The sequence below is a fragment of the Vigna unguiculata genome, chromosome 1, assembly GCF_037176805.1.
Source record: "Vigna unguiculata cultivar grain cowpea cultivar isolate G323 ecotype 2 chromosome 1, ASM3717680v1, whole genome shotgun sequence".
NCBI classification, from domain to species: domain Eukaryota; kingdom Viridiplantae; phylum Streptophyta; class Magnoliopsida; order Fabales; family Fabaceae; genus Vigna; species Vigna unguiculata.
In genome coordinates, this window is record NC_140792.1 from 756,976 (window position 1) to 814,104 (window position 57,129).

The 57,129-nt window shown below is 29.0% G+C and overlaps 7 protein-coding genes across 13 annotated transcripts; 3 read left to right on the forward strand and 4 right to left on the reverse strand.

The window, feature by feature from the left end:
• Nucleotides 1-2,360: 2,360 nt before the first annotated feature.
• Nucleotides 2,361-4,894, reverse strand: LOC114174161 (immune-associated nucleotide-binding protein 9-like). The gene is made up of 4 exons (XM_085672296.1): nucleotides 4,811-4,894; nucleotides 4,452-4,677; nucleotides 3,575-3,843; nucleotides 2,361-2,637 (listed from the first exon to the last, which is right to left on the reverse strand). Exons 2-4 carry the CDS (start codon nucleotides 4,657-4,659, stop codon nucleotides 2,509-2,511), a joined length of 606 nt encoding a protein of 201 aa, XP_085528422.1. The 5' UTR covers nucleotides 4,660-4,677; nucleotides 4,811-4,894; the 3' UTR covers nucleotides 2,361-2,508.
• Nucleotides 4,895-7,212: 2,318 nt separating this feature from the next.
• LOC114181617 (immune-associated nucleotide-binding protein 9-like) lies at nucleotides 7,213-10,174 on the reverse strand. The gene is made up of 4 exons (XM_085672322.1): nucleotides 9,933-10,174; nucleotides 9,035-9,303; nucleotides 8,218-8,382; nucleotides 7,213-7,753 (listed from the first exon to the last, which is right to left on the reverse strand). The coding sequence occupies exons 1-3, from the start codon at nucleotides 10,138-10,140 to the stop codon at nucleotides 8,299-8,301; spliced, it is 561 nt and encodes a 186-aa protein (XP_085528448.1). The 5' UTR covers nucleotides 10,141-10,174; the 3' UTR covers nucleotides 7,213-7,753; nucleotides 8,218-8,298.
• A 1,877-nt stretch (nucleotides 10,175-12,051) lies between these two features.
• On the reverse strand, nucleotides 12,052-15,197 carry LOC114175805 (immune-associated nucleotide-binding protein 9-like). Of its 2 annotated transcripts, XM_028060613.2 has the most exons (5): nucleotides 15,058-15,197; nucleotides 14,705-14,930; nucleotides 13,727-13,992; nucleotides 12,897-13,061; nucleotides 12,052-12,427 (listed from the first exon to the last, which is right to left on the reverse strand). In XM_028060613.2, the coding sequence occupies exons 2-5, from the start codon at nucleotides 14,907-14,909 to the stop codon at nucleotides 12,221-12,223; spliced, it is 843 nt and encodes a 280-aa protein (XP_027916414.2). In that variant the 5' UTR covers nucleotides 14,910-14,930; nucleotides 15,058-15,197; the 3' UTR covers nucleotides 12,052-12,220. The 2 variants fall into 2 exon arrangements, with proteins under 2 accessions (XP_027916414.2, XP_085528389.1); XM_085672263.1 differs by lacking the exon at nucleotides 12,897-13,061.
• Nucleotides 15,198-19,533: 4,336 nt separating this feature from the next.
• On the forward strand, nucleotides 19,534-21,996 carry LOC114175796 (immune-associated nucleotide-binding protein 9-like). The gene is made up of 6 exons (XM_028060607.2): nucleotides 19,534-19,641; nucleotides 19,838-20,063; nucleotides 20,512-20,780; nucleotides 21,186-21,350; nucleotides 21,441-21,536; nucleotides 21,644-21,996. Exons 2-6 carry the CDS (start codon nucleotides 19,859-19,861, stop codon nucleotides 21,845-21,847), a joined length of 939 nt encoding a protein of 312 aa, XP_027916408.2. The 5' UTR covers nucleotides 19,534-19,641; nucleotides 19,838-19,858; the 3' UTR covers nucleotides 21,848-21,996.
• A 2,653-nt stretch (nucleotides 21,997-24,649) lies between these two features.
• Nucleotides 24,650-27,202, forward strand: LOC114162491 (immune-associated nucleotide-binding protein 9-like). The gene is made up of 6 exons (XM_028046408.2): nucleotides 24,650-24,756; nucleotides 24,955-25,180; nucleotides 25,627-25,895; nucleotides 26,407-26,571; nucleotides 26,670-26,765; nucleotides 26,856-27,202. Exons 2-6 carry the CDS (start codon nucleotides 24,976-24,978, stop codon nucleotides 27,063-27,065), a joined length of 945 nt encoding a protein of 314 aa, XP_027902209.2. The 5' UTR covers nucleotides 24,650-24,756; nucleotides 24,955-24,975; the 3' UTR covers nucleotides 27,066-27,202.
• Nucleotides 27,203-29,689: 2,487 nt separating this feature from the next.
• Nucleotides 29,690-33,509, reverse strand: LOC114191847 (ankyrin repeat domain-containing protein 2B-like). Its single transcript, XM_028081274.2, has 9 exons — nucleotides 33,342-33,509; nucleotides 33,161-33,213; nucleotides 31,978-32,126; nucleotides 31,521-31,730; nucleotides 31,288-31,436; nucleotides 31,006-31,174; nucleotides 30,479-30,571; nucleotides 30,253-30,392; nucleotides 29,690-30,004 (listed from the first exon to the last, which is right to left on the reverse strand). The coding sequence occupies exons 2-9, from the start codon at nucleotides 33,192-33,194 to the stop codon at nucleotides 29,905-29,907; spliced, it is 1,044 nt and encodes a 347-aa protein (XP_027937075.2). The 5' UTR covers nucleotides 33,195-33,213; nucleotides 33,342-33,509; the 3' UTR covers nucleotides 29,690-29,904.
• A 9,929-nt stretch (nucleotides 33,510-43,438) lies between these two features.
• Nucleotides 43,439-55,525, forward strand: PEX5 (peroxin 5). Of its 6 annotated transcripts, none has more exons than XR_003604092.2 (17): nucleotides 43,439-43,693; nucleotides 43,775-43,903; nucleotides 44,040-44,169; nucleotides 44,800-44,993; nucleotides 45,594-45,848; nucleotides 46,726-46,842; nucleotides 48,261-48,428; nucleotides 49,486-49,679; nucleotides 50,416-50,662; nucleotides 51,314-51,398; nucleotides 51,737-51,846; nucleotides 53,111-53,335; nucleotides 53,742-53,807; nucleotides 54,505-54,599; nucleotides 54,771-54,854; nucleotides 55,049-55,112; nucleotides 55,196-55,525. XR_003604092.2 is itself a non-coding variant. In XM_028069310.2 (17 exons), exons 1-15 carry the CDS (start codon nucleotides 43,577-43,579, stop codon nucleotides 54,850-54,852), a joined length of 2,214 nt encoding a protein of 737 aa, XP_027925111.1. In that variant the 5' UTR covers nucleotides 43,439-43,576; the 3' UTR covers nucleotides 54,853-54,854; nucleotides 55,091-55,112; nucleotides 55,196-55,525. The 6 variants fall into 6 exon arrangements, 4 of the variants coding, with proteins under 4 accessions (XP_027925111.1, XP_027925115.1, XP_027925091.1 ...); XR_003604091.2 differs by having other exon boundaries at nucleotides 55,199-55,525; XM_028069310.2 differs by having other exon boundaries at nucleotides 55,091-55,112.
• Nucleotides 55,526-57,129: the final 1,604 nt, after the last annotated feature.

Below are 57,129 nucleotides of genomic sequence, written 5' to 3' on the forward strand. Positions count from 1 at the left end.
CATAAAGTAAAAGACATGACGCAAGTGTACCTATGTACCTTTGGTCTCCTTTGTTTTTAGCACACTTTGGCCACTTTTTGGAGACATATGAGACACATTCTTTGTCTCCTTTTGTGCTAGAACGAAATTAGCCTTGCACACACCATAGTTAGCTCTTTTGTCTCTCATTTTTTGTAACCTTATTTGACCTAGTTTCTAGAAGCTAGGGTTAGGTTTTTGTAGAGTCATCCTTAGGTATCTTTTATTTGCTTAAAGGCCCCTAAACTCTTCTATATAAGGGGTCCTCCTAGACATGTAAAAGGGTTGAACATTTTGAAGTAAAAACACTCTTGTGTCTCAACCATTTGTGAGAGTTTCCTCCCTTGGGAGTGAATACTTTTAAGCCTTATCTTGCATAGCAAGTGGCGACACACATCCACTCATCTTCAAGGTTGTCATGGCTTCTACCCTAGCCTTGTAGTGGCGTGCTTCTCACATTTTTACCATTTCTTTCCATTCCATTTTATCTTTTCTTCTTCCTTTAATTGTTCTTGGTTTTCTATGGTTTATGTGTTTTCCATTTCCTTTTTGTTTGAATCAATCCATCTTCTTCTTCTCTTGAGCTTTGTGAAAGGAACCTTCACATCTAGATAGCATGCTATCTTAATGTCCAGTGGGGATTTTACTTAGCTTTCTTAATCAACTCACACCATATTCAACAATCTTAAAAAAAAACAAGATAATCCTTCATCATCATCATAAAAGTGCATTCTCTCTCCTCCAAGTGTGTATGGTGGCCCCCACTCCTAGATGCTCTTTTTTTCCACAAGGGTCTCCTTAGCAAAAGAGGGTGTATGGTAAGAACACTCTCTTGGACTAGACTCCTCCTAAACCCTTCATTCTTCTTGAAGGTGACAACCTCGAAAGGGGAAGTGTCACTAGCAACCCTAAAGAACACAAGAAACAATATTGATTTTAGATTTTATTTAAGACATCTAAACACACTAATAAAATAAAATAAAGGTGAATAAACCTTCCTCCCAATCATGTTTATTCTCTAAATATTTTTTCCATTTTTGGTAGGGGTTAGAGACTCATCACAATTTCTTTGAAAGAGATGAGTTAAGAAAAAATGATTATGAGAATTAAAAATAAAAATAGAAAAACAAATTACAATTAAAACACGTGCCAAAAAAAAAATGAAAAAGAATAAACAAAAACCTATCGATATATCAAAAGTATTACAAGTAATTAACATATACCTATTTTCTTACTCTTTTTCTTGTTCTTCTTTTCAAAGTACTACAAAAGTTAAAACTTATTCTAAAAACTTAATGACATCTTTTAAGGTTTAATGAAGAGTTTACCACTTTTTAAAAGAAAGTGTTGATTTTAAGCCTAAACTTAAATTAGATAAAGAATTAATATAATATCTGACTTAAAACCTTAATATAATAAATTTATGAATTTTCTCAATACAATAAATTGACGAATTTTCTATCTTATAAGGTTCAATTATATATTTTCTACGTGACTCATACTTAAATTCACAAACACTTTTGCATATCCATACACACATTCGTGCAACAAATTAAAAGCTAGCAAGACCTTATAGTCTCGTAATGTTTTCGAAATTATTACAAATATTAATATCATCAAACGTACGTATCTTTCTCTTTGTATCAAATTTCAAGGTATATTCAAGAGTTAAGGTAAAAAAGTGAATAAGAATTTTATTGATTAGTCATTGTTTCTATCCAAGTTATTTTTCTTGCATTGAAACATATTTTTTATTTATTTTGAAGTCTTTCTCATAAATATAAAAAATAAATAAAAATGTATTTTTACTCAAAACAAGGAAGTTTTAGATAATTATATGAAAGTAAATTTTAATTGTTGTAACAATTATTTAAGCACCGAATTCGACTGTTTTCTATTAAATTTATAATTTTTAAGAAAAAGGAATTATTTAAATTGAAAATTGAAGAATATTGTTAGTTTGAATAAAAAAGAAAAATCATACTTCTTTCTGAATAAAATATTTTAATTTTCTATTTTCACCGAAAACACAATGCATTTTCCACTTTTCAGATTTGAATAATGCATTTTCCACTTTCGGTATATTTCATTAAAATATTTGCATGTCTACTTTTGCAAAAAATTAATATATAAGTTACATAATATAATAGCAAAATGTGAAAAATCTAAAAAAATAAAACCATTTGAATTTGGGACCCTTATTTGAAAAAAAAAAAACCATCACCCTTCAATTCTAAATATTTAAAATTAGAGTCTGAAAATTTACTTTAGATCATAAACAATCATACATTTTATTTATTTTAATACAATACTTTGAATGATAAAATAGTTTATGGTAATACATGATACATTATATATATATATATATATATATATATATATATATATATAAAATCTTACAAATACTTGAATTGTGAATATAAAATAATACTAAAATTAGATAATGCCAATAGACATTAGTTGTTGAATTTTGATACTCAAGATTATATCTCAGTTTTCAAATTTCATCATTCTAGCTTGTGCTGACTTCAATTTTTCTTCAATCTTAAGTCTTTCAATTCTTTCTTCTTCTAACTTTTCCAAAAGATCAGCAGTTTCTGGTTTCAATGGTGATCCTTCCTATATATCAAGATACAATTATCATTTGTAATAACAAAATAACAATAATTAAATAGTATTCAATATTTTCTATATATGCAAATATTTAATATAAAAACTCAAAAACACTAATATCATACTTTGATTGATGTTAGTGCACACCAGAGAGTTTAAAAATTGAGAAATAGTGCGAATGTAAAATTGGTGTGTTATGTAGAGATGATTTTTATAAAATCTAGGAAATGTTTTCAAAATGTATAAATTTGTTACCTGTGATTTTACAAATGTTTGATTGGTATATGATTCTCCATTATTCTTCGATATAACCATGTTTACAAGATTGAGAAGTTGTTAAACTTGTTGTATTTGTTTTGTTTCATCCTTGGTCTTGTTATTGAAAAGCACTTTGCGATTGTCACATTGGAGTAAAATATCCTACAATAATATTAAAATTCTTTAGGAATCTTCAAAATTTTAAATATATAATCTAAGAAATTAACACAAAAATAATATTAAATGAATGAGTAATAATTAAGCATGTATATGAAGAATGTCTATAATATAATAATTCTCAATTTATTTAACTATAATTTGTCTACAAAATATATAAATAAAAGAGTATCTATTTTTATGATATGACCAATTATATATTTAAAAAAAAAATAGTCATATTATAACTACAAATGAAATATCTTGAATTTATTATTTTGAAAAAATTCACCATATACAACACTACCAATGTACTTGTTACTCCTAAACTTAAACATGTATATTCTAACAATGGTATGTTAAGAAATTTTAATCTAATATAAATAGATAGAGAGAAATAGAGATAAGGGATATACTTTATTGGTAAGACATTACATCTAAATTTGAATAATGAAATACACATCATTATATTTAAGAGTTTCTTAATGTTCACACATATTCTCATGTAAATAATAATATGATAAGATACCTTAAGAGGTTGTGGACATTCTTGACCTAAATAATCATCCAATGTCTCTTTATTATATTCAAGCTCATCTCCTCCGGTGAAGACTATAATCATGTAGTCAATAATTTTGTGTCCAAACAAAGTTTGCACAACACGTAAAGTAGCTTCTTCCTCTTCCGAAAAACGAGTTCTAACAGAAAATACTACAAGAAGTGCGTGAAATCCATCTTTAGCCAAATCAATACATTCAATTATTTCTTTTCCAACAGAGTCACTTCCATCAAACAGTCCTACAAAACATAGTTTTAGATTTTAGAATAAACTTTTTATGTTTATACATATTATTCAGTCTTAATCACAATGAAAGAAGAAATCACTATACTTTTCGCATAATCACTTAATTAGAAACAAAAACAACATAATTAAAAAAATATCATCAAAACTAAATTAATATATATGGACGTGGACATAAACCATAATATTATTAATAACAAGTTGAAAACAAGAAAAAAGAGAGAGATAAGTATCTAAAAAGGATAGAAAGATTATGAGAACAAAATTAAGGAGTTAAGAACATAAACGTTTTATTTTTTAGCATCCAAAATAAATTTAAGCATTAAAACAAATTTGTACATGATAAAATTATCAAAAACATAGATTGAAGAAAAATATTAGTAGCACTCTTTCCAATATGTTTATTGTTATATTGAGTAAGTTTTATTTTTCAGTTGTTTCTTATTTAGAAAAGAGACTTATCAAAAAATTTAATTTTTACCAAATTTTAGCTATTAAGAAAGAGAATGGTGTTAACCCTGAAATAATTAGTGTAATTACATTTGTTTGAAGTTAACTAAATACAAAATATTTAATAAATCACAAGTAAAGAATCACATGTTACCTGGAGTGTTAATAACATTAATAATTGATCCATCTTTTGTGATATTTTTTTGTAATTCACAAATATGTGACACACCACAAGATTTTTTTCTTAGTTTAAATACATTTCTTCCCAATATGCTATTTCCAGTTGCACTTTTACCATTTCCAGCTCGTCCAACTAAAACCAGTGTCTTCTCTTTGTTAAATAAGGAAATTTGTTCCATCATATCAAATTCAGATTATAACTGCAAATTCAGAAATAACTTAAATAAAACAATAGCAACACAACAAAAATACATTTATAACAATTAAAAATATGTTAAAACAAACGAAAAAAAAATCAAGCATAGAATATATAGATAAATGTGTATGACTGACCAATGAATAATTTGAAAAAACGTAGTTTGACTTAAATTATTAACATTCATGACCAATTTATAGTTGCTCAAATAAGAACTAAACTTGTTTAAGAAAGCATAAATGAAATCAAAGCTTATTGAAAAGTTTAACCAAAGTGTGGTTGAAAGTAACAAGATAACAATATACTTGTGTGAAAGTAACAAGATAATAATATACTTGTGTGAAAGTAACAAGATAATAATATACTTGTATAGAAATAACATGATAACAATATATTTGTTTGAAAGTAATAAGATAATAATATACCTGTTTGAAAGTAACAAGATAATAAAATATCTAATATTGATATGTAAGAAAAGAAATTAATAAAGTATGGATAATTGTAAGTTACATCGGAAAGAGATGTAACATCTACTTCTTCAAAGAGATAAAAAATTAAATAAAAAAAATGTGGAAGAAAGAAAGTTTAAGCTTGTAAAATTTATGTAAGTTTAGATTCACATATAATATTCGTAAGCCATCTTAATAATTTCATATTGGGTTAAATATGTTTTTATCTTTTAACTTTCAGTAAAAATTAGAATTAGTCATTTTTGGAAACTTTGGTCCAATTTAGTCGTTCAACTTTAGCAAATTATGAATTTAGTCCTTTTAACAAAATTTTGTTAAGTTTATTTGACATTTCAAATACATTCATGATAGTATTTGAGTTTGCTTATACTGTTTGACACATTTCTACCTCAATGTTAGTTGAGAAACTCGTTTGAAACGTGAAATAAACTTACAACAATTTGATTTAAAAAACTAAATCCACCATTTCTAGAGATGGGAGACTAAATTGGTTCAAAGGTTTAAAAGTTGACTAATTTCAATTTTCACTAAAAATTAAGAGACAAAAAATATATTTAACCCTTATATATATATATATATATATATATATATATATATATATATTTCCAAAAATACTGTTTACCAAGAGCTTCCACATTGGTGTTTGGAACCAATGATTACCATATTTATATTCCTGGCTGACACAAATTTATTTAAACTTTTAATTAGTTTTTAAGTCAGCATATAAATAAAATTAAGATTTTTTAAGGGGATTACTATTAAGATATTTTAATTGGATTAAGTTGTGAAGTATGTGAATATATGCTAATATAGTATATTTTTATTTATTTAACTTTAATTATATTCTATTATCACTTATGAATTTGTCAGTTTGTGTGGAAGCACATATAATTGTTCTTTTAAAGCAAATATAGAAAATGTTATATATTTTGAGTGGAAATTGCACTATATTTGTGGAGGTAAAGATGCATACTATATTCTAGATTATCTAACACATTAGTTTCTAGGAATTCTAATACGTACATAAGACTTAAGCTTTTGATAATTAGTTTTAAGTTAAAAATCTATCTATCTATAGATTCAGATACATGGGTGTACAAAAAAACTGTTAATTATATATATATATATATATATATATATATATATATATATATATATATATATATATATATATATATATAATCGAAAGCATAACTATGATCAAAAGAGTAATGATTTTTCTTTATTTTTTTAATTTATCAATTTCTACTAACTTTTTTTCTTGATTGTCACTCTATGAGTCAAGTATGTTTTTATTTTTCTTTTTGTGAATCCATTTTTTCGTAGGTAATCACATTCCTCCCTTCGTCTCACCAAAGTAATTTTCCTCTTCATTTAATTAAATAATAATTAATAACATTTTATTTAAAAACAATTACATCACTATAATTATGTACGCATACCAAATAAAAAAAAATTATATCAGCTATCCCCATTACAACTTTCACCACAACATTTTTTTTTATCTCATGTTATCATCAAAATTTTCAATTTTCGTATTTTTTTTAATTTATTAAATTATTAAGGGCTCGATAACATAAGCAAGAAAAGATAAACAAAAAATGTCAACAATTTATGTAAAATAAAATTATTTTGATTTAATTTTATTACATTTTTATGATGGTGACCACTCCATTAAAATTTAACGGACTGTGAGAAAAATGAAAATTATTCATAACCAAAGATTAACGTAAAAAAGTCTTCTCCTAAAGATAACGAAACAAAAATAATTAGGAGTTTATAATCATTAGAATTTAGAGTTTATAGAGTCATCGTAATATAAGATTCCCAAACACATTAAAACATATACATCCTATTATTATATATCATTAATGGGGCAAAATTGAAACCGATAAGGTATCTTATACTTTTATTAATAATCAATGATATAATTGCTTAATAAGTACATACATTAAATTAAGGATTTCCAAATAGAATCTGAATATAGGACAACCCTTAATTATAATTGCTAAGAAAATGTTTAACATTTACCCATAAATTGAAACTATAAATAGAGATAGAAGGGGTGACAAAGGATTGTGGTAAGGATACATTCAATTCGACAAGACCCTAAAATATTTAGGGATTGAAATTGCTTGAATCATAAATAATCATACAATTTAATTATTTATTTGAATATAGTATTTTGAATGTTAAAATACACAAGCTTATGGTAATTCTTACAAGTCTATGGTAATCCTTTTTTTCATTTCTATATTTCAAAACTACTTAGAAGATGTCATCTCATGTTGTAAGAGAAAGTTGTCGAAATTTCATTGTCCTAATGCAATATATATACATAACATTCCTTACAGATAATTGGATTGTGAACATAAAATAGTACTAAAATTAGAGAATTTTAGAAAATAGATTTTTACATATGGACAATAAATGATGAAGTATATGTGGTCTTGTATTTGGTAACTCTTGATTATACTTCAAATTTTTACTTTCATCATTTGATAAAGCTTGTGTTGACTTCAATTTTTTTTCAACCTTAAGCCTTTCGACTCTTTCTTCTTTCAATTTTTCTAAAAGATTTGTTGTTTCTTCTTTCAGTTTTGATCCTTCCTATATATCATGATAAAATTATCATTGTAGTAACAAAAGTACAATAATGAAGTAATATTCAATATTCATAATCATATTCTCTATACATGTAAAATACTTAGATATGAGTATATTATATTATATTTTTATCATAGAAGTATATTCATTATTGAAGTTATGATACCATCTGATATAAGGTTAAAAAGATACTAGACAAAATGAGTAGTTGCATTATTATGATTACTAGACAAAATGACTTCATCTTAATTTAATTTATCTTTTTTTTTCAATAGTCCAAAAAAAAAATCTATGAAAGTATTTAACATGAAAGGATAACATTTACCATATAAATTTGTTTTAGTTCATCATGTACTTTTGTTCGCATTATCATTTTAGTTTCTACTATTTTTTTTAAAAAATATACCTTTTTTGGTGTGTATTTATAAAATTTAAGAAATGTTTCACAATTAATTATAACTTTTTACCTGCGATTTTATAAATATGTTATTTGTATATGGTTGTCCATTATTCTTTGATAGAACTATGTTAACAAAATTGAGAAGTTCTTAAACTTGTTGTAGTTGTTTTGATTCATCCTTAGTCTTGTTGTCAAAAAGTACTTTACGATTGTCACATTGGAGTAAAATATCCTACAACAATATTAAAATCATATATAATTATAAAATATCTTAAACTAATAATAATTAAATCTTTATGATATACAACACCACCAATGTATTTGTCACTTTTAATTATATTTAATCCTTGATAACAAATTTTCATATATATATATATATATATATATATATATATATAAATATAAAGAAGTTTAAATATAATATAAAGAGAGAAAATGTGATAAGGGTAAGAACTCTATCCTAATAATTTTATGGTAATAAGTTTAAATATATTAAAATTTTATTGAAAATGACATCATAACATATTTCATTTTTATAAATGTTAACCCATGTTTTGTTATTGATGACTTTTAGCAGTAAATTTTGTTTTGAAAAGAACCTAATTGAGACACTTTTTCAAAAGGTTGGGACGCAATTAATACCTTTTTAAAAGCAATACCAAACTGATACATCTGAACGAAAATGAGTATCATCCTACTAATTAAACTCTAAACCCTAAATTTAAATAATGGATAATACTACAAATAAAAGTTTCTTATCGTAGACATCATCCCATTTTTTTTTTAATTTTGACCATTTAAGTATAACAACAAAAATTATTACTTAAGAATTATGAGAACAAAACATTATATACATTTATCTAAATGATAATATGATAAAATACCTTAAGAGGTTGTGGACATCCTTGACCCAAATAATCATCTAGTGTTTCTTCATTATATTCAAGTTCATCACCTCCTGTGAAGACTACAATCATATAATCAATAACTTTGTGTCCAAACAAAACTTTCAAGACACGTAAAGTAGCTTGTTCCTCTTCAGAAAAACGAGTTCTAACAGAAAACACAACGAGAATTGCATGAATTCCATCTTTAGCTATATCAATACATTTGATTATTTCTTTTCCAATAGAATCACTTCCATCAAATAGCCCTACAAAATGTGTTAGGTTGTAAATGTAAGATTAAATTCTTTATAACTATACATATATAGTATTTATGGTCTAACAACACAAGAAGAGCTCACTATGATTTCAATGAAATCATGGCTTATATTGAAAACAAAAACATCATAATTAAAAAAAAAAATCACCATACTTTACAAAGACATCAAAATAAAATTAACATGTGTGCTTGTGGAGATAAATTATGTTATTATTGATGAAAATTTCAAAACAAAAGCAAGGACAAGTGATAACGTTTTTTTTCTTTAAATAAAAAAAATTATAAGAATAAAATTAAGAAATTAAATACAAAAAACTATTATTTCCCGCATACAAAATATATTTTAGCATTAAGATATATTTATAAAAGAAGAAAGAAAAACAGATGGAAGAGAAATATTATCAACACTTTGTCTTATATGTTTATTATGGTATTGGACAAGTTTTATTTTCGAGTTATTTTTATTAAAAGTGAGATTTTGTTTTGAGTAAGTTTGAACTAATAAGAAAGAGAATATCTTTAGAATTCTTTAACATTGAAAAAAAAAAACACTATACATTTGTTTTAACTTAATTGAAATACAAAATATAAAATGAATAACAAGTAACTATAAATTACCTGGGGTATTAATAATATTAATAGTTGATCCATCTTTTGTGACACCTTTTTGTAATTCACAAATACGTGACGTGCTAGCAGAACGTGTTCCCGACTTAAAGGCATTTTTTCTTCCAAGAATACTATTTCCAGTTACACTTTTACCATTTCCGGTTCGTCCAACTAAAACTATTGTCTTCTCTTCATTAAATGAGGAAATTTGTTCCATCAAATAAAATTTAGATTGGACTTTAGAGTTAAAATAACCTAAATAAAACAATAACATCACAACAAATAAATATTTACAATAACAGATAACATGTTAAAATAATTCAGAAAAAAAAATCATATTATTGAAGCAAATAATATATATATATATATATATATATTTAAAATTACAATCACCTTTGAATAATTTCACCAAACTTGATTGTGTTTCAATTATCTAATTCTGTAAATCCTTTTATAGATGTTCAAGAAATTGAGCTTTCTCAAGAAAATGTAAATATATTAAAAGAATAAAATTAAAGTGTGGTTGAAAGTAACAAGATAATAATATACCTATTCTAAGATTTTGGAAAAGGAATTAATTATATAGTGATAATTGTGAGTTAGAATCAAATAGAGATAAAATCTACCACTCCAAAGATTTCAGCAAATAGAAAAGTATTTGAAAAAATAATTAATAATATAGTAGTAATTGTAAGTTAGAATAAAAAGAGACGTGAAATCTACCTCTTCATAAACTTCCAGCAAATAGAAAATTGTGTGAAAGAATAAAAAGCTAAAGTTTGTGAAATTTCCAATTAGTTTTTCACAAATAATTTTGCTTAAGCAGTCACAATAATTTCACATAAATATTCCATTTTCGCAAATACTTCTTTTGCAATTAAATAAATAGCTTAGAAATTAGTGTTTTAAGTGTACATGTAAATAAAAATAATATTTTTTTAGTGCAATTAATATTAAGATATTTTAATTGGATTAAATTATTTTCTTTTAGAATCTAAACTCTTTCATAAGTTCTATATCTAAGAATATATATATATATATATATATATATATATATATATATATATTATTTGAATGAAAAATTTAATGCTTTTTTAAGTGTGGGGACCTAGTGGAAATTATCGTCGAGCACTGGTATAAGCATGATTTCTAATTTCAAAAGTTAAATTGGTAGTCGTTTAGTTGAAAGTCGTCTCTGCGGCTAACGATTAGAGTATTCTTAGTACATGTTTTATGCAAATTGAATACTGAAATCGTGTAAGTTACTTACGACTTACCGCAACTTAGGTAATTTATTTTTAAATTTGTCTGTTTTGGTATTTTGTATAAAATTATCAAATAATTATATTATTTTGACTTTTTCAAAACTCTGGATCAAAATCCGCGATTAGTAAATTGAAACTATCAAGATATCTTATAGTTTTATCAATAACCACTCATGGGGTGAGATTGCTTAATAAGTGTATATATTAAATTATCAAGTATATTCAAGAGTTAAGATAAAAGAGTAGTGAATCCAGTCATTCCTATTATTCAAACTATTTTTCTATCATAGAAACCTATTTTTTATTTATTTTTCAGTCTTTCTCATAATAGTATAAAAAGTAAAAAAAAAAATAAAGTTTTTGATAATTATATGAAAGTAAATTTTAATTCTTGTGAGCTGTTTAAGACTGAATTTGACTATTTTGTATTAAATTTATATTTTTTAAGAAAAAAGATTATTAAATTGAAAATTGAAGAATATTGCTAGTTGAATAAAAAGAAAAGTCATATTCATTTCTGAATAAAATATTTTAATTCTATTTTTACCAAAAAGACAAATATAAGCTATGTCTCCAAAATACAAAATACTTAATTTAAAATTTTCTCTTTGACATCGTTACCAATTTTGACATCTTACCATTTTAAATTTCATAAATCATTTGCCATAAAAATTTCATCTTTTTAGGATTGAAATAATGCATTTTTCAATTTTCCAAAAACTAACATATAGGTTACACAATAGCAAAAGTTTGAATGTGAAAAATCTAACAAATAAAACACTTTGAATTTGTGGAGTACTATTGGGAAAAACTTCTCCACCCTTCAATATGAACCTAAAATATTTAAAATTAGAGATTGAGAATTTTTCCTGGATCATAACATACATTTTATTTATTTGAATACAATACTTTAAACGGTAAAATACACAAGTCTATGGCAATACATGACACACATCATACATTGTATACACAAATAATGTAGTATTATACATTAAAATACTTGAATTGTAAAGATAAAATAGTGTCGGAACATTAGAGAATGCCACACATAGACATAAGTTGTTGAAGTATATGTGGTCTTGTATTTGCTAACTCATGATTATATCTTAATTTTTGAATTTCATCATTCAATGAAGCTTGTGCTAACTTCAATTTTTCTTCAATCATAAGTCTTTGAACTCTTTCTTCTTCCAATGTTTCTAAAAGATTTGCGATTTCTTCTTTCAGTTGTGATCCTTCCTATGAATCAAGATCAAACTATCATTTAACAAAATAAAAATAATTAAGTAATATTCAATATTTATACTCATATTCTCTACACATGCAAATATACTTAGATATGAGTACATTATTATTTTATTTTTTTTGTCGTAGAAGTACATTCATTTATGAAGTCATGATACCATGTGATATAATATTAAAAGATACCCAAAATTAAGAATGACAAAATCAATTCACACAATTGAATTCGTCCATTTAACATGATAAATTAGATAAAATCAATTCAACTTAATTTAATGAATTTTGTTTTTCAAAAGTACAACGAATTATTTAACATATAAAGACAACACTTACCAATTCATCTCGTTTTAACTCATCATATTCTTTTGTTCGCATTTTAGATTTTTTTTTAAAAAAAAATCATTCTTTTGTGGTTTCAATTTTTTTAGAATTTAAGAAATGTTTTTAAACTTCATAAAATCCTTACCTGCCATCTCACAAATGTCTTATTTGTATATGGTTGTCCATTATTCTTTGACATGACCATGTTCACAAGATTCATAAGTTGTTGAACTTGTTGTAGTTGCTTCTTTTCATCTTTAGTCTTATTATCAAATAGCACTTTACGATTGTCACATTGGAGTAAAATATCCTACAACAATATTAAAACTCTATCATAATCATCAAATTTCTAAAGTCCTACATAGTCTAAGAAATTAGCACACAATAATATTAAATGAATGAATAATAATTAGATATGTAATTGAACAATAGATCTATAATATATAATTCTTCGATTTATTTAAATATAATTTGTATACATAATATATATATATATATATATATATATATATATATATATATATATATATATATATATAAATAATGAGTGTGTTTTTTCTAATATGACCAACTATAATTTGTTTAATTTTGATTAGTGATATATATGACCAATTTTTCTTCAAATGAAATATCTGATTTGGTTAACAAAATTCATCATATACAACTCTACAATTGTATTTGTAATTTTTAAAAATTAAACATGCTAATAATCCTTGATATCAAGTATTAATACATATGTGCAACAATATTTTTTAATGGTATGTTAAGAAATTTAAATCTAATATAGAGAAAGAGAGATAAGGGAAATACTTTATTGGTCAGTGTTACAACTAAATTTGAATAATAGAATGCTACACATATTATTGTAGTTAAGAATTTCTTAGTGTCCATATAATCACATGCACTTATTTTTCTAATTTTGATCTAAGAATTACAAGAATAATACATAATTTAAATGATAATATGATAAGATACCTTAAGAGGTTGAGGACATCCACCTAAATAATCTTCTAGTGTCTCCTCATTATATTCAAGTTCATCTCCTCCAGTGAAGACTAAAATCATGTAGTCAGTTATTTTATGTCCAAACAAAGTTTGCACGACACGTAAAGTAGCTTCTTCCTCTTCAGAAAAACGAGTTCTCACAGAGAACACCACAAGAATTGCATGAATTCCATCTTTAGCCAAATCAATACATTCAATTATTTCTTTTCCAACAGAGTCACTTCCATCAAAAAGTCCTACAAAACATATTAGTTTTTGGATTTAAGAATGAATTTTTTATATCACTACAAGAAAACTGTTAAATGATGACCAATTTTATTGACCAAAAATATGCTTAGAGATCAATTTAGAGGTCAATTTCCTAATTAGAGAACAATTTCTTTGGTAGTTAAAACCTTGGTAGCTAATATTAGTGATCAATTTAGAGACCAATTCATAATAGAAACTATTTTAGTTACCAATTTAGAGATCAATTATAATATTTTGAAACTATTTTAGTTATTAATAATTTTTAGTTTATAAATTGGTATCTAAATTGGCCACTATACTGACTAATCATTTTTTACCACTAAAATTGGTTTATCCAATGATTTTCTTATAGTGTATGTATACACAAATATTTATGGTCCAAATAGTGTAAAAAGAAATCACTATAATTTTTAATGACATAAAGGCTTCGACTAAAAACAAAAAGGGTTAAGTAGGCTTTTACTTAATAAAATTTGACATAAATGAAATTGGTCGCTATTTAAAACTTCGATACATTTTGGTAAGTTTCATTTTTCAATTGTTTCTTACTTAGAAGTTATCAAAATATGTAATTTTTTAACAATTTTTTGCTAACAATAAGAAATATAATGGTGTTAGCACTCTTTGATCTTCAAATAATCAAGGTAACTACATTTGCTTTAACTTAAACTAAATGGATTTGAAAGTAGCACATATTACCTGGAGTGTTAATAACATTAATAATTGAACCATCTTTTGTAACATTTTTCTGTAATTCACAAATATGTGATTCGCTAGAAGAACACGTTCTTAGTTTGAAGGCATTTCTTCCAAGAATGCTATTTCCAATTGTACTTTTACCATTTCCAATTCGTCCAACTAAAACTAGTGTCTTCTCTTCATTAAATAAGGAAATTTTTTCCATCGTATCAAATTCAGATTGCAACTGCAGGTTGAAAAACAAATTAAATAAAACAATAACAACGCAGCAAACATACATTTATAACGATTAAAAGTATGATAAAACAATTAAAAAAAATGTTTTGAAGCATAAAAGAGTGTGTGTTTCTAACCTAATAACATGAGAAAACCTGGTTTGGCATGAATTATCAAGATTTCATAACCTTTTATAGTTGTTCAAGTAAGAAACTAAACTTGTTCAGAAAAGCACAAGTAAAACCAAAGCATATTGAAAGATATAACTAAAGTGTTGTTGAAAGTAACAAGATAATAATATACCTGTTTAAAAGTAACAAGATAATGATATACCTGTTTGAAAGTAACAAGATAATAATATACCTGTTTGAAAGTAACAAGATAATAATATACATGTTTGAAAGTAACAAAATAATAATATACCTATGAAATGTAGGAAAGGAAATTAATAATGTAGTGATAATTGTAAATTAGAATCAAAAGAGAGACGTGAAATCTACCTCTTCAAAGACATCATAAAATGGAAAAATATATGAAAGAGAGAAAGTTTAAGCTTGAAAAGTTTCCAAGTTAGATTCACAAATAACTTCCCTAAGTCATCTTAATAATTTCAAATAAATATTTCGTTTCCAAAAGTACCTTTTTAGCAGTTAAATAGCTTCCACATTAGTTTTTGGAACCACTTCCAAAAGTACTATTTTAGCAATTAAATAGCTTCCACATTAGTTTTTGGAACCACTGATTACCATGTTTATATTCTTGCATTGCAATGATTTAATTATGCTTGTAATTAATTTTTAAGTGAGCCCATAAATAAAATTAAGATTTTTTAAATGAAATTAATATTAATTGAATTAAATTATTCAATATATATATATATATATATATATATATATATATATATATATATATATATATATATATATATGCACACTAATGTAATCACTACTACTGAACACCTTTTAACGATGACTAAATATAACTTTTGAAGACTATTTCCAAACCGTCATTATTTGAGATGTTGTTAAAAGGTGAAAACGATAATGACAATTTTTAACCACCGCTAAAAAAATAAAACAATGACAATTTTACTCCTAATCATCATCATAAGTGGATAAAATAACAACAATTTTAACACAAACTATTGCTAAAAATGGGTGTTGGGGATAGAGATGGCAAATAAACCCGTGCCCGTGGGTATCACCCGAACCCGTCCCCGTTTTGACGGGGAATCCCCGCTTTGACTGGGTATGGGTATGGGTATGGGTAATACCCGAAATTTTCAACTGGGGATGGGGATGGGGATGGGGATATATATATACCCGCCCAAATACCCGTCCCCGCTTAAATTACTAAACTATTTATAATTTATTAAATAATCTAAAAAATATATATAAATAAATAATATATTTACACATAAAATATAATATAATATAATATAATATAATATAATATAGTATATATACATATAAATAAAATATACTTATATATATATATATTTACACATATACATGTAATATAATATAATATAATATACATATAATATATATACATAATAATATAATATAATATATATAATATATACGTATAAAACAAATTAATCATTTAACTAGTGAGATCTTTTATAAACAAATTTATAACATTACAAATTTATAAAAATTTAAAAGAAATATATATATATATATATATATATATATATATATATATATATATATATATATAAAAGCATAAAATATCTACGCATATACATATAATATATATACATAATAATATAATATATATTATTATATTTATATTATTATATAATATAATATAATATATACTTAAAATAAATATATATCTATAAATATATATATATATATATATATATATATATATATATATATATATATATATAAACATAAGATATTCACACATATAATATATATACATAGTAATAATAATATAATATATAATATAATATAATATAATATAATATATATATATATATATATATATATATATAACATATTTCTCATTCTTTTTGTTTTTTGTTATATAACATATTGGCAATTGCTTCAGTTTTAGATCCAAGGTACAAGATAGACATGTTAGAATATTATTTTTATAAATTGTATGGTAATGATTTTGATCTGAAACTTAGTAGGATTCGTCAAATGTGCTATGATTTGGTTTTGGAATATCAATCAAAAAAGAATGAAACTTCTTCTTATAGAGCTACATCATTGGAGTTGGGAAAGGATGTTGATAAAAGGATGCGAATGAATTTTTAGAGTTTATGGCAAAAAAGAAAAAATCTAGAACTACAGTTATGAAAACAAAGTTGGATTATTACTTGGAAGAAGATAATTTGCCGGTTACACAAGAATTTGATATCCTATCATGGTGGAAAACAAATGGGTTAAAGTTTCCAACCCTTCAAGCAATTGCAAGGGATGTTTTAGCTATTCCAATAACAACTGTAGCTTCTGAATCTGCTTTTAGTACTGGTGGTCAGATATTAACTTCTCACCGTAGTCGACTTCATCATATTACTATAGAGGCTTTGATGTGTACAAGAAGTTGGATATGGAACTCAAACCATCTAGGTAAGTTACTCAAATTTATTAATATTTTTTGTTAGTATTTTTTGTGGATTCTCATCTAATATTCTACATTTGGTGTTTGTAGGTGTTAAAAAATTAAAAGGAAAAGATGTTCTCATGAGTGAAAATGAATCTGATGAAGAAGGTACATTATATTCTAGTAATTAAAATTTTCAATTTCAATTATTATATCATATCTAATTTTTCATTTTTTTTCTATGTGTAGGTGGATCGAATGCAAATGAAACCACTGATCATTTGTAAAATTAATAAATATTTTGGTTATTATAAAATTTTAGTAATGTGTAATTTTTTAGCTTTTATATAATTATTTGAATTTTATTTAGTTGTTATTTGATACTTTAATTTGAGATTTATACTATTATAATATTTTTCTTAATATTTGACATCATGAAAATCAAAAAGAGTATATTATTTTAATATTGAATATTTTGATAGTATCATGATTCCGTTGGTGTGATTTTTAAATTTTTTTTATAAAAAATATTTAATTGATATATGGAACAATAAAAAAATGGGTATGGGTATGGGTATAAGAAAATACCCGTTACCCGGTGGGGATGGGGATGGGTCAAAAGTTGTATACCTGTTGGGTTTGGGGATGGGGATGGGGATGAATTTTTATTATGGGGATGGGGATGGGATCATGATACCCGTACCCGCCCCGCCCCATTGCCATCCCTAGTTGGGGATTATGTGTAACGATAAAATCTTAACTCTTCCTCTTTCTTCTTCAAGAGCCCTCTACAATCCTTAACATCGTTGGTGCCAAACTTCCACCATTGTTATTGAAACCTCATCATTGTCAATGACAATCCTAATAATGATTTTGCCTCGGTTGTCATCAATATTGTCTTTCCTCGGTTGTCATCAATATTGTCTTTCCTAATTCCTTTCATGCCTTTTTTGTTTTCTCAAATTTCAATTTTATCATGTGATATATCCAAAAAAAAATTAAGATTGAGCGAATGACTTTCACAAGAGTTACTTATTACTTCACAACATGAAGGTGGTCGTGTACTATGGTAGTGTTAACACCAACTGGTCATCTAAAACAACCTTTTGCTATATCTTAACCATTAAGAGTGAGAAAAACTAGCTTAAGCTTATAAATTGTGATATTGTTCTAAATGTGAATGAGTAATGTGACATTGGTAATGACATGCCTTAACAAAGAGAGAATTATGCAAGTCTCTAATATTGGAGACAAAAGGGTTTTAAGAAAATGAATAAAAAAAGAACAAAATAGGAAAAGAACTTGCATTGTGTTATGAAAGAGAAGTGTGGTGTGGCATTGAATGTAGGTGATGCTAAGACAAAAAATGATAAACATGTTTGTGAATGATACAACATCAGACAAAGTTTCACGTTATTATGGTCTCTCTTATCATTTATTGACAAAAGAAAAACAATTGCATAGACTCATTTCTTCAAAAAAGTGAGGTAAATAGAAAAAATATATCATTATATAATGAGACAAAATAAATTATTAAACATTCAAATTTAACAAAAAAATAATCATTAGCAAGCTAGCAAGTCTTGAACATGGCGGGTTAGCTCATCTCGTCCCACTTTTTCCAAACTAGAAATAAACATATTAACCCACTTTGTCACCTCTAAATAAATATGCATTTTAAAATTTTATTTTGTAGTACATGTTCATAAAAAAGATATATGTTGAATAAGTTACAAAACATAAAAAAGTTATACGCAAATCTAACTTGGAATCTCTAGGCCCTTTTATTCAGTAAATTCCATTTTAAAGGCTATTTTCATTTTTTATTTTACCAAGTCTTTTGGAAAAGAGAATTTTAATTTTCTTTCATTTCTAACTTATCCTCCTATAAGTTGTTTTATTTATTCTTTCCTCATGTCTCTAGTTTAGGTATATTATTTTCTTGTTATATTCAAACACACTTTGTTTTTACTTGTTAAGATGCTTGATTCATTTTATATGTTTTTCCCAAGTATAAAATGGTTTTGAAAGTTAGACATTTTATGTAATTATATCATTGAAATTTGAAATAACCTTTCATATAGGTTTTATCATCTTCATTTTAATTTTTGCATCACCATTTTACGTCTCATACACGAGTTTCTTCAAAATATTTATAGGCATGACATAATTTTCTCTAACAAATTACATTTAACTCAATAATGTTATTTAATTTAACCCCAATTTTTACTTGATTTGAGACACTTCATATTTCAAAACGTATATATTTCCTAAATCGTTTTCCCTATTTTTTGTCCATAGAACCCATGTTTATTATTTTGGTCATATATTTCTGATAAAACTTTTTTTTTGTAGTGTTAATCTAAATTTACAATAATGGGAAAAGCTTCCTTTTCTAATGAGATGAAGACGCTAGTTTTAGTTGGACGTACTGGAAATGGCAAAAGTGCAACAGGAAATAATATTCTTGGAAGGAGAGCCTTTAAGTCAAAGATAAGCTCATCTGGTGTAACAAGTGTTTGTGAATTGCAAACAACTACTGTAAAAGATGGACCAATTATTAATGTTATTGACACCCCAGGTAAATCAAATTCTACCAACATTTGCTTTGAATTAAATATATGTCTTTGTTCTTTCAAATTATATCATATAAAAACTTAACATTTAACTATATATTCAAGTTTCTAAAAGTATATGATTTATTTGTTATCTCTCTCAATATTTGTTATTGCATGTTTTGATCTTTCTCTCAATATTCCATTCCATTACCAAAAATATTTTATTTTCATCCTTACAAATATTATAACTTTTATTTTATGTCCTAACATAATGGCAACATTTACTTTAAATATTTCTAAATATATTTTTATTTGTGTTACATGTATTTGTGTTCTTTCAAAATATAAAAATTTTATTTGTATTATGAAGACAAAAAATAAAAAATTATTGAGACTAAAATATAAAAACAATAATATTTGGAGAAAAAAAGTATATTTAATTATGAATCTAAAACTTAACAAATGTTGTAGGGCTATTTGACGGAACTAATTCTGCTGGAAAGGAAATAGTAAAATGTATTGATTTGGCTAAAGATGGAATCCATGCTATCATATTAGTATTCTCTGTTAGAACTCGTTTTTCTGAAGAAGAACAAGCTACATTTCTTACCTTACAAGCTTTATTTGGGCACAAAATTGTTGATTACATGCTTGTGGTATTCACGGGAGGGGATGACTTAGAAGCCAATGAGGAGACACTTGATGATTACTTAGACTGCAACTGTCCACAACCTCTTCAGGTTTCTTACAATCAGTTTAATCATTATATACATATATTATTCTTATTATTCATAACTAGCAAACTCTTTACGGAGAAAAACGCAAACTATAAATATAAGTAACCATATATTTAATTGATATAAATATACATACCTTTTTAGTCATAATAATCATTAACTTCTTAATTATCCATATTTATGATTTTATCTTCTTTTTAAATAGTCAAAAGATAGTACTTAATATAATGTTATATATGTATAAAAATATGAAGGAGAGATTAATTTAACCCAACATGACTTTTGCTACTTTTAACACAATTTTTTGAATATGTTAGAGTATAGACAACTTCTAATTATGTAATAAATCAATAATTAACCATTAGATTAGATTATGTTGATTATGATGGAGGTTGGACATTATTGTAGGATATACTTACTTTGTGTGGCAATCGTAAAGTACTCTTCAATAATAGGACTAAGGACGAAAACGAGCGATTGGAACAAGTTCAACAACTTCTCAATCTTGTGGATGAAGTTATGTTACATAATGCTGGACAACCCTTTACAAATGAGTTGTTCAAGAGATTGAAGGTGAAATTTTTATAAATGCATCAAATCATTTATGAAATATTGATATTTTTGTAAATAATACATAATAATTATGAGCTCATCATATTGTAGGAGAAAGCAACTGAAACTGAAAAGGCAGAAACTTTGGGAATTAAAATGCAATTACAAAAGAGATATGATGATGAGCTTAAACGAATGACTGATTTGGTACATCATTATACATTATATCTTCAAATTTACTTCTAAGATATTATTACTTTCTTAATTTTCATTCTTTTACTTTTAAAATAATGATTTTAATTTTGAATACATAGATCGAATCAAAGTTGAACGAAGAAATTGCAAAGCTCATGAAAATGTTAGAAGAAGAGAAAGTTGCTAGACTTAAAGCCGAGGAAAATTATAAATCAATTCAAACTTCATCAAATAAAGAAATTCAAAAATTACAATGGAATCTTCAAGAGGCAAATAAAGTAAGAGTTTGTGAGCCAGTTAGGCGTAGATGTGTCATTATGTAATTCTAATATACCTTCAAATATTTCTACTCTACCTTTGTGATAATGAGTGTTTGTATTTGTATATTTATGATCCAACATTCCTCTAATCGTTGTATAAATTTGCTAATTATTTCCATGTAACTAAATTATGTATGGATTACATTTCTTAATTTGTCATAACTCCTATGTTATTGTGTTTACATTTTATTTCATAATCATATTGTTATGCTTATATCATGTAATGGCGTTTATATTTCTTTTTTCTTTTGCTTTGCATGTATTTGCTTTCATTTTGTTTTAATTATTTCTTGTTTAAAAAGATTTACCTAAAAAGAGTATAATATTTATGATGTTTATAAAATATGATTTTGCTTTGTTTCCCTTTTGTCACATAAAAGTAAGTATATCTTTCGGTGGAAAAAAGGACAACTTATTTTATTAATAAAATTAAGTAGATTAAAAATGCAAAAAATGAATTACAAATTTAATTAAGATATAATTTACAATAATAACTTGTAAAAAACACATATTTAAGAATGAATTGTTTTTCATAGGTTAGTGTTGAATGTGATGAGACACAATTATATGTTTTTTCATAGGTTAGTGTTGAAAGTAAAGATGACAAATTATAATGACAGATATTACTGAGTAAAATCGATAATCAATATTAAATTAATATTTTTAAAAGATATTTACAAGTAATGGGTATAAATATTTTAATTTTTTGTTGGTTGTGTTGGGTATGATCAATCTAAAGTGCAAATAATTGAATTTCATTTCGATATTGTTTTTAATTATAGTTGCTGAGACAAATATTAATCATTTAAAAATTGTTTAAAATTTAATTTTATATATTTATATTTTTTATTTAGATGGAATTAAAGTTATTTTTTAAAATATTAATTTTCTAAAATCAACACTTTGTGAGACAAGTTATTTAAAAATATTTTTTTACAAACTAAACTTATTTATATAATATTTGATTATACAATTTTATTTAATTGTACTTTAATTAAGTTTTTGACTAAGTTTACATTTTAAGGAATCATTTTAAAATAAAATGATTTAAAATGAAAAAAAATATAAATATAAAAAATTTCGTGAATATATTTTTTAATATCCAGCTATTAGTGAGACCAATTAAAAGTAAACAACATCTTATAGTCTGCTAATTAATATTTTTGAAATTATTATAAGTATTAATATCATCAAACATACATTCTACTAATTGTTGTTTGACTTTCACTTTATTATGACTCAAATAAGTTTTTTTTTTTCTTTTTGTGAATTTTGTTTCGTACGTAATGGATCATCACATTACTCATTTTGTCTAAGTAAAGTAATTTTCCACTTTATTTAATTAAATAATAATTAATAACATTTTAAGTAGAAAAGCTAATCACATTTTTATAATTTTAATTACATATTCAATTATCTCTATATAACAAATTTTACCACAACATTTTTATATATTATAAAAAAATTTAATTTTCGCACATTGTTTTAGTTTTATTAAATTTTTAAGGGCATGATAAGATATATCAAGTTTATATTTTTTTTATATAAAAATTACTATAACTTAAAGTAATTTATGTTTATAAAAATTACTATAACTTAAATAAATTATAATTTTATATGTTGAGTTGTTTAAAAAATATAAATTTGTAATAGTATTATAATTTAAATAATGAATACTTATAAATTAAATTATAATTAATTATAATAAAGTAATTTAACATATTAAAGTAATCATTGTCTCAATTTATCCAATTACATACATTAATTAATCATTGAAGAATTAAATATTAAATTCTTTTATAGTGAGTGATGCATTCAAGAGCCACTACTACTACCACACCAAACACCATCAAATTTGGTTGAACTACAAATTTAGTTATTAACCCCTTTTTCAACTTGATTTTCCTAAATTGTGTGATAGAGTTTATGTGTAATAGTACGATCTCAACTCTTCTACTTTCGCTATTGGAACATCATTATTGATGACAATTCTAACAACGATTTTTCCTTGATTATTTTTTGTCTTTTTTTTCATTTACTCAAATTTTAAGTTTATGATGGTGATATTTCTTAAATTTTGTTTTAGGATTGTATGAGCAAAATTTGTTTTAGAAGATGATGTGTAGTGTGGTAGTGTTATCACCAATGATTTTTTCTAAAACAACATCTTACTATATTTTATCCATTAATGATGAAAAAATTTAACTCAAACTTCTAAATTATGACATTGTTCTAGATGAAGGAGTTAAGTAACATTGGTAATGATATGGGTTAATTGAGAGAGAAGGTTCCAACTCTCAAATATTAGAGGCCAAAAGGTTTTGGGGAAAATGCAGAAATGAGAAATAAATAAAAAAAATTGTATTGGATTATGAAAGAGAAGAGAAGAGTGTGGTTAACCATTGTCATCTCTAAATAAATATGTTAGTTAAAAGTATTCATTTTCTTGTAATTAACATGTCATAAAAGAAATATATATATATATATATATATATATATATATTAAATAATTTCGACAGATGAAAAAATTTATATGCAAATCTAACATGAAATCTTTAAAAACTTTTATTTATTGGATTTCGTGTTTTCTTAAGTCTATCTTCATAAGAGAATTTACTTTTCTTTTGTTAGTAACATATCCTTTGGAGTGGTCTTATTTATTCTTCTCTCATACCTTTAGTTTAGGCATATTATTTTCTTGTTATATTCAAACACACTTTGATTTTACTTATTAGATGTTTGATTCTTTTTATGTGCTTTTTTTGGTATAAAATAGTTTTCATAGTTAAACATTTTATCTAATCATATCACTTAATTTTAAATAATCTTTTACATATATTTTATCATCTTCATTTTAGTTTGTGCATTGCGATTTTACATCACATACAATAGTTTCTTCAAAATATTTGTAGGCATGAAATCATTTTCTTCAACAAATTACATTTAACTCAATTGATGTAACTTAATTTAAAATAATTACTTGTTGATTTGAGGCACACTTCATATTTCAAAACTTATATCTTTTCTAAATATTTTTCCTCATTTATTATCCGTAGAACCCATGTTTGTTATTTTGGTCATATATTTCTAATTAAAACATTTTTTTGTAGTGTTAATCCAAATTTACTATAATGGGAAAAGCTTCCTTGTCTAATGAGGTGAAGACGCTAGTTTTAGTTGGACGTACCGGTAATGGAAAAAGTGCAACAGGAAATAATATTCTTGGAAGGAAAGCCTTCAAGTCAAAGATGAGCTCATCTGGTGTAACAAGTGTTTGTGAGTTGCAAACAACTGTTATAAAAGACGGACCAATTATTAATGTTATTGACACTCCAGGTGAACCATCTTAACTTTGTCGACATTTAGTTTGAATTAAATTCATGTCTTTGCTCCTTCAAATTATATCATATACAAATTTAATACTTAATATTCAAGTTTCTAAAAGTATATGGTTTATGTGTTTATCTCTCATAATTTTTCATCTTTACTCTCCTATTCTTTCAAAATTTATTATTACATGTTTTGGTCTTTGTCTCAATATTCCATTCACAAAATGTTTCAAAATGTTTCCTTTTCATCTTACTATTTCATGTCCTAATATTTGTGAATATAATTTGGTTTTTATTGCATGCAATTGTGTTTTTGCAAAAATATAACAATTTCTATTTGTATAATGAACATAAAACAAATTAAATAAAAACTAGTAGGATTAGAATAAAGAGCAATTATATTTATAGGAAAAATATATTTATTTATGAATTAAAACTTAACAAATTTTGTAGGCTTATTTGATGGAACTAATTCTGCTGGAGGAGAAATAGTCAAATGTATTGATTTGGCCAAAGATGGAATTCATGCAATTGTTTTGGTGTTTTCTATTAGAACTCGTTTTTCTGAAGAAGAACAAGCTACTTTTCTTACCTTACAAGCTTTATTTGGATACAAAATTGTTGATTACATGATTGTGGTATTCACGGGAGGAGATGAATTAGAAGAAACTGAGGAGACACTTGATGATTATTTAGGTAGTAACTGTCCACAATCTCTCCAGGTAACTTGTTATGATGAGTTTAATTAACAAATACAAATTATTGTTATGGAGGGAAATAAAATCTATAAATATAAATAACTATGTATTTAAACTAAATAGTTATATATATATATATATATATATATATATATATATATATATATCAAATATAATAAATAAGCATATTAATAACTTGATGATATGGTATATTGATTTGCCCATAAAATGTTTATCATTTTGTTAATGTAATATATGACTTTTAGTAAAATTTATATTGTTAATCATGTTGGAAAAATAAACACATATTACGTTTAAAATAACTATACATTAATAGACTTAATTTGTTAAACTTTGTATAAATTCAAATTATGTTTTTATATTTAAATAAACTCGTGGTATTGTATCTTGTTGAATGAAAATTTGAATACAATCTCTTTAATGTGTTGGAGTATTGAGAACCTATAATTGTATGGAAGTCCATAATTAACTATCAGATTATGTTAATCATGATGGATGTTGAACGTTATTGTAGGACATACTCACTTTATGTGGCAATCGTAAAGTACTTTTCAATAATAGGACTAAGGACAAAAGTAAGCAATTGGAACAGGTTCAACAACTTCTCAATCTGGTGAATGTAGTTATGTCACATAATGTTGGACAACCCTTTACAAATGAGTTGTTCAGAAGATTGAAGGTGAAATTTTTATAAATGTTGAAAGCATTTACGAAATAATGAGATTTTGGTAAATAATATATAATATGAGTGAGTTATGAGTTCATCACTTATTGCAGGAGAAAGCAACTGAAACTGAAAAGGCAGAAACATTGGGAATTAAAATACAATTGCAAAAAAGATATGATGACGAGCTTAAACGAATGACTAATATGGTACATCATTATTATACATTATACCTTCTTGTTTACTTGAAGGTTAAACATATGATCACTTTCTTATAGTAACTTTATTTTAATATATAGATTGAATCAAAGTTGAAAGAAGAGATTGCAAAACTTATGAAAATGTTAGAAGAAGAGAAGGTTGCTAGAGTTAAGGCAGAGCAAAATTATAAATCAATCCAAGCTACATCAAATGAAGAAATTCAGAAACTAAAATGGGATCTTCAAGAAGCAAATAAAAGAAACACGAGTAGGGGTGGAAGTGGAGGTGGGGGATATGCCATTCTTTGATTCTAATATCTTCAAATATTTCTACTTACCTTTATGATTGTGATGTGAGTGTTTGTATTTTTATATATATATGGTCTAATACTCTTTCAAATGTTGTATATATTTACTAAGTATCCATGTAATTAAATTGTGTTTGAATTACATTTCTTAATTTGTCATAGCTCTTATATTATTGTGTTTACACTTTATTTCATATTCCTAATATTATCAATCCTTTATAAATTCATTGAAGAAGATTGTGGTTTGAAAGAAGACTTATTTTTATCATACTTTTTATTGTTGTTAGAACACTCATTGAAAGATAATCAAACCACTTCGTAATTGTTATTAAGACCTTCAACTAATTTGGGTTTTTCAATAAAGTAAGAAATTCATTAACAAATATCTTAATTTATTCCTTCAATCCATTCTCAATTTGCCTCTTAAATGGCTTTGGTATAAAATGTGGCTATTGCATAACAAATTATCATACTCTAACTACATCAACTACACCCGCTTTTGCATACATTATACTATTAAGAAAATATTCTTCTAGAAATATCTCTTTGAAACTATCCCATGGAAGAAACTTATCATCTATTTCATGTTTATCCATCATAATTTTTCTTCTTCAATCAATGGATATTTTAAGTGATGGAGAAGACTAGTGTTGACATGTCATCATTTGAGTGATGCAATTTATTTCTCATTTCATAAACTTCCAAAAACTATCTCAAATTCTTGACTCTTGAACGCTTAAGCAACCACTTGTATCATCTTGCGCAATGACGGTTTTAAAGAAAGATAATTATCTCAGTATTTGTATATCTCAAACTTCAAATCACAACTTAAACAATGTGTTATCACTTAAGTGACAAAAATGGTGCTTGAACAACATTGTTCTATCTCAACAATGATTGTCATTGTATCGCTCAAGCAGCCAACTCAATAATCAAGCAATGCAAAAAAAAAACTATTAAATAGCATAGATCATATTTAGATACATCATAAAAACAAACTAATTATAATCTATCTAATAAGTTTTAAATATTACTATAAATTTATTTTTCATACCAACTTGCAAAGTACACTAATTCAAGCTAATTATGACCACTCAACACTTAAAATTAATGATGACAATGAGTTGAGATGGTGCAAAGTTTGACTATACTCATTCTTGTCCCTGAAGTAAAATTTCATATCCATCTCTATCATATATGAATACAGAAATAGCAATACAAAGCAGGGCAAAGGAACCAATACAATAGTTGAAAAGTTCGTGATGCTTTTGATTTGCACGATCTCATTCTATGTTTGTTAAGATTCAAAATGGCATGGATTTTATTTTTAATGTAGTGTGATTTTTTTAAGTGACACATTGCACTGTTTTCCTAAAGATAATGCCACAAACAGAACATATTTGGGTCCTTCAGAAAATTGCAAAATCGATCTTTAAGGTAAATATAAAATCAGTATTACATTTATAAATTCAAATAATAGAAATTTAACAAGGTTGCATAAATTCCAAGTTCCTTTACAAAGGATTGAAGACCCATTTACAAGTTGCAAGAGCTAAAAGAAGCAAAAATATTTTGGAAGCTTACTCATTAAACTAAAAGTTAAAGAATATTTAACTAAATAGAGTTTAACTCATGAAATCTCTAAACCTACAATTCTACGAAAATATCAGAAAACTTGAAGCTGTAATTTAAAGGGAGAAATGAGTTCAATACTTAATACTTGAGATGTGAACTATTATAACAAACTCAAACCGGTCCGACAACATCATTAGAAACAATCATCGCATTTATAAAATATTATCTATTTAAAATTTATTTGATGGATTGCTCGGATTTCGGACTGAAAAGTCGATTGAGGAATTTTGTTACCTATCATGAATTTTGATACTTAATTTTAATGTAATAAAGTTTTTATATTTACCAGGTTAGTTTCTTAGGCTTAACCCCTGTGATGGTTACTAAAAATTTATTTCAAGTGAGATCAAAAGCTTTTCAGAATTTATTTCCCTCTTATGAATTGAATGAGATGGAGTTTTCTCCTTCTATGAAAACGTTCTTTAATTTTGAATCACTAAAATAAATCTAATTTTATCAAGTCAACATGTAGTCATCAAACTTATACCTTACTATCACGTATTCTTGAATATAGTATTAATATCTTTCTCAAATCTTTTTGAAAAAAAGTCCCATGTGACTTTTGGCTATTACTTCCTGTAACCCCACTCTTACTAACTGCACCTCCACAATAATAGGAAAAAAAAAATCAACTCAAAGATATACTAAAATAATTACATATAAACTAAAGGACAATTATACTTTAACTCACTTTTTTTGACCCATTTTTAACCCACCACTTTAATCATCACATCACATACTAAAAAGAATCAAAATAGATAATCTAATAATAATTGAAGTAATAAGATAAAAATAAATCAAAAAATAACTTTCATGATTTTTAACTGAAAATACCATGTTAAGAATTATCTAAGACTGGTATAAAAACAGATGATGCTTCGATCCTTTGAATCACTTTTCAAAATCTACACACCTTGTCTTGTGTTTTCAACTTGCCTTTTATTCTCATTCGAACTATTTCTGGCACCAGGTAATATCGTAACAGTAAAATTGAAACATGAAAAAAAATAATTATAACGGAACTGAGCTTCAAAATCATGCAATGTAACAATCAATGCCTTACAAGAACATAGATGACAAATTCTATGGTGACTCACATCCAACAACGTTCATCGAATTTAGTTCAACACACTAAAGGGTTGGAAGAAACCAAAAGAGAAAGAAATAAAGAAGTCATGATGCCCTTCTTCCCCTCAGTTTCCCCTCTACAGAAAAGCATCTTTCTCAAGTAGCTTCAGGACTTCATTTTGATTGTTTAGCTTCGCAACATCTATAGGAGTTTTTCCGTCCATATTCTGCAGAGTACTGCAAATTCAACAACAAAGGATGAACAATAAATCATTGAAACGATTTTGATGTTTATGCTTTGGATTCTCTTTTGTTGTTCTTTTGCTGTGTTTTCAAAATATACTGATGGATACTGATTTTGATGTTTAAAATATATTAAAAAGATTCTTAAAGTACCTACATCAGTGTATTTTGAAAGCATAGCAGATGACAGCACCAAAAAATTCGGTAGAGAATCTGGATTCATGGAAAAGACTACTACTTACACTGCAGCACCATTTTCAAGCAGAAGGGCCACACAGTCCTTTCTGCCATAACCTGCTGCGTAATGGAGAGCAGTGTTCTTATTCTTGTCCAAAGCATCCACTTTTGCTCCAGCCTCAAGGAGAATTTGAGCACACTTCACCTGAAAGGTTATGAACACCATGTCAAACAGGTATTATTAGAAAAAGCTACTTAGAATCTACACAAAAAATGCAAATATTAGCATACCTCGCCATATCCACAGGCAAAATGCAAAGCAGTTCTTCCCTCTGCATCTTCTTCATCCTTGTCAGCACCAGAGGCTAGTGCAGCTTTCAATCCCTAAAGATATGTCTAAAATTTTAGCTCTCAAACATTTCAAAAGCATACCCAATGAAAATAAAGACAATGGCTTTATTTCACAAATATAACTAGATATCCTACTCCATAAAGCCATTGAATTAAAATAATATCAGAACAGAAGAAGGTATAATTCCAAATAACAACAATAAAACTTAATGCACAATTCCAGAAAAAGACGCTTTAGTGACCGGCAAACTTGTGAGAAGTGATGAAGAATATTACCAAGCTCGGCTCTCCAAAAAATATATATGAAGTTAGGGGGCTCTTAATCTCAACTTCCAAGGGAGTTTATTTGTCCTTTATTGTATCATCAGAATAACTTCAACTTTTCAATCATAAAGTAAATTCCAGATTTCTTTCAAAAGAGAGATTTAAGAGCATATGCATGTAGAAAATATTTTGCTATATCTCACCTCCACATCACCAACACTAGCAGTATGATGAACAATTGATTCATCTTCATTTCCCAAATCTTCTGTCTCATCTACCCCAGAATGTTCAGCAGTGGCACCTGCATCTCCAGAATTTGCAAGACCCATTGCCTGTCCCAACTTCCGCAACACATTTTCATCATTCCAGTACCTAAAATAAAGAGAACCACTTCAGAGGCTAATTGACATAACATATCACGGTAAAAAATATGGAAATGCCCAAAACAGTGAGACAACAAAAAGATATTTTTAGCTTTTCTAAACCTCATCATAGCAGCAGGACCACCAGTTTCTATCTCCTCCAAAATGTGTTTCAGTGATGGATCCTCCTTGATGCGTGCCATTCTTTCTTCAAGCTGGTCTTTATTTGATGGATTAGCAAAATTTTCAAGCATGGCAGACATAGATGGATCCTGTCATAAACAGCATCTATATTCTATCAACTGGTAAAAGTTAGTGAAAAACAAATATAAGGAAGAAGTTTACAAAATAGTTACCTGCATCAATGCATTACCCAGGCGCTCGGCCATATTCATGAAATTAGGATTCTGCATAACCTGTTGCATGGTTGAAAAATATTGTTGGTTATCAAAGTTGGGGACACCATCCTGTGGAGCTCCTTGAAAAGTTTTCTGAAGCTGTTCAGCCATCTGATTGAATGATGGATCTTTTGCTATCTGTTCAGCCAATTCCTTGATACTTGGATCCTGTGCATTTAATAATTAAGCATTAAGATGCCAATATGAAGAAATGTCACAGTAGATTTGAAACTGAAGCCAACTCTAAATATCTAAGAAACAAACAAGTTTCCCTTGAGAGTGAAAATCAAGAAAGAAGGGAAGAAAAGGATCAACATCATTAACAATTAACATGCCATAGTTATTAATAAATAGAATTATACCAGACATACACATAATACAGATAAGAAAAATCAAAACAGAGATACTGATTTACATTGAGCAGACCGGCCATCCCCGAGAAATCAAAAGGGTTGTTTGGAAACCCAGCTGCAGGTTCAGAAGCAACTCTTTGTCCTGCTGGAGAATCTTTAGATGATGTTTCTTCTTTGGTAGTTTTATTCTCTGCTGTACCAGCTTTGTCATCTAAAAAATCCCAACATATGTGAAACTAATGCACTTTCAAGTGTTCAAAAATCCATTCCAGCTATGCTAAATCTCTAGCACTAAAAGTAGAATAAATATAAAGGGAGACAGAAGTGAAACAAATCACATAAAGAATAAGTCAAACATAGAAGACACCAGTAAGCAGATAGTAAACTGAAACTTTCAAATAACGGCCTACTCTACAAGGAAAGGGTAATCAATCCAAACTCCAAAATCATAAATCATAAATTCGTCTCAACACAGTGTAGTGCAGATTTACCCATGCTGATAAGAGCAATAAGGATTCATTAAGCAAAACTTCATACAGCAAGTACTTTTACATGACAGTGCAACTTCAAATTATCAGAACATTTTCCTTACTCTTTGTCATGCCTACACAAAAATCCAAACTTTTTTTTTCCAACAGCAAATAAGATGGAAGGAATCAGAAGAATCACAAATTGGTAAACAATTTTCCCTTATTGTTCTGATTTCAAGGGAGAAGAAACGAAAATAACAAGTAGGAAAACCATGAATTCAGACAAATAAATAAATTACTAAACTTTATTCTCTGAGCATATTGATGGCAGTAGGAAACCTTATTGAACATAAAAAATAAATAAATAAAAAAGTAAAAAAGAAAGCTTCATGCAGTGTAACCAAAGCAAAGAATAAAGGGGGAAAATTCCATGCACGAAATATTCATACTCATACTTTATATATAAATATAAACACATGTATTAGTCACACATGAGAATAATTAAGTAATTTCAAAACAACAAACTCATTCAATCCAACCAGCAAAAGACCATAAACCCAAAGTTATCTTCTCTACCGTGACAAAGAAGCATAATCTGAGATCAACATGGCAGTAAACTTTGTTAATTTAGGAAAAATTATCTTTTCCAATACCAATCCAAAAAAAAAAAGATAGATAAGACATGCGACTGAATTTGTATCAGATAGGACAAAAATCCCTACAAAACAATAACATCCATCATTACTCCTCACCGCATCTAGAAAAGAAAACTTACCAGCAGGAAAATCCTTTTTGGAATCTGAAGCCATGAGAAGAATCAAAGAATTGCTGAAAGAAATCGCAGATAGACAATTATTTAGGTTACAAGGGAGCGTGTGGATTGAATAATTGAAGAGAAATCAAAGATTCAGATAATAGAGAAACCTGCGAAAGAGAGAGAGAAGAAGTGTTCAAACCTGAATCTGAGTGTGTGCGAGCGAGAGAGAAGTGTGAGAGTGAGAAATGGATGAAGAGAAAAACCAAAATGAAAACAAAACCCCTTTTCTTATTTTCTTGCTATTTATTTATTTGTAGCCTTGAACCATAGGATTGAATCCCCACATGGAAAGAGATGACGATAGAATACAACACACAAATAATAGTGATATCTGTGGGCCCCCTCAATCCCCATCCTCCCAAATGAATGGCTCCCTCCGTTGTGTGATATAGCCAATTTGTGTTAACTTTTGGTATTTCAAGATTTGTAGGTTCAATTTATTTATATATAAATATAAGTAAAATGGTAAGTGTATATTATTATTCATATTTTTGTAAGAAAATAAATCTTTTATTATTATGTAGAAAGAAGTTAATTGAAGGGAGAAAATAGTATAATCAACAATTTTTATTATTATAAATTATAAATATAAAGAATACAAATGAATCAATGTGGTTGTAGGTGAGGTACTATAAAAATTCAATCTTTGACTAAGAGCACACGTCAGTAATAAAATATGGTTGAGATAATTATTGAAAATATATAATTTAATTTCTTAGAAAGATAATCATCAATAAATATTTTGAGGTGATTGAAAAATGTTCAAAATAAAAAATATATATTTAGTTTTATATTTGTAAGAAGCAAATGAGAATATAATATGATAGAATATAACTTTTCTATAATATGGAAATTATATTATTTAAGGGACTAATTCAAGTGTTCTATAATCCTTCTATTTATTGTGTATTTAACATTTATTGTGTATTTAATATTTTAGCATTTATTTTGATATATTACGAGACTTGTGCATTTACGTGCATTCATTTTATAATTCAAATTTTATAGTTTTTTGTAAGACTTGTTCCATTGAGTATTTTTATTTTCCTTATAAAATAAAAATGTTCATGTATATACTCATATTTAGGGTATATGGAATTATTCTCTCAGAATAATAAATATACTTGCATTTATAATTATATTTGTTCTCTTGTAATTTAAAAAATCAATTAAATATTTTAAAAATAAAAATATAAAACACTACAAACAGGCATGTACTCTCAAAGATTTAATATAAAAATGATACATATCTTTGTAATATCAATACAAAAATTATAATAGCATAAATCTCATAGTACAGTATCAAAATTTAAATAAATGAATACTTGAGATTAAAAGTTATACATTTAAGTGTAAAAGAATAATTAAATAGTAAATATAATATTAAAAAGAAATGAAAATAATCAAGTGTTTTATAAATAGTTTATTCAATAAAATGAAATTGAGATTTATATATTCTAAAAGACAATAAAACTGAACTTAAAATATAATATAAGAAAAATTAAAGAAAATGATAAATAAAATTGAGGCATATATGAAAAGCACCTGAGACAAATATGCTCAATCCTCTTATCTAACTTAAAAATTAAATATTATTAATATATATTCGAATTGAAACAAATTTAAATAATACTCATTGAGCAAAGTATATTTGTCATCTTTATTCTTAATTCTTAATATATAAGTTATTAGTAAGTATCAATATCATTAAAATAATATATATATATATATATATATATATATATATATATTTATTTATACTGGTAAGAAGTAAAAAGTCTGGACACGAAGATACAATAGGATTGATTATAACTTTTCTATATTAGTTTTATTTGGTTTAATTTATTCTCTCGTTTTGATTGAAAGTATATCATTCTAAGAGATTGTTTAATTCTCAAATGTCTTGTATTTTTTGTTTCATTTGTTGTATACTTAATTTGTTGTCACTTATTTTAATATATTACTAGTTAAAGAGTTCTGCACTTGTGTGTATTAATTTTATAATTCAAAATTTATATTTTAGACAAATGTAAACTATTGAGATATTTATTAACCATCATTATTATTATTAATATCTAATATTATTCATGAGTAATAATGGTTACATTTATAAATGAAAAAAAAAACTGATAAATTAACTATTTTAAAAAGTTCAATATTACTTAATTTAATACATATAATCAATCATATTTATTAGAAAAAAAATGTAGTGAGATGTCCGAAGCAAAATATATTGGTATATACATATATTAACTTCATATACCATTATATAGTTATTAATTTTTTTAAAAATAGATATGAATAAAGTATAAAAATACACATAAAAGTTCTAAATTCCTTTTTCGTATAGAACTTTATAAGGAGTTGTCGAACTATAACAATAACTATTTTGTACATGAATCACTGGTGCATTTTGGTCTTTTTATGGTATCTTATATTTCTCAATTCTTTTGTAAAAGATGTATTTGCAGTGACATTTTTGTAATCTTTTAAACTTTTATGTCTTGGTTCTAAATATTATCGAGGCAGAAAACATTTTATGTCTCGGTTACAATACACCTGAGACATATATTTTTCCAAAATTTTTATGTGATTGAATGAGTTTTTGCCAATAATTAAGAATATGTACTTTGATTAGAAGTGAAAACTTTAACTAAAATTAATCAAGAATGTACTTTTGTTAATTAGCTTTTTGCTTGATTTATAGGTAAAAGAATGGACATGATCAAGGATAGAAATATTTAATTGAGAATGTACTTTGGTTAATGGTGAGAACGACAACAAATTAATTGAGAATTTACATTGATTAATTTGCAAATCTACAATAATAATCAATTGAGCAATAATCTTTAGATAATCAATGATGAATTTATTATGAAAAGGCATTAGAATCAATATATTTTTCTTTATCATTATTTTTTTATATCTTATTGAAATAATTATTAAATTTATGTATGTTAGAGTAATTATTAAGTCTAAAATAGGGAGTGGTGTGTGGGGAACTACTTCCAGCTGTACTTATGAGTCTAGTGCACTATATGAGTTGTACCTAGGTATTTAGGTTAGTCTTTTGATCTATCATCTTCCATTGTATCGGTTTTTATCATTATAATTAGAAAGTTATGAGAGGGATCTATTAAGACCCTCCAATTGTGTATTATCCTTTTATTTTCACATGGTATCAGAGCAGGTGGTTTAAGTTTCTCTCGGTCCTGTTTGTGTTGCTCGCCAGCAGTCAGTGGCCGGCGGCGGCTGCCGGAGTCAAGTCTTTCAAAGACTTATGTCTGAAGTATCTTAATGTGCATCTCACTCTGGTTTTTGTTTGGTCTTGTCTACCGACACTTGTTGTCACCGTTCGTGGCTATCCACCGCCATCCGCCATTGTGTGTTACTGTTTACAGTCGTCCACTGCCGTTAAACACTATCCAAAGCTACCAACTGCCATTGTTCATTAAATCGTCGCCGTCTGCCACTATTTCACCGTCGTCCGCCACTATTCACTATCGACCGCCGACCACTGGATTTGGAGTGCCTCTCCGAGCGACAGCCCCCCGGTGTCGGAACCAAACACTCGTCCACGCGTCGCATCTTCTCCACTGCGAACAGGCGCGTGCAGTCCATGCGCCACCTTCTACTGCTCGGAACGTCGGTGAAGTCCAAAAGCCACCCTTGTGAAAGTCCCTCTAGGGTTTTTGGTTTTCCTTTACTGTTGTAGCATTTCCTCACTGTTTACCAAAGTTAACGGTTGAAGGTTGCTCACGGCGTGAAGGGGAGTCTGTTTATGGTCATTATGTCTTCACGAAGTTGCTTTTGCTGCTATGTATATGTTGTTTGTCTTGTCAGCCATGTCGTTCCATACATGTATTGTCTATTTGCCATTGTCCATGCTCGATGGTAATCTTCTAGTCTGTTGCAATTTGTAGCAATCAACCACTGTGTAACATCTCTATTGGAAATTACTTGATTAAAATAAATCAATAAAATAAATAAGAATAGATAAATTCAAATGTTGTACTTTATTATTCCCAAAACACGGGAAAATTTAAAACATTATTAGTCGTGCCATAATTTAAATAACGATTAGTAGTAATTTTATTACAAGTTCCAAAATCCGACAAGACAATGAAAATCATAAGAAAAAACCCTAGCTCAAAATCCCCAAGCTAGCCATCTCTCCACCTCAGGTGTTAGCAGCATCACCTATATCATCAACTGCTCCCGTGTAAAGAATTACAAGATCATCGCCAAACACAAACAGAAAGGGTGAGCTCAAAAGAATATAAGAAACATATTAATTAAATAACATAAATACACCCAATTATATTCTCATATCTGGACCATGGTCACATACTTAATACCCCCAGAGATTTTCAACCTCCAATTTAACAACAAAGTTAGCCATGGACTCAGGATTTCTGATGCTCACACGAACCTACCCGCTCATGATCATGCCTCGACGAACCTCCCCACTCGTAGTCCTACTCTACGGACCTGTCCGTCCGTAGTCCAACACATGTGATCCACTAGCTACGTACCTCCCCGCACGTAGCATCTCTCAATTATGAGCACGGATCATACGAACCTACCTCGCTCGTATCCCCACAAGAGAGTAAATATGTATGAACCTCCTCGCTCATACCATCACATGTTAATCGCCATCCATGAATCTACCCGCTCATGGCTCAGCATCTCCTAAGGCCTGTCTCGCTTAGGCTAAGCTTTCTCGCCTGAGCGAGCATGCTAACCTGGTTTATCTGTGAAGTCTCGCTTAGGCGAGTCTCTCCTCGCCTGGGCGACATCATCCTTCGTCTAACACCAAAAACTCTCGCCTAGGCGGCGAGTTAAGCACAACACAAAGTTAAGCACGAGGTCTCGCTTAAGCGAGAACCTCTCGCCTGGGCGAAAAGCCTTGTTGCCCAAACATCAACATCCTCGCCTACGCGAGGTGCCCCAAACAAGGTCTCACACCCCTCGATTTCTCGCTTAGGCGAGAGGTACTCGCCTAAGCGAGATAACAGGTCGCCCAAAAACCTGGCACTCCGCCTAAGCGAGTAGCTCGAGCATAACCACAAACCATGGTAAGATAATATGTTTAAAAAAGAAAATACTTATAAATAGTTCAAAAAAATCAATGTAAGCAATCATTCACAAACAATTTCTTTTAAATATTCACAATCATCTAGACCAACTATAAATACTACATTTGAATATTTTCTTGCATCGAATTAAACCTAGAGATTTTGCACCTATCATATGGATCCTAGTAGATTTTGGTATGTGATATCGGGGCTCTACCCAACCCCTCTCATATAACAAGGGTAACTCACCATGAGATGCTAAAAAGGTTCTCTTTCAAACCAATTTTCATCATAAAAACCTCCATCAACTCTCACTACCTAAATATTTTCCTTTATGTGAGTTAAAGTACTAAGTAAAGTTTTGATAATCTCTTATTTGAATCCCAATTCAATACACCCTAACACAACATGATGAAGTACTTTCCTTCTTTAAAAATAATTCCAATTTCATCACAACAGTCATCTATATATCAAAACACTTCCAATTTCATACATTTAATATATTAACTCTTCTCAAAATTAATAAAACATCTTATTTGAAAACCTTTTTCTCATTGAGCGACATCATGAGTATTGGGAGAAATTCCTCCAAAAATTTGCCAAGTGAGTGTCTCACTCGCCCAATGAATAAGACCATTGGGAGTAATTTTTAGAAATTTGCACGAGTGATAGAGGTCGTACCCCACCAAATTAAAACAATTAAATGCAGTATGCGAAAGTTGAACCAAATCGTCTCCCAACGACCAATATTTTCGTCCAAAGCTTCAATTTTCATATGAACACAACACTATAACACAAAGGGAGGTTGACAGATTCAGTATGCTAATTAACAGATTAAATTAAACGCGACAGTGATTAAAAACGTATTGACATCCTTGATTCAAACACAATTTCACTTATCATATGCCGCCAAATTAACACCTCTACCTTCTCTCAATCCATTAGATAAGAACTCACTAAGCGAAAGTTACAATCCAGCTTCATTATGCAATTAAGCAATGCACACATCCTTAAATTCGTGACAGTCAAGCTACATACATTAAGCATGAACATAACTTAACCCAAACATATGCAATTACTCTGTAAATTAAGCACAAACAGATTCACCACACGCATTCCCCAAATTCAGAACAAAGAGACATGGCAAATTTCACAAAACAAGCACAACCTCAAAGCTTCATTGCATTTTTCATCAAGGACTCAACACATGAATTTTGCTAGACATGGAAATGGAACAATTAAGCACTTCAAATATGAAATCAACAAAACAGAACATCAAAAACCCTAACCTACGAATTGTTGAACGCAAATCAAGAGCAAAAGAGAGATTTTAAAGCTTCAATGGAATGAAAAACGCTGTTGTGATATATAAATCCAAAAACCCCATCAATGGGTGATGTTACAAGTCAATAAAATCCACAAAATGAGATGCCCAATCTACCAAATGCATTCAAAACGTAAATCCCACATTGGGTGTTGTCAAATGTGCATACAAATGGCAAAAACTAGTGCAAAAACATAATAAACGAGTGGAGCACCTCCATGGACACCCACCAAAGCTGGAGAGAGCGAAAATGGAGGTTGGAAAAGAATGGAGAAGAAGGAGTGCGGTTGGTGCATGCCAAGAGACCTAATTTTCGTGGTCTTGTCAACTCTGCCACCATTATTTACAAAATTGCTACTCTGGCACTCATAATTACAAAAATGTCACTATTGGGCCTCAAATGTGGCCCAATCACTTAGATGACATGGAAATGACGTGAAAATGATGTGAAAATGATGTGGCAACTCTCTTCAACTGAATATTAATGTCCAAACTCAAAAATTTCTTCACCCAAATACCTAAAAATAATTAAAAACGAAAATTTGGCCAAATAATGTGAAATTAACCCAAATTCAGAACTATGGCCCAATAAAGCCCAACAAATGAAAACACACTAAAGATAAACAATTAAGCATTGAACAACTATCAAATGGGTACACAAAGGCTAGCAGAATGGAGGAAAATGATGACTCATCAACGAGTAAGGCACACATACTTCTTTAACTTTCAAATAAAATACTCTCGCTCAGCAAGAGATTCACTAACCTAACAAATGGAGCTTCCCCCTACAAAATTGAGTTTGTGTTGCTTAACAAGTAAATCACTCGCCCATCGTGTATGCATAATTCGTAGTTCATACATATTTGTGAATAAATTCAACCGACCCCAACAAGTGTTTTTCTTTCCTCATACAAGCCAAAACAAGTTATATCAGTTCAAAATATACCAATCAAAATCACTTGATCCAAATTTACAAATCCTTGAAACAAACCCCACCAAACCCCAAATACACGTGTATCATTTTTACCTAAATCATCAAATTAACCTTTTCATCAATTTACATTATCAAACAAGCAAAATCACATCATTCATTAGATTCAATCACTCCCAATAGAAATTTGACAACAATCTTCAACAATACAATAAATTTTAAATATTTAATTTCCTTACCTGACTATGAGCAAAACACAAACTTACCTTTTAAGTACTTTTAATAATAGAGAAAACAATATATGCACAAGAAAATCTCAAGTCAATGATTTGATTATATCCTAACAATCTTAATTGACATAAATTCATTTTGAACTCGTAGACCATAAATAAATACAAACTCCAAAAATTATACATGCACCCAAAAAATTAAAAGACTCTAAAAAAACAAAAGAGAAACAAAAGAGAAACAATATTTTTTATAAAATGAAACTCAATTTAACTTATTTCTATTTATATTATAATCTTTTAATAATAAAAAATCAAACATCTATTGTAAAAACTATGTAGCATTTTCCAACTCTACTATAATGTTGACGGATGTATGATAAACATTCAAATTTATATTTTCTTTCTTAAAAAAGCTATTTTTCAAATTTGAAAATGTTCAATTTGTAGTTATTTTTGAAGATTTTTTCTCTCTTTCAACCTCATACTTCTTACTTATGAATGATAAACAAATAATCACTTTAAAATACTTGATTAATGAATAAATAAATAAATAATAAAATAAAAGAGTAATAATGACTTTTAAAAAAAAATCATCATATATAATTACAAATTTTCTTTTAAATGAATAAATGATCTTACAAACACTTTTCAACATACCTATTCAAACAAAAATAAGATTTTGATTATAACCAATTATAACAATAATTGATTATACATTTAATCAACCATTAAAGTAAATCATTTTGATAAACATAAAGTAAATTATCCATTTAGGCATAAAATTATGACTTGCTATTATATTAGTCTCTAAACTCAGGAAAAACTGAAATAAATTCCTGATTCTTTTTAATGTTTTATTTAACTTCCTTAAATTAACTATTTTTTGTGTATTTTTTTGTCTATACACATATTGTTATCCTTTAATACTTCAAATTAAGATAAAATGACAAAGATACTATTCTAGGTCTTAAAATACAATTTCAAAATTTGAGAAACTTACTTTAGGGTGTGTTTCTTTGAGGAAGTGGATATGGGGGAGAGTGTGAAGATGAATTTGTGTAGATTTGGATAGATGAATTTTTGTGTTTTTTTTAGTGGATTTAGAGAGTAAAGTAAGTGGATTTGGAGATAAGTTTTATGAGAGTTAGTGAGAGATTTGATTGATGTGATAAATAAAATTAATTGTAAAAATAGATAGAATTAGGAAGTTATCAAAATACCTTTGATGGAAAAAAAGAATAATTTTCTAATTTGTTATAAAAATAATTATAATTAATTAATACAAATTAAAAAAATATTGAAATTGTATGAAATTTTAAAATGAATTTTTTTTTATGAATGTAAAAAAATTTATCTAATTATTTTTTTAAAAAAATTATACAAATTTATATAAATAAAGTTAAACAAAAGTTTAAAAAAAAACAAAAAACATATACACGACATCGGTGTCGTAACCGGTGTCATCCTTTTCAATGTTAAGGCACCGGACGTAACCGGTGACATCCACACAACACACACTTGCACACTCGCAGCACCGATGCATATCACCACCATGCCACCTCGTGCAACTACAACCACGACCTCCGTGTAACCACAACCCACCCCTTCATCCTCTTCCTCCCCTACCACACTCAACCAACTCATCTTCTTCCCCCTCCATGGATTCAACAAGGGCATTTTCGTCATCTGCCTAACCAGTATTATCGCTGTTTTGAGGAGATGGATTAATTCATCCATCCCCCAAATACGCTCTCTCATATCTGTGAAAATCATTGAAAACGAACACGTTCATACATGAAAATCCGCTCTCTCAAATACCATTAAACAGTACCAATCCCAGAAACGAACATTGCGTTAATTTTCTACAACAATAACGAAACATGATTTTATTAATGTCTATTATCTATAATAATATTTTTTCTATAAAAAACTATTTAAAACTTTATAAATAACTATTTATCTCAAATAACGAGTGACCATTTTTAATATGAGATTAGTCCATTTACCATATTTTTTTATATTCACAATACTCAAACCTGATTTACTTGCTAATAACATTTTTTTTTTCCATATAATGCATAACTCATAAATTACCGAATAAAATGTTAATTTAGTGACTCTACACTTCGTATTATTAGTTATACACGGACTCGAAATTATTGATACTTCATTATAAAACTGAATTTGATTGTTTATTAAATAAAAGTTCGAAGATTTTGTTAAGAAAATGACCAAGTCTACATTTTTCTAGAACTATTTAAAACGGAAATGAATTGAAAATGAGTGAAAGAAAAGAAAATTATATTTTTTTATAGTTTGGTTGTGATGAAAATGAAATAATACAAATTATGTGAGACCCACACAAAACTTGTTTCTCTCCAAAATCTAATGTGAAATGAGATGGATTCTCTCTCTAGTTTCTTAAATTAAAAACATACTTTGAACACAAATATATTGATATTATATTTATAATTGACAAACTAATATAGAAAAAACTTGTTTTTGTTTTTTTTTTAATTTTCATTAAATATTTTTATATACTAAATTTATTTATTTTCCATTTTGTTTTTCAAATTCCAAATAAATGGAGGTAAATTAATATTAATCTAAATAATATAATACAACTTTCATAAAAAATAAATAAAAATTAATAAAAGAGAAAATGACAAGTATAGCACGCAGATAGAGATAACAAAACAGCGCAACCCACGAGTGTGGCGGAAGAAGGGAAGAACCAACCAAACCATCGAAACAGGCACCGCCAATCGGAAGAAGAACGGTGGTGGAAGAGTGAGAACTCAACGGTGGGCCATGGCGATGCGCGACCTCGTTTCCGGTGCTGCTGCTTGCGGCGACTCTTCTTCTTCCTCCGCTAATCCTCTCGCTTCTCTAGCCAACGCTCTTGTTGGCTCTTCCTCCAAAACTCAGGTCTTAGTTTCTCCTTTTTTCTCTATTACTCTCTCTTCACTCAACACTGATTTCAATTTTTTTGTCGCAAAACTATAACAGGAGAGGCTGAAGGAGATTCCGACATCCACTCCCACTGATCCTACCTCTCAATTTTACTCCACCGCTCTTCCCGTCAATCACCTTCCCGGCTCCGAATTCGATAAGCCTCTATTGGATGCAAACTCTCAGGTTCGGTTTGGATTGGATTCTTGTGTCTGTGATTGTTTGTGCCGTGTGTGTTTGTTTGTTATAATGTTATATTATGTGATACTTGTCAATAATGAATGATTTGAGTTATTGTAATTTTTGTTTTGACCGAAAACAGGCTTCGGAGTTTTTGCACAGGTTCCGTGGCGCGAGTGGGCTGGAAGAGACGTGGGATGAGATACAGCGTGAGACCGGGGTTGCCGGACCGCGGCAACTGGTGCCGGCAATTCAACAGCCGCCGTTGGATGGTAGGTTGTGTTTGGATTGGTCCAGGGGATTGTTTGGTGTCAGAAAATGTTTTCTGATTTCATTTTTATTGGCTTTCAATAGGTTGTGCAAGAATAAGTGAAGACAGGTTTTTATGTTTTTAATGTTTGTCTTGCTTTTACTTTATGATCTTCTGGAAACAGAAAATGAAGTGAAAACAGAGAATAAAATCAGAATGAAATTAAGTGATTTTTTTTAGCGTTTCTGTTTTTAATTGTATTTTTTTTCCTGTATAAACTTTGCTGAACATAAGATGGAGTGAAAATGGAAAATATAAACCGAAAATGTTTTCTTGAACAAAACGGCTCTTAATAGAAAATAATTTTACCGTGGCATTTTAAATTGCCTTCTTTTTTCCTGTATAGATTCCGGAAAACAGAAAATAAAGTGAAAATACAATTTATAAACATCCTCTTAGAAAATAATGTTATTCTTTTGACTTGCCATGCTCTGGTTGTTGTGTATGGTGTTTCATGTTGTTCCTGTCGTGCGCTTTAGCAAAGGTGCTGTGATTAGTGGTGGTTGTACTGTGAACTTGGTTTTTTATTTGAATGCATTGAGAAACTGAGCACAGAAGAAGAGGTGTGGAGTTGATGTTGTTTTCTCTGCAGGGACACCGCAAAGAGTTCTATCGAGTTTTTTGCACTCGTTTCTTGACAGCAGCCGTGGTGGAGTACCTTTTCATCCTACCCCTCTTCCGATGCTGGGTTTATCCGAAGGTGATAAACAATGTATACGAGACCGTAGCAGCATAATGGCTAGGCATCTGTTTGCAGATAAAAGTGAAGAATTTATCGATGCACAAGTAAGGGAATTCATGAATACATTCATCTGGTTTCACTTACTTTAGTCATACTCGTTGAGGGAAAAGAGTAGCAGAAAAAATTTTAGTTGTTTGTGTATTGGAGATTTAGAGTTCAATGTTTGATTACTGATTAGGTGCAAGGATGATCACCTAGGGTCTGGTGTGATTGCTCAATATGTTCTTTCCGTGTAACCTACCTTTAAGTTTTGCTAAGTGATTTTTCTTTTTTTCTTTGGGTTGATAATTAATCGTGGATTAGATTATATGGGTTTGGGAGTTGCTCCTGTACCATAGCAGTTTCTTCATGTACTTTGGCTGACCTTTTATTTTATTGAGTCAAATGTCAATCAGCATCACTTCGTTCTTAAGTTATATCTTCACCAAAGTTTTACTTAAAACTTAGAAAAACTCTTCTTGTAGAGTATGCCAATCTTTCCCTTTATAAGGAATGTGCAGTGATGATGTATTCTATCTACATGTGATTAGTAATGATTTCTACCAGATATTTTCCTTCATTATCTTAAATAAAATGTTGTCTTTGCCTATATTCTTTTTATTGGTCGTTTGACTCTGAACTCATCATATGTAACTACTTTTCAGGTAAATGCACTTCTATGCTCTTTAGATATTGATAGCAATGTCCGTGGTAAGGGACCTATGCCTGAAAGATTTCGGGAGCTTGAGGATTATTGGAATGAATCTCAAGGCAATATGAGACCTGGTCCTCCTCCTGCTGCAGATGGGTGGATTACTGAATTTAGTCAACATAGGGGAAAATATGATAATCCTGATTCATGGGCTAACTCCTTTGAGCAACAACATGGTGCAAATGGTTGGGCGTCTGAATTTGAACATGTGAGAAGTCTTTAATGTTCTATTTGTAGCTATAATTTGAAGTTACTTGCACTTTTTATCTGCAAATTAATGTGGTATTGAGTCTATTAATAATGAAATTGAAATCTTTGAACTTTATTGAGGAGACTTGTTGTACTTAATTGTCTGTTGATGCAAACATTAAGGATTTATTCTCATATCTACGCTTCAAGGTTGTATATAGTCTGAAAAATGTTAGACTTCCAATGCCCATTTTTGGTCAATTCATGAAATCTCCTAAACAAGTTCATCATATACTTAGTCAGTGGAAATTACTTCCCGAGCATCACTTCCAACTTGTAATTTTAGATTTTCCTGGGCTATCACGATGCTTCTACAACTTTTTTCTCCATTGTAGCTCTATTCCTCTAAAATTCAGTTTCACCATCCTACATTTTTTTTTTTTCTGTCTACGGGCTTCTGTGCCAAATAATTTCTTTGATGCAACGTGCTATTTCTTCATTGGTGTCGGTGTTGGCATCCATCACCTGTAGCACACATATCAGGAGGAAAGAGCAATTTCAGGAATGTCTTCAGAATATCTGACTGCTTTATTTCTTTTCTGTTTCGAGATTATTATGATTTCAATCAGAATATCCAAAACAAATAGAACCCAAATAAACAGGTCATGAAAGAACATATAACTAAAAAATGAAGGCATGCATCATATCTTGTTTTATAGAACGTGTCTTTGATGCAATGCCTTCTTTCTTCGCTGGTATTGATGTTGGTGACACTAGACTTGGATTATACTGGTACTTGTAGAAAATAATCAATTTTTCATCGGACCTGAGTATAAATTGTTATTTGTAATTCATTTCTTATTTTAAGATTAATTTTTCTTGCAATCTCTTTGCAGTCCCAATTGTCATCAGTAGGTCAAATGCAAGGTATGAACATGTCAAACTTTGCTGCAATGGAACAGACTCGTATGCTTGCAAATACATTGGCCCAAAATGGTGATCCTAAATTTCAGGTTTCTCTGCTACACATGACTTTTATATTTCCAATCTAGTACATCAAAATATGCGACACTAGTTCATTAGTTTGTCTTTTTGCTAATTTACTCACCCTTATCATTTTGTTCTTTTTTGAGTGAACCAAGATAACTAAAAGAGAAATTTGGGACAAATGTTTATACATCAATCCCTTAATGGATAATTGTTTACTCTTGCAAACTTCGGGAAATTTCAGAATGTATGGTTATTGTGTTCCTTAGCCTTAATTTCAGGTGCTCTACACACAATTTTTTTGGTCTTGCACAATGATAGAACTTGGGTATTATGGGGGTGTCTACTTCCCACATCGAGTAATATGGGATGCTTGGTGAAGTACTTAAGTTCTTGGGTCTTTTCTTCAATAGCTAGCTTTTAAGGGTGCCCCAAGTGTTTGGTTACTTATCACACATTGTCCATCTATCACATTAAAATCCATTTGATTTCTTACTTATATTCAATTTATTCAGTAGTAATTATAATATTTACAGGACGGGAAAGATCATTTGGTGCTTCTGGAAACGTGATATGATTCTAGACTCTAGGCCACTTAGGACAACACGAGTTTTTGGAATTAATATGTTAGTATTTACAGTGATTGCTCATTAATTTTATAATGGGCGATAATTATTCTTAAAATATTTTTTATTTTTTAATATATTAACAAGAGTCACGTGTGGGAATAATATTCAAGTGATGCTGATATTTGATCTGTTGGCCTGTAATATGTAGGAATTAATATGTTAATATTTACAGTGACACCTAGTTGATTTTATGTGGTACTTATTCTTGAAATATTTTCGAATTTTTAAACGTATTAACTGGAGTATGTGTGGGAATAGTATTCTGGTGACGCTGATATTTGATTTTTAGGCCCAGAATGTAATGCTGAGATGGGTATCTCAGCTATCACGAGTTCTTTGACATGGAATGGTGTTCTTGGTCTCCTTGTGTGTTAAAGCTTATACTTGTGTCTGGTATTTTCATTGTTGTTTTTCAAAGGTACTGTGTAGGTTTTGAGTTAATACCTTGCATTTTTCTTTTTGTTATATTTTGTTGTGTTTTGGCTGCATTAGAAAAACGTTTTTTTTTTTTTTTTATAGATTATTCAATTATTTAAAAATCAGGAAAAGAGAGATGACAAGATTGAGAAGGGAAAACTGTGAAAAATATTGATTATACAGAAAGTTTGGGCTATGCCATAATGTTTCATCGAATGGTATCCTTGAAAGCCCTATGGATGGAACATACAACTTTCTTATCAATATTGATGAGCTTGTCTTTTCTGCGCTATAATATTCATGCGCCCTTGCTAAGAAGAGTGTTCTATTTTGTTGTTGCATTTCTTGCCCTCCTTGAAATAAGATAAAATTCAATTACATGCTATTGTGGTATGCAGAACTCAAAATTCCTTCAATTTGTGTCGAAGATGAGCCGTGGTGAGTTGATTATTGATGACAATCAGGTTAAAGAGAATGCATTACCTGCATCTGGAGATTGGGCAACGGAATATGATCAACAATATAATCGTGGTCAAGCATGGGCTGGAGAATATTTAAATGATAAGGCATGTCCAATGACCATGAAACTATATTATTCTTTTGCAAGTGTTTTATATTATTGATTGACATATATTCTGTTATAAGTCTGATATATCTAGATATATAGTTTTTGGGTTAAAGAAGTGCCTGTGAAAAGGCAAGCATTTCACTTCAATTTGATCAACCAAAGGACTGTATAAACTGTGCAACAATGCAAATTTTGACTCATTATATGTAAATATCCTTTCAAAATTCAGGGTTTGAATCAAATAAGCTGGAAAGGGTTGTAATTCAGTTTATCTTAGCTGGGTTGAGCTGGAGTTGCAGAACAAATTTTGTTATGGTGTTTGTAAGAGTTGGGAGGCTTACTTGGATTTTAGTTTCAATAAGTTGATTTCCAATTTATGAGCAATTTCTTGAGGTTAGGATCCAGGTCTTTGATGGTAATTTGGGTTTTTGTGGACAATAATATATGAATTCGATGATTTTTTTTTTCACTCAGATGAGGTTTTGAAAGGCTTTGACTGAGAAGGACAAGATTTCCTAGCCTATTGGTGTTTATACTTTGTCATATGATCAGAAATATTATCCAAGTTTTCTATTGAGTTCTTGAGAACATATTTATATGGGAAGTGGGTGTTAGCATGGGTTCTATGGTTTTGATCCTTGAGAGTGGGTTTTTTCCCTCTCTGGGACTATTAAATTGCAGAATTACATGTATTCTTACTTATGATTGTAATGCTGTGTGCAAACTCTTGTGCAACTGTTTGAATAGGTTGTTGGTTGTTGTTATTCCTAGCCTCCATTTTACTTAATGTTTTGATGTGGGAGCCTTGGGTGCAAAGGTAAGATTGATTTGTCTGAGCCTTGGGTACATAGGGTGTGCCTGCATATATTTGAACCTCCTTATACCCAAAACTGGTGGGAGATTCTTGCATGAAGTCACCCTTTTATATGCATGCAAGTCTGATACATCTCAGTCGGTTTCTTTTGACTTGATTTATTTTAAGAACAAAGTAAAATCATTGATGTGTTGGCGATCCCTTTTCCTAAAATTTTTGAATGCTGACTTGTGGTTTCTAGGTTTATCACGGACCTGATCAGTGGGTGAATGAATATGCAACTGAAGGACGGCAGCATGATGCAACTGATGATCAGTGGGTTAATGAATTTTCAAAGTTGAATGTTAATGATTGGGCAGATGAATTTGGTCAGCAGTTAGGTGAAGCAGCCTTAGGAGACAGCACTTCTGATAGTTGGGCACAAGCATACGATGAGTAAGTCAAACTTTTGAACAGACTGTACTAAAATTGTTTTTTTTAACAAAAATAATTATTTACTGGATTTAGTGACAAACAACAGATTTTGTTTTAATAATAAGAATATATGGAAAGAATCATAACTATGTTTCATCTTGTGTACTTTTGGTTGGGGTAACTTTTATGAGTAGAATTGGAAGTTGCAATTTGAAAGCTGGTTTTGGCTTATGTGTCTCTAGTATTCTGGATTGATGTTTTAATTTGGTTTTCTACTTTTCTTTATTAAAAGAAATATGTTAACCTATCTTGATTCCCTTTTATGAACCATGCAATGCTCGTTCTTAATCAGTGAGAACTGAATGTTGGTTTGACTTTTTTTTTTTTCAAAATATAGATGCTGCCTTAAAATATTTGCCAAACTAAATGCCCATTCTTATGGTCCAATGTTTTACATAAGTGATACATAGTGAACAAAAGAATCCTGGATATTATTTAAGGTTAAGATTATTGGTTGGTCTAATTTGGTTGCTCAGGAGGATAACAGTTATCGTAAATGTACTTCACTTTTTTCATCAATTAATTATTCTTTCACTAACATTAAAAAGTGGCTGTTCTTGTTCCTTTCCTATTGTGTATGTTTTTTTCTTTTTACTTGGGTTATGCCATATGTTTTCTCTTTAGCATAAAAAATATTACATACCAGCGAGGAGGTTATTGCTTTATTAATCACAATTTCTTTGGGGGTTATATGAAGGTTCCTAAATGAGCAAGTTGCTTCCAAGCAGCAGTTAGACAGTTCGAGGGGTGTGTATGTCTTTTCAGATTTAAACCCTTATGTTGGTCATCCAAATCCCCTAAAAGAAGGCCAAGATCTATTCAGAAAAGGACTTTTAAGTGAAGCAGTTCTAGCATTGGAAGCAGAAGTCCTAAAAAATCCTGAGAATGCTGAAGGATGGAGACTGCTTGGAATAGCGCATGCAGAGAATGATGATGATCAACAGGTTAGGTTATGCCTTATTGATGGTATCCCCATGTTTGCGTAGTCTGAAATCCCCTGTATTATTGTGTAGTTGCAATTTTCTGGAGCCATACACATGTGATACAGAACAAACAATTTTATTAATCAATTTGTTTGAATTTATATGTCAACAGTCTATGACAGAGATAATATTTCTGTTCAATGCATTATGCCATTCAAATTTGCTTCTTTTCTTAAACCATCAGATGTCTGTTCTAGATATAGTTTTTGTGCTTCCAATTTCATTTTGGTTCACTGAATAGTATATTTGTTGGCCATTTCACATATACAAAAAATAATAATTACCATTTTCATAACATAACGTGAATACAAATCTTATTATTTCATGAACTATTTTAAACTCTTTTTTGCGGCCTCTAAGGTCTTGTTTTAATATGGAAATCTGCCAAATCTTCAATGTACATTTTATGCAGCCATTTCATGTGATTTTATATTAGACTATTTGGTAAAAGACTGATACTTTATTCTTCTTCCTTGTCCCTTGTTACTCCGTGTAATTTGTCTTTGTCAGCACTTATCACAAATTAACCATGTTTTGCTTTGAGCCCATCACTCTTATTTTCAAATGTTACTTTAGAACTTAACTGTTTTAAAACTATTTAAACTTGCACAGGCTATTGCAGCAATGATGAAAGCACAGGAGGCTGACCCGACAAACTTGGAGGTGCTTCTTGCTCTTGGTGTTAGTCATACAAATGGTTAGTAATGGCTTCTGATTTATTGCCTGGACGAATAACGATAATAGCAACCTAGCTTAAAGATCATTTGTCACATTAAATCTTGATGCTTGAGTTAATTTATATGTACATTCCTACTCAGTTTTGGAATTTTTCTTTGGTGAAAATTTTAAAAGTTGGATATTTCTTTAAATGAGCTAATATACTTTTACTTGCTTTGGAGGGATTCTTATACTTCATTGTGTACTCGTCTTCTCTTTTACTAGATTTGTAACTGAAAGCATTGATGCAAATGACTTGTAGGTTTTTCCATTTTATTCCTAGATATAAAATATTGAGCCATCTACTGATATTTGCAGAACTAGAGCAAACAGCTGCTCTGAAGTATCTATATGGATGGTTGCGCCATCACCCAAAATATGGAACACTTGCCCCGCCTGAGATTTCTGATTCTTTGTACTATGCTGATGTAAGTGGATTGATTACCTATGTTGGGATTTGTGTAAAGGATTATTAAATACCTGTAAAAACCCCATGCATACATTTTCCGGATCTTTTATGACACCCAACTAATTCCCCTCTAATTGGGTTGGTTCATTTTGGGATTAAGTGATACCTCCATGCTTAAGCTCGGGTCAAATTCCAGTCCTTTTATAAGGGACCCAAGTGCCAAACCACTTGTGACTGTATTTGAAAAGCCTTGTGGAGATGTGTTGTCTTTGTACGTTTTTTAGGTGTTTTGTGTAGTAATAAAAATGCAATAGGCTAAACAACAACCACAACAGCAATAATAATATAAGGAACTCTTTAAAGCATACCATATAGTATAATAAACTAAACAATAATAGTAATAACATTTTAAAATAGCAGCCATCCCACAATGTGCCTAACCTGTACCACTAGCATTTTTTAAGCCGGCCATTCTAGGCTCTAATTGGGATTTGAAGTTGTGATGTCAAAATAAGTCAAATGCACAAGAATAAATCAATTCTCTAAATTGTGGTGACTACATCTATCATTTCTAGTGATTGCTATTTCCTTATTTCCATATTTAACATTTATTACCTCTACACTCATATAAACAAAAAATTGCCATGTTAAGTGAACTTAAAATATGAGCAAATTCCAACTTCCAAAGTTCTATTTAATGTATTATTATCAAAAATACCCATATATTAATTCTAGGAACCATCTCCAATAAATATGATCTTAGTGAGTTTATGTGTAATTCAAACTTACAAAACCAGCTTATAAGGTAAGGATTGCATCCTATTTATATATTATAATCTGACCTTAGTCCTAGTCAATTTGGGATATCCAACATACTTCCTCATGCTGAGCAATGAATATCTTGAATGTGGAATTAAATATTTGTGGGTAGTCTAAGAGGAGCCTAATAATAATATCATGGAACTTTGACCGGGACAAACTCTATCTTAGTAAATGTGTGTATGCCTAACTCAATCTTACAAAATGTGCTTGTAAGATGAAGATTGCACCTCACTTACATATTATAATTTGACTTCACTCCTAATTGATGTAGAATCTCCAACTTGTGATTAAGGATAATTTAGAAAATGTACTCCCATATTATATGAAATCAAGAATACTGAATGAACCTAACCACCATTCTTAAGAGGTGTGAAATTAGTTATTTTTGCTTGTATATGAGATGAAAGGGAGTATTAAATGTGATATCTAACAATTGGAAAGATTAATTTTCCTTTCTGCAGGTTGCTAGGTTATTCAATGAAGCTGCTGAAGTGTCTCCGGATGATGCAGATGTCCACATAGTTCTTGGGGTCATGTATAACTTATCCAGAGAATATGACAAAGCTATTGCATCTTTTGAAAGAGCACTGAAACTCAAGCCACAGGATTACTCATTATGGAACAAACTGGGTGCTACACAGGCAAACAGTATTCAAAGTGCTGATGCAATAATGGCTTATCAACAGGTGCTGTGTATAGAATTTAATGCTCTGCTATTGCTGTAGCCTGTAGCTTTAATGTATTTGTGTCAATCAAATGTAACTTATTGTGTCAAGATTTTTGGAAATCAAATGTGTGAGTATGAGGGGGATATTTATCGAACTACATATCAGGGAGTTTGCTATGTCTCGTTCCAAATCCTTCATTTTACTTATTTGACGGTATATCACTAGCCCTTTAGATATTTCCAGCTGTCGCAATAATATGAAGACAGTCAAATGTTCTTTTATTCATTCTGTGCAAGTTAACTGCCTTTTCTATAATTATATTATAAAGTTGTTTTTGGAGTGAACGTGCAATCTATTTCTTTTAGTCAATTCTATTCTTTGTCGGGTGCAATTCTCCCTTTGACTAAAACAATAATCATTTCAGGCACTTGATTTAAAGCCTAACTATGTTCGTGCTTGGGCAAATATGGGTATCAGTTATGCAAACCAGGTCAGTTCCCCGCTGGGCATTTATCTTATCTGTATCGTACATATCAAGTTAGAAGTAGAATTTTGCTTGTCATTTCAGTTTTCACTATCTTTATGGTAACTGTATTCTGCCATGCAAATGTAAAACTCTAGCATGTATGTTGTATGACAGCTATATCAGTAAAAAGAAACTCAACTTTGGTATGATTTTAGGTTCTGGATTTCAATCTTTTCTCCAAAGCACTGGGCATTACATTGTACTGTTGGTGGGTGTACATTTGGATACCCATCTATGCAGTATGTTGGGACATGTTGGGGGCGATTCTTTTTGTTGTGGAATAATGAAGCATGCCAAATATTTTGGATAAGTTTAGCTTCTGTTGTGGAGATATTATGGTGCAGTTGTTTGCCTTAATGGTTGGAGAAAGACACCATTTCCCTTTTACTTGTTTGGAGAAAGAGAGGAAGGAAATGGAGAGGAGGAAGATAGGATGAAAATACCCAACTTTTACTGTTTGAGAGGATAAAAAAGAATGATTTTTGGTTGGGGTTCATATAAAATTTCCCAAAAGTTGAGTTGCTCTGTATTCTATAACAGATGTCAAAGATGGAGGAATGAAAACGACATTTATTTAGCACTAATTAGCTATTTTGTATGTTGTATCTTAATTGTCATGATAAAATTAATTTATTATACCTACCTTTCACACTTCCTACAGGGTATGTACGACGAGTCCATTCGATATTATGTTCGAGCACTTGCCATGAATCCAAAAGCAGAGAATGCATGGCAATATTTGAGAATTTCATTAAGGTATATTATAATATATATATATATATATATATATATATATATTATTACTATTATTATTAGCAGAGAGAAGTATTGCAGGATTTTACTGACAAGAATAGGAGAGTGATAGTTCTAATTAGGTGTTGATTTTATATTCTCGTGACTTACCTTTTGTCTCATCCTATTTTCCAGCTGTGCTTCTAGGAATGACATGTTGGAAGCTTGTGATAGTCGTAATTTGGACCTTCTCCAGAAGGAGTTTCCACTACAGTAAGGGTGCGTTTGAGTAAACAGTTTAATTAAGTTCTTATGTAGAAGTTATTTTTATAATTGAAAACTTTTCAAATAAAAGCTATTTTTATGTTTATTAGAGAGGTTGCTTATTAAAATAAGGTGAAAACAACTTATAGACATGTAATAAGCTGATTCCATAAGTTTTGACGAACACTACGCAAATTCCATCAACATAGGTTCAAATAAGCTCCGACTTTTTCTGAGTGGGTGAATTACAGGAGGGACTCTTCTACTGTCGAGGTGGTTGCTTGAACATGAATCCTAATTTTCCTTAATACTTTTGGATGAGTAAATGGTACATTTTCTGACATTAAAGCTCGCAGTAGATGTCTGCTTCCGTAGAGATTTCTAGAAGAATTGCAAGGCGATCAAGTGACTAAGCCTGCAGGTGAATACGATGCATTATTCTATCAATCTTTGAACATACGGTGTATGTATATTATAGGCACATTTACAGACTCCATTTCTTAATGTTAGAAAAGCTACTTGTTAGAGAACAGCTGCAGTACTTAAGTTAAGGAATGCGACTTTCCATAATAAAGTTGAGCTTATCGTGTATGTAGATAAATACAAGTATACAAGAATAATCACATATTATGTATCTCATTTGTCGAAACTATAAATAACTTGATGACCATCCCACTTTCTAATTAGCCTTTTTGAGAATTATACTCTATTAATTATCGTGTATTCAGCACTCATTGATTTGTTTGGATAATCTTGTGTGTCAGTACTTGTACAACAAAAAAAGTTTTGTTCCTCTGGTGATGTCAGCATGTGGATTACTCGAATGTCTTTTGGCTTAGTGAAAGACCAAATCTGCACATGCTCGTTGTCTTTTGTCTTTGTTAAAGGCTAAATCTTCATACCAAATCTATCATGTAAGGTATATTGATGTGCTTTATGTTGGTTGTCATGAGTCTAAGACAACTATTATTCTTTATTAAGGTTTGGAGGACCAACTACGTTAACTATGGCGGAGTTAATGGAGAAGATAATAATGAGGAATATTTATTAGGGTTCATGGATCATGGATCATGGATGGGGTCTTAATTTGGTGGACTGTTCGTAAAAGTAATCGATATATGTTTTTTCAGAACCAATATTTGGAAGTTAACAAGGACATAACAATTCTTTTAGTTTTTTTAGAACAAATTGATTTCTATCTCTCTGTATGTGTGTATGGAGAATACGTATCTTCATTTATAAATAACGTAGTCCATGTACTGGTGTTGAATGGATACGTATCTTCATCTTTTTAACACCATTTAACTCTGGAAGTTTTCAACAAGTTAATTAACGTACTTTTCTGTAATGAACCGGTTATTCAAACTGGTCACTACGTTATTTAAAAAATTCTTTATACAGAGTTTTCGTCAGTATCATTAAAAACTTGCACTATTAACACAAGGACGGTAATTGCTATCCAATTATGACTTGTCCTGATTGCTTTGGGAGATCCAATGAAAAAGTACCAACCCTTATAATATTGCTATTATTGGTCATGAAGTATGGTAGAGATGGAACACATACCATCTACTCTTTTCTGGAAACTCGTTTTGTATATTGATTCACATGTTACTTCTTCTCTAGATGGCCTGATGGAAAAAGAAATAACTTCTAATATAAATGGTATTATTAGTAGATACAAACAAGGAAGAGGCAACGAAGGGAGAAAGGGCGAGGTTTGTAGGGCATTTTCTCTTACAGATATAGGCTTGTGGGGCATTTTCTCTTAGAAACTGCTCTCGTTATTCTGTTGCTGGCTCATTTGACATGCAGAGGATGATTCATTTGCGACTTTATTGATCAACTTGGCTGCTTGCATGCTCTCCTCAAATTTGATTTCGTCCATTGAAAGTGATTTGGCATTTAAGTCAACTATAAATGACGTTGCTTACACTAGATTTGTGAAATAATATTTAGCTTCTGATATGAGTTTTGCTTGCCTTCCGAACAACTTGATGAATTTGAGGTTAGAATGCAACTTTGGAGGATTTGCGTAAAAGTGACAAACCAAAAGAAATAAATCAATCAGTGTCAAAAAGGGTAGTGTAAAGTGAAGCCTATTGCGACCAAAAATCAATGAAAGGAAAAGTTCGAATTTAATCAAAACACAATTTATAGGCTCAAGACAATACCCCCGAAATCATGATGAGGCTTTACCATTCAGGCTATTACAACATATTCTTATATTTTTTTATTAGAAAAAACATGACTCAAGTTCTGTATATAAAACCTTATAAGTTGGACTGAA

Coding starts and splice junctions, on each gene's coding strand:
- LOC114174161 (XM_085672296.1), bottom strand. CDS start 4,659: ATGATGGAACAAATTTCCTTATTTAACAAAGAGAAGACACTGGTTTTA. Junction 3,844..4,451: donor TAATGTTATTAACACTCCAG/GTAACATGTGAT, acceptor TATGTTTTGTAG/GACTGTTTGATGGAAGTGAC. Junction 2,638..3,574: donor AATGTCCACAACCTCTTAAG/GTATCTTATCAT, acceptor CTTGATATATAG/GAAGGATCACCATTGAAACC.
- LOC114175805 (XM_028060613.2), bottom strand. CDS start 14,909: ATGGAAAAAATTTCCTTATTTAATGAAGAGAAGACACTAGTTTTAGTT. Junction 13,993..14,704: donor TAATGTTATTAACACTCCAG/GTAATATGTGCT, acceptor TATGTTTTGTAG/GACTTTTTGATGGAAGTGAC. Junction 12,428..12,896: donor AGACATTTGTGAGATGGCAG/GTAAGGATTTTA, acceptor CTTGATTCATAG/GAAGGATCACAACTGAAAGA.
- LOC114181617 (XM_085672322.1), bottom strand. CDS start 10,140: ATGGAACAAATTTCCTCATTTAATGAAGAGAAGACAATAGTTTTAGTT. Junction 9,304..9,932: donor TAATATTATTAATACCCCAG/GTAATTTATAGT, acceptor CACATTTTGTAG/GGCTATTTGATGGAAGTGAT. Junction 8,383..9,034: donor GATGTCCACAACCTCTTAAG/GTATTTTATCAT, acceptor ATATTGTTGTAG/GATATTTTACTCCAATGTGA.
- LOC114175796 (XM_028060607.2), top strand. CDS start 19,859: ATGGGAAAAGCTTCCTTTTCTAATGAGATGAAGACGCTAGTTTTAGTT. Junction 20,781..21,185: donor ACTGTCCACAACCTCTTCAG/GTTTCTTACAAT, acceptor ACATTATTGTAG/GATATACTTACTTTGTGTGG. Junction 21,351..21,440: donor AGTTGTTCAAGAGATTGAAG/GTGAAATTTTTA, acceptor ATCATATTGTAG/GAGAAAGCAACTGAAACTGA.
- LOC114162491 (XM_028046408.2), top strand. CDS start 24,976: ATGGGAAAAGCTTCCTTGTCTAATGAGGTGAAGACGCTAGTTTTAGTT. Junction 25,181..25,626: donor TAATGTTATTGACACTCCAG/GTGAACCATCTT, acceptor CAAATTTTGTAG/GCTTATTTGATGGAACTAAT. Junction 25,896..26,406: donor ACTGTCCACAATCTCTCCAG/GTAACTTGTTAT, acceptor ACGTTATTGTAG/GACATACTCACTTTATGTGG.
- PEX5 (XM_028069290.2), top strand. CDS start 43,577: ATGGCGATGCGCGACCTCGTTTCCGGTGCTGCTGCTTGCGGCGACTCT. Junction 44,170..44,799: donor TCAACAGCCGCCGTTGGATG/GTAGGTTGTGTT, acceptor TTTTCTCTGCAG/GGACACCGCAAAGAGTTCTA. Junction 51,399..51,736: donor TGGTGTTAGTCATACAAATG/GTTAGTAATGGC, acceptor TGATATTTGCAG/AACTAGAGCAAACAGCTGCT.
- LOC114191847 (XM_028081274.2), bottom strand. CDS start 33,194: ATGGCTTCAGATTCCAAAAAGGATTTTCCTGCTG. Junction 31,731..31,977: donor GGATGGCCGGTCTGCTCAAT/GTAAATCAGTAT, acceptor TTAAATGCACAG/GATCCAAGTATCAAGGAATT. Junction 30,393..30,478: donor TTGCCTGTGGATATGGCGAG/GTATGCTAATAT, acceptor ATAACCTTTCAG/GTGAAGTGTGCTCAAATTCT.